Genomic DNA, 62,006 nt, shown 5'->3' on the forward strand with positions numbered 1-62,006 from the left:
CAACATCTGCAGTTCTTTCGGTTTATATTTAACACCTCGTTCCGCCCTGGGAGCCAACAGCCCAATGGCCTAAACGTAGAATTCACCAGTTTCAAAATGTAACCATCCCATGTCCAACTCTCCCTCTTATCTCCATATCCTTGATCCTTTACAGGCATTACCTGTCCATCTGCTTCCTCACTTGTCCATCCCACTTGACTCCACTACCCCTTCCCTGAATCCACTTACCTCCAGCCCACCTAACTTCCCCTCCCTATCCCCCCTCCCCAGGTCTGATGAAGAGTGTAAACCTCAGCCTCTCTCATGCTGCCTGGCCTCCATCTTCACACTGTGTTGTCAGGTGGGGACTTTAGTTTGTAGGAGGGGGAGGTTGAAGATGTAGGTAATGCGTCTGCCATTTGGTCCATGCGAGATCGGCCGGGGACACCGCCTGGCCTGTCGCTCTCTGTGGGCTGCCTCCCAGGAAGACCGGTCTGACATCTGCAGTGGGAACAGAGGGAACAGGTTGGAACAAGCATCACCATGCTGCTGGTATTCTGCTCAAACTGAGTATTGGGAGGGACTTGCTGTGAACTTGAACTGCTTCATTTTGTATCCCGTAAGACTTTGCCATAGATAGCAGGAGTCTGTCTGGTAGGTCTGGGCCTGTAACTTGGCCTGGTCCCACCTCTTGGCCTACCTGATGGTGGTGCAGAGGTCAGATCTGGATCACCAGACTGGAATTCTGGACTTCTGATCTTCAGTAGGGAATGAATTTCCAAGTTCATCCAATGTTCACAGATTGTGTCTCCACATGTTTTCAACATTATCAAATCAGATCCTTTACCCCAACATCATATTCCTGCTTTGTCCTTCAGTATGGAAAAATTCTCTACCTCTCCTTCTATCTCCCTCTCTCTCCAAGGAACTGGGTGGTTCAGACTCTAGGGTGTATTCTGGTTCCCTCACGCTCTCAGAAAACTCGTTTCTCCCCATCTCAGTCCGAGATGGCCTACTCCACATCCTGAGATTGTGCCTGCAGGTTCCAGACACTCACGTTCCAATCAGAGCCCCCCCATCTCACCAGGTTACTCACAGAGATCCTGGCAATGCTCGATGCCCTGTGCTCCAGATACAGATGAGAGACCTGGGTGTCAGTGAGGCGATGGAGGTGTGGTAGGCCCAGAGACAGGGTCTCCTTGCTGTGGTAGGCCCAGATTGAGATCTTCTGGCTGTGGTTAGCCCAGAGATGGGGTGACCTTGCTGTGGTAGGCCAACAGCAGGGATCTCCTGGCTGTGCTAGGCCCATAGCCATAGTCATACAGCTGTACAACATAGAAACAGACCCTTCAGCTCAACTGGTCCATGCCGACCAAAAAACCCTAAATAATCTAGTGCCATTTATCAGCATTTGCTCCATATCCCTCTAAACTCTTCTTATTCATCGACCAATCCAGATACCTTTTAAATGTTGTAATTGGACCAGCCTCGACCACTTCGTCAGGCAGCTCATTCCATACACGCACCACCCTCTGTGTGAAAAAGTTGACCCTTAGATCCCTTTTAAATCTTTTCCCTCTCACCCTAAACCAATGCCCCTCTAGTTTTGGACTCCCGCACCCTGGGGGAAATGACCTTGACAATCCATCCTGTCCACGCCCCTCATGATTTTACAAACCACTATAAGGCTACCCCCTCAGCCAGATTATCGGGGAGGTGGCAGCGACAGCTGCTGGTTGTGGTAGGCCCAGAGCAGGGGTCTCCTGGCTGTGGTAGGCCCAGAGCAGGGGTGTCCTAGTTGTGGTAGGCCCAGAGATGGTGTGACCTAGCTGTGGTAGACCCAGAGAGGGGATCTCCTGGCTGTGGTAGGCCCAGAGCAGGGGTCTCCTGGCTGTGGTAGGCCCAGAGCAGGGGTGTCCTAGTTGTGGTAGGCCCAGAGATGGTGTGACCTAGCTGTGGTAGACCCAGAGAGGGGGTCTCCTGGCTGTGGTAGGCCCAGAGCAGGGGTTTCCTGGCTGTGGTAGGCCCAGAGCAGGGGTTTCCTGGCTGTGGTAGGCCCAGAGCAGGGGTTTCCTGGCTGTGGTAGGCCCAGAGACAGGGTCTCCTGACTGTAGGGTGACTGTGGGTCGAACACAGGAGCCAGCATCAGCAGCCCATCACTGAGGTGGGCCCAGTGACAAAGAGAGCGGTGACTCCACCATCAGTGGTTCAGGTACAGGCAGAGACATGAGTGTCATTGCTCAATCCACTCAGGAATCGTGGCGTAGGCAACACAGCCAAGATGGAGACTTTCAGCTTTACCTCTTTATCTCATTGAATGGCTCTGAATTGCAGTTGAAGTTGAGGCCTTTCCCTGTCTTTTACCACTTTGTTTATCGTACAGTAAAAGGGACAATTTTTTTCATCCATTCAGTTAATCACAAGCAGTTGCTGACAGCAGCCTGTTTGTTTTTGCTGACTCAGTGGCTCGGGGAGACAGTTGGGGGATTTGCCGGGTCACCCTGTGCTGTGCAGATAATGCTTGGTGCTGACCATGCCCCTGACCTCAGTCAGCCAGGGCTCAGGGAGCCGTATAAATAACGTCACAGCGAGCACAAGGGCAGGTCGTGTACTCATTCCTTCCGTTTTTGACAGGGTGCGTACTGACCCATGTCCAGATACAGGCTGTCAACCCAACAGGGTGTGGAGAGCTACCCCAGTGTGGACCTGATGGATCACTTCAGGAAAGGCCCAGGCTCCATCCCTGGCCCAGCCCCCTCCGGGCTCCATTCTTGGCCTGGCCTCCTCCAGGCTCTGTCCCCACCCACACTGTGCTCTGTCCCCGCCCCGGCCCTCAAGGCTCCATCTGCAGCAGAGCCCTTCAGGCGCCACGCCCGATCTGGCCACCTCCAGGCTCCATTCTTGGCCTGTGCTTCATCAGGAGTGACCCAGGCTCGGTCTCGGACCTATGGACAGATCAGAGCTGAGGCTGTGAATGAGTCTTCAGAACCCAAGTGTCCAAATGAAGGACTAGGCCCAGGTGATGTATCTCACCCCGAGCTACAATTCCTCACAGAGACAGGAATGGTCATCAGGGACTGAGGAATTTATCCATCACTGAGAGAAGTCAGCATTCTGGAAAATTGAGGGAACTGGGGACTCTCAAGATTAGGAATGTGAGACCTCATGAAGTGGATCATGGGACTGTCAGGATGGGAATGGGAGGGGGAGGGTGCTGTGGGCTCTCAGAATGGGGAAGTTGGGGGAGGGAGGATGTGTGGAAGTTGGGGATACACAGGGATACAGCAAGGCTGTGACCCGGATCGATTCCGATGGCAGACTAATATTTCGGAATCCTCTTCCCCAGAATACTGTGTGGCTGAAGACAATGCAGACGGTGACCACACCCCTAAACCAGGGATATCCCGGATACTGGAAGGTGAGACCAAACCCCAAAACAACCCTCTTCCAGATTCCTGTACTCCCATATCTCTGCGCAAGAAAATGCCCATCAGGGACCAGCAGGGAGGCCATTCAGCACCCTTCCTGAGCATGTGCCATTGTGTGTACCAGCTTCATGATAGTTTCTCCAGTGAAAGATCCCACAGTATCGCTGGGTCAGAATCCCTGGAATTCCCTCCCTAAGGGACATTGTGGGTCAAGCCACAGCACATGGACTGCAGTGTTTCAACCCCACCTTCCACTAGGCAACTAGGGATGGGGTAATAAGTGTTGGGCCCAGCCAGCGATACCCACATCTTGTGAGTGAATAATAACAGGCTCTTTTGGAAAATTGCCCAGAGTGGAGGCTATTCAGCCCCTCCAGAGCCCTATTCATCATTCACCTTGCCAATGGTGCGATGGGAAGGCCTTAATTTGAGAAGGATGATTTGGGGCTTGGTACTGATTAGATATTCACTTCTCCCCATCTTTCACTCTTCTAAATTCTTTGTACTTTCCTCATTTTTTCTCTCCCCCTCTCTCTATCTCTCTCTCTCTCCTTCCAACCCCCTCCTTCCCCCCTCTCCTTCACGCCCCCTCACCTTTCCCCCCTCTCTCTTTACCCTCCTCTCCCCTTCCCCCCCTCTCATTTTTCCCTCTGTCTCCCCCTTCCCTGCTCTCTCCTTCGCACCCCTCGGTCCATCACCCTTCTGTCTCCTTTCCCACTCTCTCTCCTTCCCCCTCTCTCACCTTACCCCTCTCTCTCCCCCTCACACCGCTCTGTCCTTGACCCCTCTCTCTCTCCTTTCCCGCTCTCTCTCTCTCTCCTCCCATTTTTATCTTCTTCCTTCTCTCTCTCTTTCCCTCTACTCTCCCCTTCCTTCCCTTTCTCCCTCCCTCCCTCCCTCTGTCTCTGCACCCCTCTCTCTCCATGTTCTCACAGATTGTGCTCTGGGAACGGGAGAATTTCCAGGGTCGGAGACAGGAGTTTACCAGCGAGTGCTCCAACATCACACAGTGCGGCTTCGACAACGTGCGCTCTGTCCGAGTGGAAAGTGGCGTGTAAGTGACTCCCGACCTCAGCAGCACACCCAACCTGACCTGCCTCTCAAGTGCATGAGGAACGGGCACCAGGTACCGGTGTGGGCCCAGCCTGATGCCAGTGACTGAGACAGTGACAGAGCCTGGACAACACATCAAATCATTTAGATACACACACACACACACACACACACGCGCACACACACACACACGCACACATGCACACACACACACTCACTCACAGACACACACACACTCACAGACACACACACTCACGTATACACACACACACACACTCACATACACACACACACACTCACATACACACACACACTCTCACTCACACACACAAACACGCGCATGCACACACACTCACTTACTCACATACACACACAAACACACACACACACATGCGCACACACACACATGCACATGCACATACACCCTCTCACACATAGATACAGAGACACAAAAGCACACTCACACACACACACACACACACACACACACACACACACGTCTGTGCATATGCACAAACAGCTCGACATGCTGTCAAAACAAACCTTACCAGATGGTTGTACAGGAACAAAGAAAATGAAAGTATGGGTTGGGTTCAGTTTAGCTCTCTGAGTTTTGTCCTGTTTTTTTTTCCCTCCTGTCACCCGCCTACATTCTTCCTGCAAATTTTTCCGTTCCGTTAATCAACCAATTTCCCAATTCATTGCTAAAATTCCTCAATCCCTGCGTACAATCTTCTAAATCACGTCTACCCTCTGTCCGGTGCGTTCACACTTTCCCATTCTACGCATACCATCTGTTCCCTCTGGTCCTGTAAATTTATAATAATTTAGATTAACATGATCATCTGTCAGATACCAACATGTATGGGAGTGAAGGGGAGAGAGGGATTAGACTGGGTGGGATATTAACGGGAGCGGGGAGTGAAGGGGAGAGTGGGATTAGACTGGGTGGGATATTAACGGGAGCGGGGAGTGAGGGGGAGAGTGGGATTAGACTGGGTGGGATATTAAAGGGAGCAGGGAGTGAGGAGGAGAGTGGGATTAGACCAGGTGGGATATTAAAGAGAGCAGGGAGTGAGGAGGAGAGTGGGATTAGACCGGGTGGGATATTAAAGGGAGCGGGGAGTGAGGAGGAGAGTGGGATTAGACTGGGTGGGATATTAAAGGGAGCGAGGAGTGAAAGGGAGAGAGGGATGAGACTGGGTGGGATATTAAAGGGAGCGGGGAGTGAGGAGGTGAGGGGGATTAGACTGGGTGGGATATTAAAGGAAGCGGGGAGTGAGGGGGAGAGTGGGATTAGACTGGGTGATATTAACGGGAGCGGGGAGTGAGGGGGGGAGAGTGGGATTAGACAGGGTGGAATATTAATGGAAGCAGGGAGTGAGGGTGAGAGTGGGATTAGACTGGATGTTATAAGACTGGGTGGGATATTAAAGGGTGCAGGCATTGAGGAGGAGAGTGGGTTGAGACTGAGATAGTGACATTTCAGATAGAAGGGGCAGTGTTAATCTTGAACTGATTGTGTTGAGAGATTGATGGTCCTGTTTGTAGCTAATTATTTTGCTGAGATTTGCTTTTGCTTTCCAGCTGGGTTGGCTATGATCATCACGGTTTTGAGGGGCAACAGTTTATCCTGGAGCGCGGGGAGTATTCCCGATGGGAGGCTTGGAGTGGTAGTAATTCCTACCATGTGGAGTGGATGATGTCCTTCAGACCTGTGTATTGTGCGGTAAGTGTCCTGGGAAATCTCAGGTCTGGCCTGGGCTTGTGGGATCAGCTGGTGAACAGGAGAACCTTCCAGCAGCAAAGGAGGCCCGAATGCAAACTCCAGAGGCAAAGCAGGGGGCTCATGAACAGAGACTGGCAGCTAACAGAACAGGGAATGCTAATAACCAGGAAGAGAGTGGGGAAAGGAGGCTCAGGGCTAATCTGAGAGCAAACAGGAGACTTATACACATTGAGATAGACCGTACTGCTGAGATATTGAATAAATACTTTCTATTTGTTTTCTCAAAACAGCAGGATGTCCATGCCATAGTGACACAGGAGAGAATTCTGTCACAATTAGTAGGGGAATGTTAACAAGGCACCTAAGATATATTCAGGGATTTTAAAGGAAGCGTGGGGAGAGATTGCGTAGGGCAATGACCTCTGGAGCCTAGTGAGGTGAGTGTCGTCCACATTATGGTTTTATTCCTTTATTGCAAGGATAGTTCGAACAATTACAATTTGATACTAGTGTTGTGGAAACATCCCAAAGCAACTCTGTGGAAGAAGCCGAGAGGATTAGAAAGAGTCAGCATGGATTGCGGAAGAGAAATTATTTCTCACTAACTTGTTGGAGGTTTGTTTGAAGAGGGAACAGAGAATCTCAATGAGGGCGACCTTATTGGTTTGGTTTCCACGGGTTTCCACAAGGTGTTTGATACAGTTTCACACCACAGGCTATTTTTCTCATTGAATCCCTATACGGTGTGGAAACAGGCCCTTCGGCCCAACAAGTCCACACCAACCCTCAGAGTAACCCACCCAGACCCATCCCCCTATAACCCACCGAATCCATGGTTCATGTCTAAGAGGTTCCAGATTGGGACTAAGGTGAGGATTAGACTCAGTATTGGGGAAAGAGGGGTCAAAAAGCTGGGTGGGGTCAGGAACTGGGATGCGGTCAGGATCAGAATGGGGTTAGAGGGGAGGATGGGGTCAGTGAGTAGGATATGGGTGGGATCGCGATGTGTTGGGGGCATGATGGAGTTCGGTGGTAGAATAGAGTCAGGGATCAGGACGGGGTGGAGGCATGATGGGGTCAGAGAGTAGGATAGGGTCAGGGTAGAGTGGGAATGCAGGGTCAGGAGGGTCCAGGATGGGGTTAGGTGGTAGGATAGGTCAGGGGTCAAGGTGGCAACAGAGAGCAAGAAGGAGTCGGGGGTCAGGATGAAGTAAGAGTGCAGGATGGGATCAAGGGTCAGGATGACATAAGAGTGCAGGATGGGTTCCAAGGTCAGGATTGGGTCAGGGGTCAGTCAGTGTGACGCTGTGACTCTCTTGTTTCTGACAGGACCATTCGGCCTCTTGTATGGAAATCTATGAACGGGAGAACTTCATGGGAGTGTATGCAGAACTGTGTGAGGATTACCCATCTCTACAGGCCATGGGCTGGTCAAACTGCAACGTCGGATCCATGTTTGTAAAGAGAGGGGCGTAAGTACCTGAATCATAAGGTCATAGAATGACTCCAGCCACTGTCCTGAGAGCGAAAGATCAGGGCCCAGTACTATAGTTCTGAGGGTGAAAGGTCAGAGCGTGACCCCTGCAGCACGCTGAAAGGGAAAGGTCACAGTGAATGTGGATAGTTGGTGAACATTTCCCAGGGTGGAAATGTCTATTATTAGGGGGCGAAGGCTTAAGGTGAGAGGGGGAAGAAGTGTGAAGGAGATGTGGAAGGTACACTTTTTTAACACAGAGGGTGGTAGGTGCCTGGAACGTGCTGTCGGGGGCGGTGGTCGATGCAGATACAATGACAATGTTTAAGAAGCATTTAGACATGAACAGGCAGGGAATACAGGGATACAGATCCTGTGCAGGCAGGTGGGATCAGAATGGGTTTAGAATGGTATTATGGTTGGTAAAGAGACAATGGGCCGAAAGGCCTGTTCCTGTGCTGCGCTGTTTGATGCTCTATGTTTGAGACCTTGATCCTCTCCTCAGCAACGTGTGAGTTTCTGACCCTGTACTGTCATAAAGAAAAACGTCGGGGTTTGCTGTGAAATGTTGAGTTGCCTCCTTTTGATAAGGATCTGCCTTTTCTTTCCTCTGCCTCCCAGCTGGGTGTGTTACCAGTTCCCGGGTTACCGCGGTTATCAGTACATTATGGAATACGATCGACACTCCGGACAGTTCAAACACTGGAGGCAGTGGGGATCGCACAGTCAGACTCCACAAATCCAATCCATTCGCAGGATCATGCATTGAGTACTGTCAGCCAATGCGCTGCTTTTAACTTCAGCTCAATAAAAGCAGTTTTGTTATCAGAAGCTGGCCACTCCATTCTTCTCCAGTGTAAGCTTTCAACGAAAGATTCCATTCCACCCTGTTCCCTGCAGATACTTGGCTGGAATCTGGCTTTGCCAGAGCCCGTGGGGGAGGTCAGAGACTGAACGCATAGCCAGGAAGCAGTCAGTATACTTTTAACACACGCACGCGCGCACACGCACACGCGCCCACAATCACACGCAGGCACGCACGCACATATGCACGCGCACACACACTCAAATTCACGCAAACACACGCACACACACGCACATGTGCACATGCACACACAATCTCACACGCACACATGCACACACGCACACAACAAACGCACACATGCACAAATGCACACACGATCTCACATATGTTCACACACACACACACTCGCTCACACAGGCACATACACACACAATCAAATATTCAGTAACGAAGGGAGAAAATGTGGCCAAGATTGCTCTCAGCAAAACTGTTGGCATACTTTCATGGCATTCATGAAAATCAACATTGAAACTGACATGATCACCCTGTACATGAGTGAGATCTGTGAAGACTTAAGTTCAAGTTGGGGCAACTACAGCCAGCTTCCTCTGGTGAAATTTCTGACCGGTTGCTCACTCCTGACTGACAAACAGGCTGACTCTGGCTCACAGACTGACTCACAGACAAACTGACACAAAGAAAGATTGACGCAAAGAAACAATTGACGTAGGTTGACTGACTCAAAGATTGCCTATCACAAAGATTTACTGACATACAGGCTGAATGACAGAGACAGTCTGACACACACACACAGACTGACTGACACACAGACTGACTGACATAGAGTGACACAGGATAACTGACACACAGTGACACAGACTGACTGACACACAGACTGACTGACATAGAGTGACACAGGATGACTGACACACAGTGACACAGACTGACTGACACACGCTGACACTCAGACTGGATGCTATTCCAGAAAATACTGCTTTTCTCTGTGAGTTTACAGACTCTGGTTGCAAACCAACAGCACAGATGTGCTTTAAATATTTCCCTTGAGTGAGTGAAATTTCAGTAACAATGTTGTAAACAAACCAGATCTCCAGTATTGTCAACAACACAGGGCCAAACTCACAAATCCAACTGAAAACGTGATTGCATGCATCTCTCTAAACCGACAGGCAAAAAAAAATCACAATTTATACAAAACTGATATCTCATTCTTAACACTTAAAGTCACATACAAATACAGAGAGACTCCCTCATTATACAGGGTCTGTGACAGAGAGAGAAAGAGAGAGAGAGACACTCCTTCTTTAAGCAGGGTCCCTAACAGTGGGAGAGAGTGAGTGAGAGAAAGAGAGAGAGAGAGCGACAGAGACAGAGACACTCCTTTAAACAGGGTCCCTGACGGTGAGAGAGAGAGAGAGAGAGAGACAATAGACAATATTTGCAGGAGGAGGCCATTCGGCCCTTCAAGCCAGCACCACCATTCATTACGATCATGGCTGATCATCCACAATCAGTATCCTGTTTCTGCCTTATCCCCATAACCCTTGATTCCACTATCTCTAAGAGCCCTATCCATCTCTTTCTTGAAAGTATCTAGAGACTTGGCCTTCACTGCCTTCTGGGGCAGAGCATTCCATATGTCCACCACTTTCTGGGTGAAGAAGTTTTTCCTCAACTCTGTTCTAAATGGCCTGCCCCTTATTTTTAAACAGTGTCCTCTGGTTCTGGAAAAGACAGAGACACTCCCTCTTAAAACAGTGTCCCTAAAAGTGGGACAGAGAGAGAAAGAGAGAGAGAGACAGAGAGAGGGAGAGAGAGAGAGACACTCCCTCTTTAAGCAGGGTCCCGAACAGTGGGGCAGAGAGAGAAAGAGAGAGAGAGACACTCCCACACTCCTTCTTTAAGCAGCGCCCCTAACAGCAGGGGAGAGAGAGAGTGAGAGAGAGAGAGAGAGAGAGACACTCCCACACTCCCTCTTTAAGCAGGGTCCCGAACAGTGGGGGACAGAGAGAGTGAGAGAGACTCCCTCTTTAAACAGAATGAAGAACAATACAGCACAGGAACAGGCCCTTCAGCCCACCAAGCCCTCACCAACACATGATGCCTTTCTAAACTAAAAGCCTCTTGCCTCTATGCCGTCCATATCCCCCTATCCCCTGAGTATTCAGTACCTCCCCGGCAGCTCATTCCAGACACTTACCACCCTCTGTGTAAAAAAGACCTGTCTCTCACATCTCCTTTAATCTTACCCCTTCTCACCTTAAACCTGTGTCCCTTGCATTTGACATTTTGACCCTGGGACAAGGATTCTGTCTATCCACCCTAATTTTGCCTCTCAAAACGTAAACCTCTATCAGGTTGCCACTCAGCCTTTGTTCAAATGTAAACAAACCAAGTGTGCCTCAATACCCTTCAAACCAGACAACATTGTGGGAAACTATTTCTGTACCCTCTCCAAAGCTTCCTCATCCTTCTGGTAGTGTGGTGACCAGAACTGTATGCAATATTCTAAGTGTGGCTTCACTAAAGTTCTCTACAGCTGCCACGTGACCTGCCAATTTCTATACTCTATGACCCAGCTAATGTAGGTATGTTTGCCATATGCTTTCTTGACTAACTTATCTACTTGTGTTACCACTTTCTGGAACTGTTGGCCTGTACACCTAGATCCTTCATTGATAACAAGGTGTGGAGCTGGATGAACACAGCAGGCCAAGCAACATCTTAGGAGCACAAAAGCTGATGTTTCGGGCCTAGACCCTAGATCTTTCTGTGTGTTGATGTTACCAAAAGATCTACCATTTAGTGTATTCTTCCCTCCTGCATTAGACCTTCTAAAATGCATCACCTGGCACTTGTCCAGATTAAACTCCATCTGCCATTTTTCTGTCCAAGTCTCCTGCCTGTTTATATCCTGCTGTATCCTCCACCTCACGATCCACAGACCACCCCCCCCCCCAATCTTTGTGTCATCCACAAACCCGCTAATCAGACATTCTACTCCAAATCATTTATGTAGATTACTAATAACAGGGGTTCTAGCACTGATCCCTGGGGAACACCACTAGTTACTGATCTCAAAGCAGAAAAACAGCCTTCCACCACTAGTCTCTGTCCACTATGACTAAGACAGTACTATACTCATCTTCTCTATAATTTCGCTGTCACTGATGTAAGGCTCATTGCCTATATTGTCCTGGATTGTCCCTATTGCTCTTCTTAAACAAACGAACAACTTTCGTTATTCTCCAGTCATCTGAGACCTCCCCTATAAATGAAGAGGATAAGAAGATTTTGTACAAAGCCCCAGCAAATTCCTCATCTGCCTCCCTCAGCGTTCTTGGATACACCCTATCAGACCATTATCTACCTTCCTGTTTTTCAAAACACTCACTACCGTCTCCATTTTTTATACTGGCAAGCCCCAGAACATCAATATACCCCCTTCCAAGACTCACCATCCACCATGTCCTTCTCCTTTGTGAATAACAATGCAAAATATTCATTAAGGACCTCACCCATGTCCTCTAACTCCATGCATAAACTCGCTCCTTTGTCCTTTAGTGGACCTACCCTTTCCCCAGCTACCCTCCTGCTCCTAATACACATATACAAAGCCTTGTGATTCATTTCCTTAATCAGGGTCCCTGACAGAGATAGAGGGAGAGAGAGAGGGGGGGGCTCCCTCTTTAAATAAGACACAGAGAGAGATAATCAGAGAGAAAGGGCAGATCATCCTGAGAAACAGCTTGAGGTCATCAGTTAATATCAGAGGCAACACCTCAAGGAGAGATAAGGATGCAGTAGGAAATTAGGGAGCAGGTTTAGGAGTAGGATCTCAAAGAGAATCTCTCTTTAAACAGGGTCCCTGATGGACGTTGAGAGACAGAGAGATAGAGAGAGAGAGAGAGAGAGACTCCTGTTTAAATAGGGTACCTGACAGAGAGAGAGACTCTCTGTCCTGTTTAAACAAGGTCTCTGACATGCAGAGACAGTATTGGAGTACTGTGCCCAATTGTAGCCGCTCTGTGATAGGAAGGATATTATTAAACTGGAGAGAGTTCAGATTTACCAGGATGTTGCCAGGAATGGCGGGTTTGAATCGTAAGGCGAGGCTGGATACACTGGGACTACTTTCATTAGAATTAGGACGTTGACGATGACCTTACAGAGGTTCATAAAATAATGAGGGGTGTAGATCAGGTAAATAGCTGGTGTCATTTCCCTAGAATTGGGGTTTCAAGACTATGGGCATATTTTTAAGGTGAAAGGGGAAACATTTAAAAAGGAAATGGGGGCAACAGTTTTTACACAGAGTGTAGTTCATGTGTGGAATGATTTTCCAGAGGAAATGTTGAATGTAGGTATGATTACAACAGTTGAAAAGGCATTTGGAAAAGTACAGGAAAAGTTTGGAGAGATACGTGCCGAGGGGAGGCAGGTGAGACTAGTTTAATTTGGGAACATGTTCAGCATGGACTGGTTGGACCGAAAGGTCTGTTTCCAGGTTGTATGACTCTATGGCGATACCTCTATCTGATTGGTCTGCAAGTGAAGGCCTGTTCCTAAGGGCAGAGAGATGATGTGATTGGCTTCCAGATACTGAACAGTTATGGATGCAAATGCTATAGCCGTAAGACTTTGGGCCTCAGAAATGTGGGGGTTTGGGTGGGGGGTGAGGGTGGGAGTCGTGGTGTGCTTTTCTCTGTCACAAAATAAAACACCACAGTTGAGGGAAATCAGTTTTTTCCTTCCCCAGTTGCTACAAACTGTGGATTTCAAATAACGAGTCAGAGATTTTGTAATTTGTGAATCAGTTACTCTGTGCCTCCTGCAGCAGTGAAAGTTCCTGACAAAGAGGCATATCGATTAAGGACAAGTCCTGACAATTCCAAAGCAGATAAAGGCTGTTTTTCCAGTCTTTCCCTCTGCTTATAGAGACAATTTTTTTTGCATCTGGCTGAAGGTGTGTGGGCTCATTAATTAAATCAATAACGATCACGATGAATCCGTGGAATAGTGGGAATTGATTTCCAGTACATTACTCCAGTGAGGAAACCGAGATAGCATTGAAATGAACACAAGGAATAGTGTGAGTAAAGGAGGTAGGTTGAGGGTGTTGCTAAGTGAAAGTTGATACAATTGCATTGCTATCAGAGGAAAACGGTTCAGAGAGGCACAGGAACAGGCAGCTCAATATTCTGTGTTATAGAATCCTCAAGCAAAGGGCTGAAAAGAGGAGGAGGTGAGCCAATATTGATTAAGGAGACAGTGACTGCAACAGCAGAAGGTGATATTTCAGGAGGTTGTCCCCTGAAGGATAAATGGGAAAAATCATCAAAACCACAAACAGGGTAATTATTTTGAGTGTACAGTGTATAGTATAGAGTTCTAAACAGCCAGGGGGTGGGGTGGAGAGAAAAACACATAGGGAGACAGATCTCAAGGAAGATCCAAAATAATAGGGGTAGAACAATCGGGGATTTCAATTCCCAGATATTAACAGAAATGGACAGAGTGTAAAAGGCTTAGAGGGGGCAAAATTTTTAAAATGTATCCTGGACAGATTTTTCAAGCCATTACGTAGAAAGCCTGACAAGAGAACCACTCCTGTACCTCATATTAGTGACGAAAGTCAGACAAATGTAACAGTGGGGAGCATTCTGGTGATTGTGATCATAACTCAGTAAAAATTAAGTCAATTAGAGGTAACAAGAAAGACTGATGGGAAAGAAAGATTCGAAAAAGGAGGAAGGCTGTGTTTAACAGGAATATTCAGGATCAGGTCAAAGGAGACAGTTAACTGCAAGAGAATGCACATCAGAACAGTGGAGGAATTGAAAAGTGGATCAGTGAGTGTGTAAGCTCTTCCAACAGTGTGAAATTCCCTCAGCACTGAGCCTCCGACAGTGTGACACTCACTCAGCACTGACCCTCCGACAGTGTGACTCTCCCTCAGCACTGACCCTCCGACAGTGTGACACTCACTCAGCACTGACCCTCCGACAGTGTGACTCTCCCTCAGCACTGACCCTCCGACAGTGTGACTCTCCCTCAGCGCTGACCCTCTGACAGTGTGACTCTCCCTCAGCGCTGACCCTCTGACAGTGTGATGCTCCCTCAGCACTGACCCTCCAACAGTGCGGCGCTCCCTCAGCACTGACCCTCTGACAGTGTGATGCTCCCTCAGCACTAACCCTCGGTCAGTGTGACGCTCCCTCAGCACTGACCCTCCGACAGTGTGATAGCGCCTCAGCACTGACCGTCCGACAGGATGGTGCTCCCTCAGCACTGACCCTCTGATGGTGTGGCACTTCCTCCACGCTGACCCTCTGGCAGTGCAGTGCTCCCTCAGCACTGACCTTCCGACAGTGTGGTGCTCCTTCAGCACTGATCCTCTGACAGTGCCCACTCCCTCAGCACTGACCCTCCGACAGTGCGGCTCTCCATCAGCACAGAACTCCCGACAGTGCGGCACTCCCTCAGCACTGACCCTCCAACAGTCTGGTGCTCCCTCAGCTCTGACCCTCCGACAGTGCGGCACTCTGTCAGCACTGGCCCTCCAACAGTGCGGCACTCCGTCGGCACTGACCATCCGACAGTACAGTGCTCCCTCAGCACTGATCCTCCGACAGTGTGATAGCCCCTCAGCACTGACCGTCCGACAGGATGGTGCTTCCTCAGCACTTACCCTCCAACAGTGCGACGCTCCCTCAGCACTGACCCTCAGACGATGTGGCACTCCCTCCGACAGTGGGGTGCTCCTTCAGCACCGATCCTCTGACAGTGCGGCACTCCCTCGGCACTGACCATCCGACAGTACAGTGCTCCCTCAGCACTGACCCTCTGACAGTGCGGCGCTCCCTCAGCACTGACCCTCCGGCAGTGCCCCCTCCCTCAGCACTGACACTCCGACAGTGCCCACTCCCTCAGCACTGACCCTCTGACAGTGCAGCCCTCCCTCAGCACTTACCCTCCGACAGTGCCCATCCCTTCAGCACTGACCCTCCGACAGCGCAGCGCTCCCTCAGCGCTGACCTTTCAGTAAGTGACAATGTGTATCAACCCACAGCTCATGGACTGCAGCCGTTCAAAAAGATCGCTCACCCGCACCTTCTCAAGGGGCAACTAAGGACGGGGCAATAAATGCTGCTCCAGTCATTACGTCCACATTCCACGTGTAAATCAAGAAAGCCCCCCTCCCCCTTTCTGATTTGTTGTCTCTCTGCCTAGCTCCCTCTTCCAAATCTTTCTCTAGCCTTCTCTCTTTCCATTTCCCTTTCTCACAATCTTTCTCCCTCTGTCACTCTCTCTCCCTCCTTATCATTCCTTTGCCCTTCTCACTCTATCTCCTCTATCTCTTTTCTCTCACCTGCCATCACTGACTTCCTATCTTTTACTTTCTCTCTCTCTCTTGCCTCCTCTCTCCCTTTCTTTCATTCTCTCTATCCATCTCTTTCTCCCCCACCCGCTCTACCTTATTCTATGTCTATCACTAACAGTCTGTCTCCCTCCTCACTCACTTCTTCCTTCTCTCTATTTCTTCCTCTCCTCCTGTCTGTTCCCTTCTCTCTCCCACCCCACACCCCATCTCTCTCCTTATCGTTTCTACGTTCCTATTTGCTGTCTCTCTCTCTCTCTCTCTCTCTCTCTCTCTCTCTCTGTGCCCGCCCACACCTCATCATTCTCTTTTTCGTTCCCAAGTTCCGCTCTCTCTCTCTGCCTCCTGCACACGCCTAAATCTGAGATGCCTTGCTATGGTTTGAAGGGGATTTCTACTGAACCATTTGAAAATCCCATTGTCTATTCTGTCCATCTGTCCTCCCACGGCTCTCCGAACTCTCTCCCCCCCAGCCTCATGTGGTGGAGGATGTGTGAGAGCGAGTTACAGCTGATGGAGGTCACACACGGAGATCATTCACTGAGAGAAAGTCCTTTATTAAAAATGTTGGCCATGTTACAAAGTCGCAGTACAAAATACCACCCCCCCCCCACCACCACCCGCCAACAGGGACGGGGCACACTCCCAGGGACAGTTCTCCAGACCAGCAGGACGAAGTCATTCACCCTGGTGGGTCTGAAAACTCACAGCACTGGACAAAGGACCTTCAGCCCATTGCGAATGTACTAATTGTCCTCTCTTTCTCCTGAGGCTGATCAGTACATACAGAGAGATTCACAGCACTGGGCAGAAGACCTTCAGCCCATCGTGAGTATGCAAGGTGTCCCCCTATCCCCCTGAGGCTGGTCAGTACAGTCAGAGAGATTAACAGCACTGAGACACAGGTCCTTCGGCCCATCATGTTTGATGCTGGTCATCGAACATCCACTTCTCCTAACCCCATTTTCTTGCACTCAACCTATAGCCTTGACTTCACATCAAAATCTTTCTTCAATGTGCCTGTCCCACCCCTTCCAAGCAGCGAGTTCCAGGCACCCCACCACTCTCGGGGCTGGGTGTGGGGCACGGGTTTTCCTCACATCCCAACCCCTGTCCAAACCCCTTGCAAATCATCAGAAATTATAAACAAAACAATGTAAAAAAAAGTCTTCTTTGTTCTCCACTGTCTTATTCGCCCCCCTCCTCCCACCCACCCCCACCCCTAACACCCAGCCATTCGAGCCACAAGATATAGGAGCAGAATGAGGCCATTTGGCTCATCAATTGATGCAGTTTGGCCCCTTCGGCCATGGTTGGCATGTTTCTCAACCCCATTCTCCCACCTTACCCACCCCGCCCCCAACCCTGTAACCCTCGACCCTCCAACTCACTGGGAGATTGGTCCTGCCCTCACACACCCCTCCCCTCCCACCCATCTGCCTCCCTGCTGTCCCACACTCAGGAGCTCTGCCCTCTCAGAGGGCAGTGATATCATGGCTGGTGTCTGACCACTGGGCAGTACCTGAAAAGGAATGAATGTCACTGAGGAGGTCATCCCCTCCGGGGGAAGGTGGATCAGGTAGGTTATCCTCGCTCTGGCTTCCTTCCGAGCCCTCTGCCTGCCCCTCCTCCTCGCTCTCCACCTCCTCCTTCAGGGCTGCCCTCTCCCTCAGGTCCAGCCCCCCGAGGCTGGAGTAGTCGTCGCTATCCGAGTGGTCAGTGTCATCCTGGACGCTGTCTCCCTCCACCTCCCCCTCTGGCCATGCTTTACTGTCACCTCCTCCTGGGACTTCATCATCTTCCATTCCCTCCTCCCCCTCTCCCTCTTTCCCCTCCTCATCCTCATTCTCCTCCTCCTCCTCCTCATTGTTCAGTAATGCAGAGGATCTCCAGGGGAGCAGTCGGTGGACAGCAGTGAGGAAGACCTGCCCCATGGATCTGGGCCGCCCATACACTGTCCCCTCTCCCCCCTCTGCATTGACATACCGCTCCCTGTCTAGGCGGCAGGGATAGTAGGAGCCCTGACCCCCGAAACCCTGCAGCTTCCTGCAAGCACTGACCAGGAGAATGAGGAGAGTGATCAGCAGCAGAGACAGGAACAGGATAATCCCAACTTGACTGGAAGGGCCAGTCTCGTAAACTGAGGCCCGTTGTTTAGTCTTCATACTTGAAGCCATGCTCAGGATCGGCCTGAAGGTTGTCTTCTGGGTCATCCTGGAGGTTGTCTTCAGAGTCATCCTGGAGGTTGTCTTCAGAGTCATCCTGGAGGTTGTCTTCGGAGTCATCCTGGAGGTTGTCTTCGGGGCCACCCTGGAGGTCATCCTGGAGGTTGCCTTCATGGTCATCCTAGGATTTATGGTGACCACATCTGTAGACGTTTCCATGGAGGTCGATTCCTTGTGCTCTGATGTCACTCCCTTCATGAATCTAGCACTCGCTGAGATTGTCCAGCTGCCCAAGTCCTCGCTGCTATTGGTTGCTCTCCCCATGTCAGAGGTTGCGGCCCCTGGAGGTTGCCCAGTTGCCTGGCTGCTGACCGAGGAGTCGGTCGGGTCCACTGAGCCATTGACGTATCCTGAGGTCAAGAGGTGGGTCAGGCTCAGGGTCAGCAGGAGGCGGAGAGTGAGAGGCAAGCACGCAGCAACCATTTCCCCCCAGGTACCTGAGCCTGGAGGAGGTAGACAGAGATTGAGAGAGAGACAGATAAAAAAGGTTAGGCCCCAGTGAGAACAGATCGCAAGATCTGTCCCCCAAAATGCCCCATCCATAAGTACCCCCATTCCCCAAACCACCCTCAATTACCCCCATTCCCCAAATCACCTTCAATCACCCCATTCCCCAAATCACCTTCAAATACCCCCATATATCAAATCACCCTAAATTAACCCATTTCCCAAACTGTCCTCAAATACCCCCAATCCCTAAACAATCCTCAATTACCTCAAATCACCCTCAATTACCCCATTCCCCAACTTACCTTCAATTATCCCCATTTCCCAAATCACTCCCAAGGCAGGACAGGTCAGTAGGTTCAGGATCAGTTAGGGTATTGAGGGTTAAGGGGAAAAGGCAGGAAAGTGGAGGTAAGAAATGTCAGCCACAATCCTTTTGGATGAAGGAGTAGGTTTAAGGGGAAGAACAGCCTCCGCCTGTTCCTGTTTCTGATGGTTTTATGGTCTGCCAATAGGGTAATTAAGAAGACACAGGGGATAACTTTCCTCTATTAGGCATGGTACAGAGCAGGGACGTGATGTTGGAGCTGTACAGGGCTTTAGTGAGGCCCCAGCTGGAGCACCGTGTGCAGCTTGGGTCCCTACACTATAGGAAGAATGGGATTGTACTGGACAGGGTGTAGATGGAGATTCCCCAGGATGCTGCCCTCGGATGGAATGTGTCAGAGGCAGACAGAGACTGGATAAACTCGGGGTGAATTCTTTGGAGCAGAGAATGCAGAGGGGGGTAAGATTGTGAGGCCCATGGACAGGGGGATAGGAAGCAGTTGTTCCCCTCAGTTGAAGGGTCAGTAACAAGTTGAAGAGGGGTGTCAATTTAAAGTGAAAGGCTGGAGGGTGAGAAGGACTTTGAGGAAATAATTCTCACACAGAGAGGGGTGCGAGTACTAATGAGAGGGGAACCTTTCAAAATGACTGGGACATGCGCTCGAAGTGTCATCACTGAAGGCTATGGGTCTATTTTGGGACTGTAGCAATAGGGAAGGGTTAGACCCGCTGTCATAGGACCACAATTAATGGGCTGAAGGATGTCTTCTGTACTGTGATTCAACAGATTTGCATGTTGTCCCAAAAACCCAGAACCTGTCCTAACAATACACCCACATAGTGAAACAGTCCAAAACACACCAACATATACCCATATACTCTACAACTCCAATAGACAGTCTCCCAAAGTACACCTTAATGCTGAAATATCCCAAAATATACTAAAATATACCCATATACTCAAAACCCCCAATACACAGTCCCCCAAAATACATCCAAATGCTGAAATATCCCAAAACACGCCAACATATTCCCATTTACACAAAAATCATAAAACACATTCAAAAACCCCAATACAGGCTCCCCAAAATGCACCAATACACTGAAATACCCACATACACGCTTCCCCAAAATACGCCCACATACTGAAATACCCCAGTACTCACCACCCAAAAAAATACACCCAGGTATTTTAATACCCCAAGACATACACCCCCAATATACACCAATATACTGGAACATCCCAATGCAGACCCCACTCAAAGTACACCCATGTACTGAAATGTCCCAATACACACACCCCCAAGATAAAGCAATATATAGAAATACCCCAACACAAACCCAACCAAAAGGCACCTATGCACTGAAATACCCCAATATGCACACCGTCAAAATTACCCACTCACTGAAATACCTCAATACACACATGCCCAAAGTATACCCATACACCGAACAACCCCAATAAATATTCCCTGAAATATACCCCCATCCTGAAATAACCAAATGCACACACACAGAACACAGACATATACTGAAGTTCTCCAATGCAAAAAATACACCCATATATTGTAATACGCCAAGAAAGACCCCACTCAAAATACACCCATATACTGAAATACACCACTACACACCTCCAAAAGGCAACCATATATTGAAATACCCCAAAACACACTTCCAATTTACACCCATGTGTTGAAATAGCCCAATGCAACACACCCCTAAAATTTACCCATACACTGAAATACCCCAAGACACCACATTATACACCCATTTACTGGAATACCCAATACACACCCTCCGAAAATACACTAATTTCCTGAAATATCCAATACACACACCCTCCCAAAATGCACCCATATACTGAAATAACCCAATATAGAACCCCCCCCCCACCAAAAATACATCTGTATCCTGACATACCCCAATATACACCTTCCCAAAGTACTGCCATATACTGAAATACACCAGTATAGAAACCTTCCAATGCACACGCACACAAAATACACCTGTATACTGAAATATCCCAACATAGCCGGCCAAATCCATCAGGGCCCTTATTCCTATGCTGTCCCTCAGTTGCTCCCCACAATTGAAGGATTTGTCTGAGAACGTGGAAAAGCCTTGCTCCTTTCCGATCCCGTACATGGTGGAGCTTCTGAGATTGGGAGTGGGATCTTACTCAAATGCATCAGATCCTGAAACGAGGGTGAACTGTGGATTAGGCAAGGCCGTACCACCTCCCCTCCAAACCCCAACCTCCACCCCATGAGGGAATCAGGAATGAGAAGCCACGGTTTCACAAGAACGGAATTCCTTTATTCTGAGGCTCTGTCAGGAATTCTCTCCCTCAGGAAACAACAGGATGAGACATAAGCATTGTTCCCGTGGCTGGGTTGAGAGGTTTCTTCTTGGCCAAAGATTGACAGCCGTAAGGTGGCAGGTACGAGATTGGTGTTATATCATTTTGATCATCCAGTAATCTACTGACTAGTTTTCCTGTGGAACAGGATCAATAAAGGGGCTGAATGGCCTCCTGCTATTCCCTGTGTAACAGGCTCAAGGGGCTGAATGGCCTCCTCCTGTTCCTGTAATCCTCAATCCTTGCTGGGATATTTTTCGGTCTCTCTCTGTGAGGGAGGGATTGGCTGACGGGAGACTGTCTATCTTGGATGGACTGAGAAGACAGCTATACGGTCAGCTCACATTTCCCTGCAGCCCACTGGTATCTTCAGCAGTATTGGAACAGAGGCTATTTCTCTCTCTCTCTCACTTGGCTTTTTTGATCAGAGCACACAGGAGCAGCAACAGGCCATTCAGCCCATCGAGTCTGCTCTACAATCCAATAAGATCATGGCCTGATCTGATCATCCTCAACTTCCCTTTCCCGCTTTTTGCCCCATAACCCTTCACTCTCTTAACTTCCCACTCACTGAGCCCACATCGCTCTGCGGTCTCTCTGTGTCATTCTCACCTCATTCTATTTTTTGACTCATCTACGAACTAGGGAGTGGTGTGTCAATAATTGTGGCCCTGGCAAAGATCCTTGAGGGATTCCACTACTTACAGGCTGTGGTGCTGAAAATGACCCCCCTTGTCCCCCAACTCTGTTTTCTAGTGGTTAGCTGATCTTCTTCATATGCTATTGTACAGCCCCCAATGCCATGGACTCTTATCTTAGTAAGAAACTGAATGTGTGATTCTTTATCAAACACTAACTGAAAATCCAAATTCTTTATGTCCACCACTTCCCCTTTATCTATCGTGCTAGTTCTTTCTTTGAAGAATTGTCGTCAATTTGACAGCCATGAGTTCATCTTCTTGAGCCCCTCCTAACTCTACTTAAGCATGTTATGAATTTCTAATTGTACTGTTATTCCATTCTTTATGATGCAGAGGAGACAAATATCAGTGACTTTGTGGATAGGGTAAAAGCTTGTTAATGGATATAGCGGAATCTGGGCCAGTTGCAGATGTGGGTGGAGAAATGGAATCTGGGCAAATGTAAGGTGCTGCACTTTGGAAGATCAAATGTTAAGAAAAATGGCAGGACCCTGAACAGCATTGATGTTCAGGGGGATCTTGGGGCTCAACAAGGGTGGTAAAGAAGGCATATGGCATGCTTGCCTTTATTGTTCAGGGCATTGAGCACAAGAGACAGGATGTTATGGTGCAGCTTTATAAGACTTTGTTTGGGCCATGGTCCATTATTGTGTTCAATTCTGGTCGTCACATTACAGGAAGGAAGCTGAAGCTGGATGTTGGAGAGGGTGCAGAAGAGGTGCTGCCTGGATTAGACAGTATGAGCTATAAGGAGAGGCTGCACAAACTCAGTTCTTTGGAAGGGTCAGTGGGCCCAAAACATTGACTCTGTTTTCTCTCCTCAGATGCTGCCAGACCTGCTGAGGTTTTCCGACAATTTCAGTATATGCTTCTGGTCAAACTCGGGCTATTTTGTCTGGAGCAGCAGAGGCTAAGGGGGGACTTGATCAAAGTTTAATACATTATGAAATGCATGGATAGATGATGATTAGAAATTTTATCCCCCAGAGTTGAAATGTCTAATAAAAGCAGGCATGCATTTAAGGTGAGAAGAGGGAAAATTCAAAGGAGATATTAGGGGCAAGTTCTTTTTACACAGAGAGTGGTGGGAATGTGGAATGTGCTGCCAGGGTTGGTGGTGGAGGCAGATACAATACGGGTGTTTAGGAGACTATTAGATAAGCTCATGGATATGCAAAGAATGGAGGGATACAGACCGAGGGCAGACAGAAGGGGTTAGTTTAATTTGGCATCATGTTCAGCACAACACTGTGGGCTGAAGGGCCTGTTCCTATGCTGTAAACTTCTTTGTTCTATCTTCCATGTTCTATATTCCATGTCCCATGTTCTATGTCCCATGTTCCATGTCCCATGTTCTGTGTCCCATGTTCCATGTCCCATGTTCCATGTCCCATGTTCTATGTCCCATGTTCCCTGTTTTGTGTTCTATATTCCATGTTCTAATGCATTCTACCTTTGTCCCAATAGCAAACATTAAGCTCAACGTTTGCTCATAACATTTTAAGCTAACTTTGCTGATAATTCTGACACCAAGGGAGAAGGGGAGGAGGAGAGGGGATTTGAAAAATATGAGGGAAACAGAAAGAGAGAGAGATAAATGACACACAGTAGACAGAGAGGCAAGCAGAGGAATAGAGAGAGACAGAAATGCACTGAGGAAGAGGAACAAAGAGAAAGAGAGAGTCAGATAGAGCGAGACAGGATGGAAAAAGAAGGGAGGGGGACGGAGTGAAATGACAATTGTGAGATAGAGTGAGGGGGAAGAGAGGAAGGGACAAGAGGTAAGGAGAGAAAGAAAGAGATAGAGAGAGATTGTGGCGTGTTGGGTGGGGGGGAGGAGTGATGTTGGGGTGGTATGGTCTATTTGTTGGGCTAAGTGACCAGCTGGTTTCAGGAGTAGCGTGTCAGAATTGAGTGAACATAACAGAAACAGGAAGTTCAGTAGGTTACTATTTTAACATTAGAAGACTATTTTGAGCACCCTTATCAAAACCCAGAACTGATAGGCACTTTCTGCCATGAATTACCACAGAGCATTCAGCCGAATAAACATTTCAACAGCGTCTGAGCTGCAACGACAGTGTTAGAGTGTCCGAGCTTGTCATTGAGTCACAGAGACCTAGAGCACAGAAGAATGTGTATCGGCCCATCGAGCCTGCAGCAGTCAAAATCAGCCATCTGACTATTATAATCCCATTTCCGAACACTCAGCCCATAGCTCACAAGGACACATCAAAATCCTTTTTCAATGTGATGAGGATTTCCTGCCTCTCCCACCTTCCCAGGCAGTGGGTTCCAAACACCCACCACCAGCTGGCTGTAAAATCGCTTTCAGCAAATTGCCCCTCATTCTCTTGCCTTTCCTACTAAAGTGACCTCTCACCACCACCAGTAACCACCACCCCCACCACGCCCTGTTCTTACTGACCCTCATCTGAGGGGAACAGCTGCGTCCTATAGCCCCTGTCCGTGCCCCTCATAATCTTACCCAGCTCCAGCAGTCCTCCCTCAGGCCAAACTTCTCTGCTCCAACTAATGCAACCCAAGCTTACCCATCGCTGAAATGCTCCAACCCAGTTCAACATGGTGGTGAATCTCCTTCTGTAACTCCCCTCCACTACTATCACATCCCTTCCAGAATGTGGATTCTGAACTTCACACGTGCTCTAGCTGGGCCAGACTGACACTTTGCACAGTTCCAATATCATGTCCAATATCATATCATCTTAAACTCTGCGTTTACAGTGTCTCAGACATAGAACGTAGAACATAGAACTGCGCAGCACAGGAATAGACCCTTTGGCCTACCATGTTGTGTGAAACATGAACACAATACTCGAAAGGTGGCCTAAAAATGTCTCATAAAGCTGCAACATGACACCTTGACTCTTGTACTCAATTCCACAAGTAATAAAGTCAAGTATGCCATACAGCTTGTTTACCACCCTATCTACTTGTATGGCCACTTTCAGGGAGCTACAGAGTTTAACCCCAAGATCCCTCTGTACATTAGTGCTTTTCAGGGTCCTGTCATTAACTGTATAATTTTCCTTAACATTTGCTCTCCCAAAGTGCAGCACCTCACACTTACGTGGATTAAACTCCATCTGCCATTTCTCCCCCCATATCTGCAACTGATTTATATCCCACTGTATCCTTTGACAACCTTCCACACCACCCACAATTCCACTGATCTACATATCATCTGAAAAATTACTAACTCACCCATCCACATTTTCGTCTAAGTCATCACAAACAGCAGAGGACCCAGTATGGATCCCTAAGGAACACCACTAGCCACAAACCTCCTGTCTGAAAACACCTTCCACCACTACCCTCTGCCTTCAATGGGAAAGCCAATTCTGAATCCACACGGCCAAGTCACTATGGATCCCATGCATCTTAATCTCTGGCTGAACCTACCATGAAGGACTTTGTCGAAAGCCTTGCTAAGATCCAAGGAAACAGCATCCACTGCTCTACACGCATCAATCACCTCCATCAACTCCTTGAAAAATTCAAACAAGCTAGTAAGACATTGCCTGCCCTGCACAAACCTACTCTGACTGTCATTAATGAGACCATTTTGCCCAATACCTTTTGAAACATCAATGTGAGACTAGCCGGTCTATAGTTTCCTAGATTATCCTTATTTCCCTTCTTGAATAAAGGAACAAAACTAACTATTCACCAGTCCCCCAGATCCTCTCCAGTGGCTAACGAGGATACAAAGATCTTGGTCAACATCCCAGCAATCACATCTCTTACTTCTGTCAATAAGCTGGAGTAGATACCATTGGCACCCGGGGACTTACCAACCTTCATGCTCTTCAGGAGACCGAACACCACATCTTTCTTGATCTCAAACTGCCCTTGCATATTAGCATGCTCCACACAAATCTCTGTGTTATTTTCTTGGTAAGGAGAAAATGCAAAGTACTCATTTAGGATCTCATCCACATCCTCTGTCTCCAAGCACAAGTTCCCTCCTTTTTTCTTGAGAAGTCCTACCTTCTCCCTAGTTTTGCTCTTGTTTTTGAAGTACGTATAGAATGCCTTGGGATTCTTTTTAACCCTACTTGCCAGGGTCATGCCATGGCCCCTTCTTGCTCTCCTAATTCCCTGCTTCAATTTTTTCCTGCTTTCCTTATATTCCTCATGGGTCCGCTCTGATTTTAGCTTCCTGAACCTTACATATGCTTCTTTATTCCTTTTTGACTAAATTCACAACCTCCCTCATTATCCAAGGGTACCTTATCTTGCCATCCTTGTCCTTCCACCTTACCAGAACATGCTGGATTTGAACTCTCCCCAGCTGGTCTTTAAATAGCTCCCACATGTCAAATGTAGACTTTCCTGTTTAACAGCTCCTCCCAATTAACACTCCCTAGCTCCTGTCTAATACTTATTTAATTTGCCCTCCCTCAATTTAGTACCTTCCCACAACGTCCTGACTTATCTTTATCCATAGCTATCTTAAAACTTACGGAGTTGTGACCATTGATTTCTTCAGCCGCTCCCTGCTACAAGCTGTAGTCCCCACCTGCTTCAAATCCCTGTACCAAAGAAAGCATACACAACATTCCTTAATGACAACTGCCCAGTGGCTCTGATTTCCATAAACATGAAGTGCTTTGAAAGCAGTCATGGCCCACATCAACTCGAGCCTCCCAACCTGCCTTGATCCCCTACAGTTTGCCTAACAATGTAAGAGGTCCACAGCGGACACCATCTCCCTAGCCCTGTTCTCATCTCAGGAACATCTTAACAACAAGGACATCTACAACAGACTCCTGCTCATTGACTACAACTCCGCCTTCAATACCATAATCCCTCCAGGCTGATCTCCAAACTCTGAGATTCACATCTCAGCTCCACCCTCTGCACCTGGATCCTTAGCTTTCTGACCGACAGACCACAAACAGTGAAGATAGGGAACTGCACCCCCTCCATAATAACACACAACACTGAGCCAACCCAAGGATATATCCTCAGCCCCCTACTGTACACCCTGTACACTGACTGTGTTACCAAATTCCAAATGAATGCTATCTACAAGTTTGCTGACAACACCGCAATGGTAGGACGGATACAGAAAGGAGCTAGAGGGCTTGGTGACATGGTGCAATGTGAAAAACCTCTCTCTCAACGTCAGCAAAACTAAAGAACTGATCATTGACATCAGAGAAAGGAGGAGAACACACCCCCATATATATCAACAGAGCTGAGGTTGAGAGGGTGAAGAACGTTATGTTCCTCAGAGTGATGATAACCAACAACATGCCCTAGACTTCACACGTAGATGTGATAGTCAAGAAAGTACAACAAAGCCTCTTCTCCCTCAGGCAGCTCAGGAAATTTGACATGTCCACAAGGACCCTCACCAACTCCTACAGATGCACCATTGAAAGCATCCTGCCTGGGTGCATAACGGCCTGGTATGGCAACTGCTCTGCCCAGGGCTGTAAGGAGCTACAGAAGGTGGTGTGCACAGCCCAGACCATCATGGAAGCCAATGTTCCATCCATGAGCTCCATCTACATAGCTCACTGCCAAAGAAAGGCAATCAATATCATCAAGGGCCCATACAACACCAGTAATGATCTCTTCCAACCTCTTCCATCAGTCAGAAGATACAGAAGCCTGAACACACACACCAGCAGGTTCAGGAATAGTTTCTTCCTGGCTGCTGTTAGACTGAGGAATGGACTCTCTAATGTTGATCTTGTAAATATTGACGTTTCTTTGTACAGGCCCTATGTGGTGTAACCTGCATGGCTTACTCTACCCGAGTTCTTTTCTCACCCTATGATCTGTGAGGCCATGCTTACTATGATCTGCCTGTGCTGCTCGCAAGCAAAGCTTTTCATTGTACTCCAGTATGCATGACAATAAATCAAATCAAATCATCATCACTGTTTCCCAAATGCCCTCCCACTAAAAGGTGAGTCACCTGGACTGGCTCATTGGCCAACACAGGTCCAGTATGGTCCCTCCTCTGGCTGGACTATCCACATCCTGTTTCAAAAAACCCTCCTGTTAGCACTTAGAAAATTCTGCCCTATCGAAGCCTCTTGCTCTAAGGGAGCCCCAGTCAATACTGGGGAAGTTAAAGTCATCCACTATGACAATTCTGTTTTAAACGCATCATTCCATAACCTGCCTGCACGTTTGTTCTTCAATCTCTTGGTGCCTATTAGAGGGGTGCACAGATATAACATTCTCCCTGATTAGCTATGAAAATGTAAAGCCAGTGTTACAGAGCCACAGATACGTAGGCAGTTTTACTCAGTGTCGTTAATTTTATAGGCAGTGGTTACAGTGTGGGTTTGGAAGGTGCTGCCTGAGGATCTTTGGTGAGTTTCTGCAGCGCATCTTGTAGATGGTACACACTGCTGTGACTGAGCGTCGGTGGGGGGAGGGAGTGGGATGTTTGTGGATGTGGTGCCAATCGAGCGGGGGCTGCTTTGTCCTGGATGGTGTCGAGCTTCTTGAGTGTTGTTGGAGCTGCCCCCATCCAGGGGCAAGTGGGGGGTATTCCATCACCCTCCTGCCTTGTGCCTTGCAGGTGGTGGGACAGGCTTTGGAGGGGAGACAGGACGGGAGTTACTCACTGCAGGATTCCCAGCCTCTGACCTGCTCTTGTAGCCGCTGTGTTTATGTGGTGGGTCCAGGTCAGTTTTTAAAACATGAAAACACTCAGGTTAGGAGCAAGTCACCCACTGGGCCCATGAAAGCCCCCTCACAATTTCATAAGATCAATAAGGTGACTGTTAGTCTGACTGAACCACATTCCTCAGCAGACCCGATAACTATTCACTCAAATTCCCTTACTTCTGAAAGAGATGTCACTGTGTTTATTGTGTTCTGCCCTAAAAACAATATCCAGCGGCTCTGCTTCCACTCTGTTTTCAGGAAGAGAATTCCTGCAGGAATAAAACATTTTCCACCTCCCCCCAATCTCTGTTTTATACAGTCAAGCCCTGCTTTTTAAACAATGGCTACCAACTGGTTCATTTGCTCAAAGTCATCACTGCCTACTTTCAAATCCTGACAAGAGCTGTTGCGGTTGCCAATCTGGAAAGGTCTGTTTCGTGCTGTACATCTCTCTGACTCTATGATTCGAAGTTGCCTCTCACTTGCCTAGACTCCAGCAGCGGGTACAAACCCAATGGGTGTTGTCGCTGGACGGGTAATCCAGAGACCCAGGCGATGTTCTGGGGACCCAGGTTCGAATCCTGCGATGGCAGATGGTGGAATTTGAATTCAATAAATATCTAGAATTAAGAGTGTGTTGATGTCCATGAATCCATTGCCGATTGTTGGAAAATCCCTTCTGGTTCACTAGTGCCCTTTAGGGAAGGAGACTGCCATCCTTACCTGGTCTGCCCCATGGTTGACTCCAGACCCTCAGCAATGTGGTCGACTCTTAACTGCCCTCTGGGCAAGAATTGCTGGCCTGGCCAGTGACAACAACATCCCGTGAATAAATAAAGAAAAGTAAAAGCTGAATGTGGGATGATTCATGTGGCTTGGAAAGGAGCAAATATCACTGATGGTGTTTACAATGGGAGCAAGAGACAGAAAATTGTGAACTACAGAGCTGTCAGCCTTCCATTAGGAGTTGAGAAAAGGCCAGAGTTTCTTACAAAGGATGGAATGAATGGTCAAGGATTTGTGAATGGGGCATTGTGTTTCGTGAAGGTATTGCTTACAAACTTTGTAAGGGAGAACCAATGGACATAGTTCACTTTTGATTTTTGGATAAAGTCCCCAAAAAAGGCTGGTTAGAAACATTGAAACACTTGGGATAGAAGGGAATGTGCTGGCATGGATTAATAATTGGCTAACAGGCAGATAACAGAGAGTTGGAATAATTGGGTTAATCTTACCTTGTGGATGCCACAAAGGACAGTACTTGGGCGCCTGCAGGTCATAATACATCTCAATTGTTTGGAGCTGGGGGCCAACACGATATTTTCATATTTATGAATGGTACAAAGCTAAGCACAAAACAAGGGAGGTGACGGCCTCGCAATATCATTGCTAGACTGCTCATTCAGAGGCTCAGATAATGTTCTTGGGACCTCGGTTCAAATCTTCCATGGCAAAGGGTGGAATTTGAATTCAATTTAAGAAAAAATTCCAGAACTAAGAATCTAATGATGACCATGAAACCATTGTCCAAAATATTGCCTGGTTCCTAGTTATACAGTGAAGAACTGTCATGTAGAACTTCTGGCTGTTTTTTGTTTATTTCCCTATTTTTGTACAGCATCTATGTTAGACCGTAAAGTTAGTAACTAGATACTTTGGACCTAAGATGGTGGTATGTGTGGAGAGATTTTCACTGTGCTCCTGTACTCCTGTGCTTGAGTACACATGACAATAAAACCGAAATCTAATTCTAATTCAGAGAAGAAATCTGCCATCCTTACCTGGTCTGGCCTACACCTGACTCCAGACCCACAACAAAGTGGTTGACTCTGAACTATCCTCTGGGCAATCAGGGATGGGCAATAAATATTGGTCCAGTCAGTGAGACCCACATCCCATGAACAAATTTAAAACAAAACCATCTTTCTATTCCCTCCCCTGTAAATTAAGGCACTAAATCCATTAAATCCCTCATTAGAATCAGATCATTGGAATCATTCTTTCTTTATGTGGCACTTTTCTCTCTCTGAGTCATGTTATCTGATCCGCCTCTCTCATCTGGCACCATCATCACCCCCTCAAGTATACAGGCAAACTGCGAGCTTATTTGATTTATTACGGTTGAGCTGATGAACATTTTAACCTGAGTTCTAGATACCAACCCTCTCAATCCCTCCATCATGTTCATTTATTAGATTTGTTGATCAGACCATCAAGTCTGCATCACAATACTATCCCACATAGAGTCATACAGCACAGGAACAGGCCCTTCGGCCCAACATATTTATGTCACACCACAATTCCACATAGAGTGACACAACAGCAAAACAGGCCCTTCAACCCAGCATGTTTATATCACGATACTATCCCACATAGAGCCATATTGCATTGGAACAGGCCCTACAGCCCAACATGTCCATGTCACATTACTATCCCACATAGAGTCATATAGAACAGAAACAGGCCCTACAGCCCAACATGTCCATGTCACATTACTATCCCACATAGAGTCATATAGAACAGAAACAGGCCCTACAGCCCAACATGTCCATGTCACATTACTATCCCACATAGAGCCATATAGAACAGAAACAGGCCCTTCAGCCCAACATGTTCATGTCACATTACTATCCGACATAGAGTCATACAGAACAGAAACAGACCCTTCAGCCCAACACGTTCATGTCACAAGACTGTCCCACATACAGCGCAGGAACAGGCCCTTCAGCCCAACATGTTTATGTCACACCACAATCCCACACAGAGTTATAGGGTTACACAGAAGCAAAACAAGCCCTTCGACACACTATGTTTATATCACAATCCTATCCCACAATAAGCTATATTGCATAGGAACAGGCCCTATGGCCTACCATGTCCATGCTGGCCAAAAAACATGAACGAGACTAATCCCAGTTCCCTGCACTTGGTCCATAGCTGGCTACGCCCTGACATGTGCTTCTTAAGCATTGGGAGGGTACCAGCCTTCCCCGCCCTCTCAGGCAGCACCTTCCATATTTCTACCATCCTCTGGAGGAAAAAATCTTTCTCAAATCACCTCTAAACTACTTCCTCCCCACCAAATACTCGTGCCTGCTGGTCTTTACCCATCAGCAAGTCTCTCACAATCTGCTCCGTCTATGCCTCTCACAATGTTGTATATCTCAATCAGATCCGTCCTCAGCCTCCTCTGCTCTGGGGAGAACAAAATCCAAGTTTATCCAGCCTCTCCTCACAACTGAGATTTTCCATCCCATGCCAGGGCAACATCCTGGTGAATCACCCTCTGCACCTCCTACAATCAAATCCCATCCTTCCAATAGCGTGGGGACTACAACTGCACACAGCACTCCAGCGGGAGCCCCGCCAAAATATTATACAGTTGGACAAGACTTCCTTGCTCCTCCACTTGATGTCCCAGCTAATGATGGTAAGCATTCTGACAAACCAATCTCTGCAAGAAACGCATCACCCCCCTGCAGGCCCCCTACTGAGCTGCTCACCATCTTGACTCAGAAATATATCCCCGTTCCTTCAGTGTCGCTGGCTTGGAATCCTGGAATTCCCTCCCTAAGGGACACTGTGGGTCATCCCACAGCGCATGGACTACAGTGGTTCAAGAAGGCAGTTCACCCCCACCTTCTCAAGGGAGACAACTAGGGACGGGGCAATAAATGTTGGGTCCAGATAGGGATGCCCAGACCATTTCTTCTTTCCTAATCAGTAAACAAATACAGTATCATACAGTTTGGTCATTGAACCTAACTATTGACAATCGGTATTACTGACTTCAATGCCGGGATAAAAAGAGCTGTGGATAAATTTGCAGGTGGCACTTAAATAGGTGAGAGAAATAAGAAATTTACAACTGGACCTGTAGAAGTTTGGTAAATGAGCCACAATTTGGAATTTGAACCTGGGGACCTATGAGGAGATTCATTTTGGAGAGGAATAGAAAAGCAATGTATTCTCTAAAGAGAGAGAAATGTCAGAGAGCTTCATTGGCAGAGGGATCTGGGTATCCTTGTTGACAAATTATGAAAAACTAGCCAACAGCACGTAATAGTGAAGACCAATGGAATTCTACCATTTCTTGCTCAAGGAATAGATTTCAAACTAGGAAAGTGTTGCTGCAGTTATATTGAGCATTAGTGAGCCCGAACCGGGAGTACTGTGTACAGTGTTTGTCCCCTTATTTGAGAGAGGATATAATTGCATTGGAGACAGAGGAGTTTCACTTGATTGATTCTAGAAATAAAAGATTTGTTTTATGATTGGAGATTGAGCAGATTACGCCAACACTCACACAATCCCTCAGCGCCGACCGTCCGACAGAGCGGCGCTCCCTCAGCACTGGCCCTCCAACTGTGTCATAGCTATAGAGTCAAAGGTCTACAGCACATAAATTGACCCTTCAGCCCATCAAGTGAGTGCCAGTCAAAAACAGCGACCTCACCATTCTAACCCCCTCGCCATCACACGGCCCACAGCCCTGTCCGCCTTGGCACATCAAGGGCACATCGAAATCTTTCTTCAATGTGACAGGGGTTCCTACCTCTCCCAGCCTCCCCGGTGCCCCACCACCCTCTGGGTGAGAAATATTTCCTCACATCCCCCTCTAACCCTCCTGCCCCATTCCCTGGTCATTGCTCCCCCCATCAGAAAGTTACACATTTCAAACACGTTTCCCCTCTCAATCTCCTCTGCTCCGAGGAAAACAATCCCACTCTGTCCAATCACTGAAACTCTCCATCCCCAGGGTGAAATCCTGGTGAATCTCCCTCTGCTGCCTCTCCCAGTGCTATCACATCCGTCCGAGAAACGGATTCCAGAACCGCACACACTACTCCAGCTGAGCCCTAACCAATAGTTTCAGACTCACTTCCCTGCTTTTACAGTCTACACCTCAGCTAATAGAAGTCAGCATCCCATCTGCCTTCTTAGCCCATTTACCCAGCTGCCCTGGTACCTTAGGGGACCAATGTACAAGCGCACCAGTGCCCCACTGATCCTCTGTACTTCCCAGGGTCCTACATCCATCCTGTTTTTCCTTGCCTCATTTGTCCTGACCAATGCATCACCTCACATTTACCCAGACTGAAATCCTTTGGCCACTGACCAACCCATCTATATTCTCCTGTAATCTGAGGCCAGCTCGGAAAAATCCCCCTCAACCATCACCCTCTGCTCATTGTCCCTCAGCTAATTTGGATTCATTTTGCTAAATTCCCTCAGGTCCCGTGAACTGTTAGCTTCACGGTCCATCTCCTGTGCAGGACCTTATCGAAAGCCTCACTGACATTCAAGGAGACAATATCAAACACATTGCCCTGGCCTACTCAGCCAGCCACCTCACTGAAAGACTCCATCAAGGTGATCAGACATGTGCTCCCAATAACAAAGCCATGCTGCCTGTTTCTGATACATTGCTGCCTCTCTTCGTGAATGTGGAACATTGCTACCTTAATGCCATCCATTCATAGAATCACCAGACTGGCACCAAGCTGCAGGAGGCAATTTGGTCCACAGCTGCGACTGAGCATCGGTGGGGGGCGGGAGTGGGACGTTTGTGGATGTGGTGCCAATCGAGCGGGGGCTGCTTTGTCCTGGATGGTGTCGAGCTTCTTGAGTGTTGTTGGAGCTGCCCCCATCCAGGGGCAAGTGGGGAGTATCCCATCACCCTCCTGCCTTGTGCCTTGTGGATGGTGGGACAGGCTTTGTGGGGGGAGACAGGACAGGAGTTACTCGCTGCAGGATTCCCAACATCTGACCTGCTCTCGTAGCCGCTGTGTTTATGTGGTGGGTCCAGTTGAGTTTCTGGTCAATGGTAACCCCCAGGATGTGGGTAGCGGGGGATCCAGTGATGGTAACACTATTGAATGTAAAGGGACGGTGGTGAGATTGTCTCTTATTGGTGATGGGCATAGCCTGGTATTTGTGTGGTGTGAATGTCACTTGCCACTTGTCAGCCCGAGCCTGGGTACTGTCCAGATCTTGTTGCATGTGAACACGGACTGCCTCAGTACCTGAGGAGTTGCGAATGGTGCTGAATCTTGTGCGATCATCAGCGAACATCCCCACCTCTGACCTTATGGTGGTGTGGAGATTAGACAAATTGAAGTTTAAAAGCTGGTGAAAAAGACTGACAAAGTAGATGGAGAAGGGATAGTTCCTAACACGGACAATCAAGGCTGAGAGTTTCATAGCATTGGGGTAAGGCGTAGCAGATTTCACACAAAGATGAGGAGAAATTACTTCTCTCAAAGGTTTGTCAATCTGAGGAATTAAAGGAGAGGAGAGACTGCTGTTTTTCATGAGCAGTGGTGTGACTGTTATAGGGAGGGGCCAAGAAAATGGAGTTGAGGCTCAGATGAGTTCAGTCAGGATCGTATCAAATGGTGAATTAGCATCAAGAAGTTGAATGGCCTCCTCCTGCTTCTCGTATGTTCGTTCTCATCAAAAACTTCCAAACACACCACTTCTGCTAGTTCTCCTGTAACTGCAAAGTAACTTAACTTTTTTAAAAATCCCTTTGTCAAAAGTGATCTCCCTTTCAGCCCTCGATGCTGGTTCTGCTCATTGTTAATGTTCGGTTTGATACAGCCAGTTACCACATCCTCTGCAATAAATTCAAACATTCTGCTACCTGCTGACAGTCTGCTCACACTTTCCTTCTCCAGCCTCTGTTCTTAAACTGTGATATCTTTAATATCTCTACATTCAACATGGTCCTTTCTACAGTCTGGAGAAGAAGGAGAGATAAGCACCAATAATGTACTCTCTCTGCCTTTACTGTCTTCAACAAATTCACAATAAGCTCATCTTTTTCAGGAGATTGATCAACATTCAGTCCAGCTCCGTTTGTCATCTTTGCTGTCACTCTTTTCTCTTCACTCCTCAGTGACACAAGTTCCTCAGTCACCAGAAATTTTTGAATCATTTCCTGCACCTTGTTTAAATTTAAAGTTTCGAGACATTGGGCTTATTCTGTTTGGGTTAAGAGATGACCTTATTGAGGGTTTTCAAATTACAAGCAACTTTGACGGGGTAAAGGCGCATATTTTGCTTGGTATGTCAGTTACTGGGAGTCACAATTTCAGGACTGTCAGCAAGAGAGCTCGGAATGAGATGAGGAGAAATCACTTCACTCAGAGCATTGTTAGGATTTGGAGTGCACTGCCTTGGACAGTGGTGGAGGTGGATTCCATTAGGAAGATTCAAAGGAAGGCTGGACATGTATTTGTCAGGAATGCATGTAGAGGGCTGTGGTGATAGGGCTGGAGACTGAAAATAGCTGGGAGCTCTTTCAGGTGCTATCACAGCCATGATGGGCCAAGTGACCCCCCTCTGTGCTGTAAAGGTCCATTATTCTTCTTGAATTGAACAAAGACACAAAACAATTGCTCAGTTTCTCAGCTCTTTCCCTGTTGTCCAATCCAAATTCCCTGTGTTCCACTGTGATGGGACTATGCTTATCCTGGCTAATTGCTTCCTCTTCATGTCTGCCAAGGTGTTTACCAGGCTGAGTCCTGGGATGGCAGGACTGATGTACAAACAGGGATTGGGGTTGGTTGGGACTATATTCACTGCGGCTTAGAGGGATGACAGAGGACTCTGAGAGAGAAACCTGTAAAGTTCTAACAGGACTGTAGAGGGGTAAAGACAGGGAGGTTATGCCCAATGGGAGGACGGTGCAGAACCAGACGGTCATGGAGGGTGGCCGATTTAGGAGTGAGGAGCCTGTGAAACTGTCCACCCCAGAAAGCAGGTGAGGCTGCAGTATGACGCGATTTCAGAAAGGAGGTAGGTTTAACATTTGGGGCTTAAGGGATCAGAGGTATGGGGGAAAGGCAGAAACAGGATATCAACCATGATCATAATGAATGGCAGTATAGGCCTGAAAGTCTGAATGGCCTGTTTCCTGCTCCTGTTTTTAATGCTACAATGTTCATACAGCATTATTAGGCTGTTCTGGATCAAAGGGCATGAGAACAAATGGAAAGAGGGGACTGAGTTCAATCATCAGCCATGACCATCTTGAATGGGGAAAGCAAACTTACAGGGCTGAGTGGCCACCTCCTACTCCCATTCTCTCTGTTCCGATGGTTCCCTGTTCACTGTTATGCTCCTCGTTGCCTTTTACACAATTGGCCTTTCCCCACCTTAATCGTTTATCACCTATAAGAGGGGAGGTGATGGCCACTGGTATTATCGCTGGATGGTTAATCCAGCGATGAAGACACCATTCTGGGGACCCAGGTTCAAATCCTGCCATGGCCGATGGTAGAATTTGAATTCAGTAAATACCTGGAATTAAGAATCTAATGATGACCATGAATCGATTGTCAAAAAACCCATCTGGTTCACTAATGTCCTTTAGGGAAGGAGACTGCCATCCTTACCTGGTCTGGCCTAAGTGTGACTCCAGACCCACAGCAATGTGGTTAACTCTTAACTGTCCTCTGGGCAATTAGGGATGGGCAATGAATCCTGCCTGGTCAGAGACACCTTCATCCCATGAATGAATTAAGGGTAAACAAGCTGCTCCCAATACTCATGGTCATCACAGGGTGTGACATTCTTACAAGCTGCTTCATTTGTTAGCTACATTTCCTTTCTGGTGTTTGCATTTCAGAGAAAAGTTGGGGAACTTGCATTTCTTTAGAAAGTATCATTGTCTGTCTGAGATTAAACCCTTTACACAAAACAGCAGGCCCATTTCTGATGAAGGGTCTAGGCCCGAAAAGTCAGCTTTCCTGCTCCGATGATGCTGCTTGGCCTGCTGTGTTCATCCAGCTGTACACCTTGTTATCTAGGCCTGATTTCTGCCTCAAAGCTTCACAGTTATTGTTCGAAAGGATGTTGGAATACATCTCCAACAACACTCAAGAAGCTCATCTCTGCTCGATTGGCACCACATCCAAAAACATCCCACTCCCTCCCCCCACCGATGCTCAGTCTCAGCAGTGTGTACCATCTACAAGAGATAATGGGAACTGCAGATGCTGGAGATTCCAAGATAATAAAATGTGAGGCTGGATGAACACAGCAGGCCCAGCAGCATCTTAGAAGCACAAAAGCTGACGTTTCGGGCCTAGACCCTTCATCAGAGAGGGGGATGGGGGGAGGGAACTGGAATAAATAGGGAGAGAGGGGGAGGCGGACCGAAGATGGAGAGTAAAGAAGATAGGTGGAGAGGGTGTAGGTATGGAGGTAGGGAGGGGATAGGTCAGTCCAGGGAAGACAGACAGGTCAAGGAGGTGGGATGAGGTTAGTAGGTAGCTGGGGGTGCGGCTTGGGGTGGGAGGAAGGGATGGGTGAGAGGAAGAACCGGTTAGGGAGGCAGAGACAGGTTGGACTGGTTTCATCCCCTATTCCCAATTCCTCCGCCTCCGCCGCATCTGCTCCCACGATAAGACATTCCACTCCCGCACATCCCAGATGTCCAAGTTCTTTAAGGACCGCAACTTTCCCCCCACGGTGATTGAGAACGCCCTTGACCGCGTCTCCCGCATCTCCCGCGACACATCCCTCACACCCCGCCCCCGCCACAACCGCCCCAAGAGGATCCCCCTCGTTCTCACACACCACCCTACCAACCTCCGGATACAACGCATTATCCTCCGACACTTCCGCCATTTACAATCCGACCCCACCACCCAAGACATTTTTCCATCCCCTCCCCTGTCTGCTTTCCGGAGAGACCACTCTCTCCGTGACTCCCTTGTTCGCTCCACACTGCCCTCCAACCCCAACACACCCGGCACCTTCCCCTGCAACCGCAGGAAATGCTACACTTGTCCCCACACCTCCTCCCTCACCCCCATCCCAGGCCCCAAGATGACATTCCACATTAAGCAGAGGTTCACCTGCACATCTGCCAATGTGGTATACTGCATCCACTGTACCCGGTGCGGCTTCCTCTACATTGGGGAAACCAAGCGGAGGCTTGGGGACCGCTTTGCAGAACACCTCCGCTCAGTTCGCAACAAACAACTGCACCTCCCAGTCGCAAACCATTTCCACTCCCCCTCCCATTCTCTTGATGACATGTCCATCATGGGCCTCCTGCACTGCCACAATGATGCCACCCGAAGGTTGCAGGAACAGCAACTCATATTCCGCCTGGGAACCCTGCAGCCATATGGTATCAATGTGGACTTCACCAGTTTCAAAATCTCCCCTTCCCCCACTGCATCCCTAAACCAGCCCAGTTCATCCCCTCCCCCCACTGCACCACACAACCAGCCCAGCTCTTCCCCCCCACCCACTGCATCCCAAAACCAGTCCAACCTGTCTCTGCCTCCCTAACCGGTTCTTCCTCTCACCCATCCCTTCCTCCCACCCCAAGCCGCACCCCCAGCTACCTACTAACCTCATCCCACCTCCTTGACCTGTCCGTCTTCCCTGGACTGACCTATCCCCTCCCTACCTCCCCACCTACACCCTCTCCACCTATCTTCTTTACTCTCCATCTTCGGTCCGCCTCCCCCTCTCTCCCTATTTATTCCAGTTCCCTCCCCCCATCCCCCTCTCTGATGAAGGGTCTAGGCCCGAAACGTCAGCTTTTGTGCTCCTGAGATGCTGCTTGGCCTGCTGTGTTCATCCAGCCTCACATTTTATTATCTTGTACCATCTACAAGATGCTTTGCAGAAATTCACCAAAGATCCTCAGGCAGCATCTTCCAAACCCATGACCCACTCCATCCAGAAGGACAAGGGGCAGCAGATACATGGGAACAGCACACCTTTCAAGTTTCCAAATATTGACTGGGAACACTATAGTTTGAGTACTCTAGATGGGTCAGTTATTGTCCAGTGTGTGCAGGAGGGCTTCCTGACACAGTATGTAGATAGGCCAACAAGGGGCGAAGCCACATTAGATTTGGTACTGGGTAATGAGCCTGGCCAGGTGTTAGATTTCGAAGTAGGTGAGCACTTTGGTGATAGCGATCACAATTCTGTTATGTTTACTTTAGTGATGGAAAGGGATAGGTGTATACTACTGGGCAAGAGTTATAGCTGGGGGAAAGGCAATTACGATGAGATTAGGCAAGATTTAGGGAGCATAGGATGGGGAAGGAAACTGCAGGGGATGGGCACATTAGAAATGTGGAGCTTATTCAAGGAAAAGCTCCTGTCTGTCCTAGATAAGTATGTACCTGTCAGGCAGGGAGGAAGCTGTAGAGTGCGGGAGCCATGGTTTACGAAGGAGGTGGAATCTCTGGTCAAGAGGAAGAAGAAGGCTTATGTTAGGATGAGATGTGATGGCTCAGTTAGGGCACTTGAGGGCTACGAGGTAGCCAGGAAAGACCTAAAGAGAGAGCTCAGAAGAGCCAGGAGGAGACGTGAGAAGTTGTTGGCGGATAGGATCAGGGTAAACCCTAAGGCTTTCTATAGGTATTTAAGGAATAAAAGAATGACGAAAGTAAGATTAGGCCCAATCAAGGATAGTATTGGTAAGTTGTGTGTGGAGTCAGATGAGATAGGGGAAGCGCTAAATGAATATTTTTCAACAGTATTCACTCTAGAAAACGACAATGTTGTCGAGGAGAATACTGAGATACAGGCTACTAGACTAGGTGGGATTGAGGTTCACAAGGAAAAGGTATTAGAAATCCTTCAGAGGGTGAAGACAGATAAGTCCCCTGGGCCAGATGGGATTTATCCTCGGATCCTCTGGGTAGCCAGGGAGGAGACTGCTGAGCCTTTGGCATTGATCTTTAACTCGTCATTGTCCACAGGAATAGTGCCAGATGACTGGAGGATAGCAAATGTGGTTCCCCTGTTCAAGAAGAGGAGTAGAGACAGCCCTGGTAATTGTAGACCAGTGAGCCCTACCTCAGTTGTTGGTAAAGTGTTGGAAAAGGTTATAAGGGATAGGATTTATAATCATCTAGAAAAGAGTAAATTGATTGGGGATAGTCAGCACGGTTTTGTGAAGGGAAGGTCGTGCCTCACAAACCTTATTGAGTTCTTTGAGAAGGTGACCAAACAGGTAGATGAGAGTAAACCGGTTGATGTGGTGTATATGGATTTCAGCAAGGTGTTCGATAAGGTTCCCCACAATAGGCTATTGTACAAAATGCGGAGGAATGGGATTGTGGGAGATATAGCAGTTTGGATCGGAAATTGGCTTGCTGAAAGAAGACAGAGGGTGGTAGTTGATGGGAAATGTTCATCCTGGAGACCAGTTACTAGTGGTGTACCGCAAGGGTCGGTGTTGGGTCCACTGCTGTTTGTCATTTTTATAAATGACCTGGATGAGGGCATAGAAGGATGGGTTAGTAAATTTGCAGACGACACTAAGGTCGGTGGAGTTGTGGATAGTGACGAAGGATGTTGTAGGTTGCAGAGAGACATAGATAAGCTGCAGAGCTGGGCTGAGAGGTGGCAAATGGAGTTTAATGCAGACAAGTGTGAGGTGATGCACTTTGGTAGGAGTAACCGGAAGGCAAAATACTGGGCTAATGGTAAGATTCTTAGTAGTGTAGATGAGCAGGGAGATCTCGGTGTCCATGTACACAGATCCTTGAAAGTTGCCACCCAGGTTGACAGGCCTGTTAAGAAGGCATACAGTGTTTTAGCTTTTATTAATAGAGGGATCGAGTTCCGGAACCAAGAGGTTATGGTGAAGCTGTACAAAACTCCGGTGCGGCTGCACATGGAGTATTGTGTATAGTTCTGGTCACCGCATTGTAAGAAGGATGTGGAAGCTTTGGAAAGGGTGCAGAGGAGATTTACTAGGATGTTGCCTGGTATGGAGGGAAGGTCTTACGAGGAAAGGCTGAGGGACTTGAGGCTGTTTTCATACACGAGAAGAAGGTTGAGAGGTGACTTAATTGAAACATATAAAATAATCAGTGGGTTAGATAGGGTGGATAGGGAGAGCCTTTTTCCTAGGATGGTGACGGCGAGCACAAGGGGGCATAGCTTTAAATTGAGAGGCTAAAGATATAGGACAGATGTCAGAGGTAGTTTCTTTACTCAGAGAGTAGTAAGGGAATGGAACGCTTTACCTGCAACGGTAGTAGATTCGCCAACTTTAGGTACATTTAAGTCGTCATTGGACAAGCATATGGACGTACATGGATTAGTGTAGGTTAGATGGGCTTGAGATCAGTATGACAGGTCGGCACAACATCGAGGGCCGAAGGGCCTGTACTGTGCTGCAATGTTCTATGTTTCTATGTTCTATGTTCCCCTCCGAGCCACTCCCCATCCTGACTTGGAAATATATCCCGGTTCCCTCAGTGTCGCTGGGTCAGAATCCTGGAATTCCCTCCCTCAGGGACACTGTGGTTCAACCCACAGCACATGGACTGCAGTGGCTCAAGAAGGCAGCTCATCCCCTCCTTCTCATTGGGGGCAACTAGGAACAGGGCAATAAATACTGGGCCCAGCCATGTCCCATGAGTAAATAATGAAGAGGGAAGATTTCACACCAGTAAAGGAGATTCTGGAGGAAGCATTGTCAGCAATATTGCACAGAGCTTTGACAGGAGATATCGGCCTTGGGGAGGGGACATGAGAGTAAGCAGATCCCAGGCATCCCAGAATAAGTGTATGAGGGACATTGACACCCATTAGGCTAGGAACTATTCAACTAGAGAAGGTTCAAATCAAAGCACATGCTGTCAAAGTCAGAAATCAAGAGGATCGAGAGAGAGAGAGAGTGAGAAAGAACAGTATCTCTGTTAAGGGGCAGGGTCTGAGGGAGGGGAAATATCAGGAAACATCATTAGATAGGGTGGATAGGGAAAGCCTTTTTCCTAGGATGGTGACGGCGAGCACAAGGGGGCATAGCTTTAAATTGAGGGACTAAAGATATAGGACAGATGTCAGAGGTAGTTTCAGAATATCCATCAGAGCCACATTCAGGGGCAAAAGGTGCAGAAGCAAAGGCAGCAGTCAGGGTAGTTGGCCGAGGAATTGTGTGGAATACGGAAGCAGTATGTTTAGAAAGAGTCAACAAAATAAAGTGGCTGGGAATGACTGCATTAGTTGGGAGGAGAGGCCTTAGAGGTATTGAATTGACTCTATTTCTCCTCTATCTCACTATAGCCAGGGATCACTGGGCAGTGATCAGGAGCAGGAATCCCTGACCGATTTCCCCTCTATCTCACTCTAACCAGGGATCACTGGGCAGTGATCAGGAGCAGGAATCCCTGGACGATTTCCCCTCTCTCTCTAACCAGGGATCACTGGGCAGTGATCAGGTGCAGGAATCCCTGGCCAATTTCCCCTCTATCTCACTCTAACCAGGGATCACTGGGCAGTGATCAGGAGCAGGAATCCCTGGACGATTTCCCCTCTCTCTCTAACCAGGGATCACTGGGCAGTGATCAGGTGCAGGAATCCCTGGCCAATTTCCCCTCTCTCTCACTCCAACCAGGGATCACTGGGCAGTGATCAGGAGCAGGAATCCCTGGCCGATTTCCCCTCTCTCTCTAACCAGGGATCACTGGGCAGTGATCAGGAGCAGGAATCCCTGGCTATTTCCCCTCTGTTTCTCTAACCAGGGATCACTGGGCAGTGATCAGGAGCAGGAATCCCTGGCCAATTTCCCCTCTGTCTCTAACCAGGGATCACTGGGCAGTGATCAGGAGCAGGAATCCCTGGCCGATTTCCCCTCTGTCTCTAACCAGGGATCACTGGGCAGTGATCAGGAGCAGGAATCCCTGGCCAATTTCCCCTCTGTCTCTAACCAGGGATCACTGGGCAGTGATCAGGAGCAGGAATCCCTGGCCAATTTCCCCTCTCTCTCTAACCAGGGATCACTGGGCAGTGATCAGGAGCAGGAATCCTGGTTGATTTATCATGTTAGCTCTGGGCAGGATGAAAACTGATGGGGATCTGTAATGATCCAGTTCTGAGGGATTGAGAGTGTTTTGATGGGGCTGTGTGTGTGGGTAGGTTGAGTGGTCGACGGGAATGATGTGTTGTGGTGAGGGGGTCTGCAGTTTGAGATGTGGAGAGAAAGGCTGTGGTTAGACAAGGGTCTGTAAGGGAGAGAGAGAGAGAGTGAGAAGAGAGCCGGTCAGATTGTCAGAGACAAAGAGGGAGAAGAGCAGGAGAGGGGACAAGAGGTTAGTGAGAGAGGGGGAAAGGGGAAGGGATGGTGGTGCAAGAGAGGAATGGAATGTGGGAGGGAGAAGGGAGACACAGCAGGAGAGGGAGAAAGGAAGAGAGAAGGGAGGGAGAAGCAGAAGGAGCGGGGAAGGAGAGGAGTTGGGAGGGCAGAAAGGAAAGGGGAATGTAGACCGGAGAGAGAGACGGGAGGGAGAGTTAGAGGGAGAGGAGAGCAGAGAAAGCGAGAATGGGAGGGAGCGGGAAGGAAAGTGGGGGAGATGGAGGGGAGAAGCGAGCAGAAGAAGGGAGAATTGGAAGGAGAGAGGAAGGAGAGGGGGAGAGAGAGGGGGATGCAGAGGGGAGGGAGTGTGGGAGGGAACAGAGAGGGAAGGAGAGAGAGGAGACAGAGTAGTAGGGAAATGGAGAATCGGAGATACAGAGATGTGGTTGGTGGGAGTGGGAGAGGGTGAGAGAGAGGGAGAGTAAGGGTAAGAATGACGGGCAAAGATGGAGCGCTGTCACCGCAGTGAGCCTGGTGATGGGAGGTACCCATCTATCTCTCTCTCACACACGCTCAGATTCTCACACAAACGCACACACACAGCCCATTAAACAAGTCACTTACAGTTTCAGGTAACAATCCTTACGCTCCCAGGGAATTGTTCTGTTTTGGGTCTGGTCACTGCTTTGTATCAGAGCTGTGCATGAGAAACATAAACTCTACAACAGCATTCACTCTGAATTTCAGTTGTTCAAACAGTGGGTGCTAACTTCTGACTTCCTGCCACAATCCGCTCTCTGTGTCTCTCGCTCTCTTTGAAAGCCTCCCTCAGCCTCACTATCTCACATGATAAACAACTAAGGCTGGGTAGATCGCATCCGGTTGAACGTGGTCATGTGCACAGGGTTGTGAATCTCAATGTCTCTGTGGTATTGCGCAACTGCACACGTGTAGTTAATGCATACGTGTGTGCCCGTGACAGTCTATATGTGTGTGTATGTGTCAGTCTGTATGTGTGTGCATGTGTCAGTCCGTATATGTGTGCCTGTGTCAGCCTGCATGTGTGTGCATGTGTCAGTCTGTGTATGTGTGCCTGTGTCAGCCTGCATGTGTGTGCATGTGACAGTCTGTGTGTGTGTGCCCGTGACAGTCCGTATGTGTGTACCCATGACAGTCTGTAAGCGTGTGCCCGTGACAGTCTGTATGTGTGTGCCCGTGACAGTCTGTATGTGTGTGCATGTGTCAGTCTGTATGTGTGTGCCTGTGTCAGTAAGTATATGTGTGCCTGTGTCAGTCTGTATGTGTGTACCTGTGACAGTCTGTATGCGTCTGCATGTGACAGTCTGCATGAGTGTGCCCATGACAGTCCATACGTGTGTGTCTGTGTCAGTCTGTATGTGTGTGCCTGTGACAGTCTGTGTATGTGTGCCTGTGTCAGTCTGTATGTGTGTGCATGTGTCGGTCTGCATATGTGTGCCTGTGTCAATCTGTATGTGTGTGCATGTGCGAGTCTGTATATGTGTGACTGTGTCAGTCTGCATGTGTGTGCCCGTAACAGTCTGTATGTGTGTGCATGTGTCAGTCCATGTATGTGTGCCTGTGTCAGTCTGTATGTGTGTGTATGTGACAATCTGTATGTGTGTGCCCTTGGCAGTCTGTATGTGTGCGCCTGTGTCAGTCTGTATGTGAGCGCCTGTGTCATTCTGTATGTCTGTATGTGGGGTTAGTTTGAAAGGGTGTATGTGGGCTCAGTCTGTGCATGGGTACATGGGGTCAGTCTCTACATGTGCACATGGGGTCAGTCATACATGGGTACATGGGGTCAGTCTGTACATAAGCACGTGGGGTCAGACTGTACATGTGTACATGGGATCAGTCTGTACATGTGTACGTGGGGTCAGTCTGTACATGTGCACGTGGGGTCAGTCTGTACGTGTGTAAACGGGGTCAGTCTGTACATGTGTATATGGGGTCAGTCTCTATGTGTTTACATTGGGTGAGTCTGTACATGTCTACATTAGGTCAGTCTCTATGTGTGTATGTGGGGTCAGTCTGTACGTGTATACATGGGGTCAGCCTGTACATATGTATGTGAGGTCAGTCTGTACGTGCGTACGCGGGGTCAGTCTGTACCTGCAACATGGGGTCAGTCTCTACCTGTGTACGTGGTGTCAGTCTGTACATGTGTACATGGGGTCAGTCTGTACGTGTGTACATGGGGTCAGTCTCTACGTGTGTACGTAGTGTCAGCCTGTACATGTGTACATGTGGTCAGTGTACATGGGGTCAGTCTGTACGTGTGTACATGGGGTCAGTCTCTACGTGTGTACGTAGTGTCAATCTGTACATGTGTACATGTGGTCAGTCTGTACATGTGTACAACTGGTCAGTCTGTATGTGTTTACGTGGGGTCAGTCTGTACATGTGCACGTGGGGTCAGTCTATACATGTGTACATGGGGTCAGTCTGTACGTGTTTACGTGGGGTCAGCCTCTACGTGTGAATGTGGGGTCAGTCTGTACGTGTGTACATGGTGTCAGGCTGTACATGTGTACAAGTGGTCAGTCTGTACCTGTGTACATTTGGTCAGTCTGTAGGTGTGTCCGTGGGATCAGTCTGTACATGTGTACATGGGGTCAGTCTGTACGTGTGTACGTGGTGTCAGTCTGTACATGTGTACATGGGGTCAGTCTGTACATGTGCACGTGGTGTCAGTCTGTACATGTGCACGTGGTGTCAGTCTGTACATGTGTATGAGGGGTTAGTCTGTAGGTGGGTCCATGGGATCAGTGTGGGTGTTTGGGAGCACATGTGGAGGTGGGCATGGGCGTGAGTGTGGAGCAAAGTGTATGTGTCAGGGTGGGTGTGGAGTTGGGTGTGGGTGTGAATGTGAGGGTGGGTGTGGGGTGTGGGTACGGGTTTGCGTGTGAGTGTGTAGGTGAGTGTGGGTGTGGAAGTGGGCGAGGGTGTGTGTGTGGGTGTGGGGTAGGTGTGGGATTGAATCTGGGTGTGGGTGTGTGAGTGGGTGTGGGTGTCTGGGTACATGTGTGTCTGGGTGTGTATGGGTGTGTGGGTGTATGGGTGTATGATTGTGTATAGGTGTATGGGTGTGTTGGTGAGTTTGTGTGCCCGTGTCAGTCTGTATGTGTGTGCATGTGTCAGTCTGTATGTGTGTGCCTGTGTCAGTCTGTATGTGTCGGCATGTGTCAGTGTGCATGTGTGTGCCTGTGTCAGTCTGTATATGTGTGCCTGTGTCAGTCTGTTATGTGTGCATGTGACAGTCTGTATGAGTATGCCCGTGACGGTCTGTATGTGTGTGTCTGTGTCGGTCTGTATATGTGTGCCTGTGTCAGTCTGTATGTGTATGCCTGTGTCAGTCTGTATATGTACGCCTATGTCAGGCTGTATGTGTGTGCCTGTGTCAGTCTGTATATGTGTGTCTGTGTCGGTCTGTATGTGTGTGCCTGTGTCAGTCTGTTGTGTGTTCATGTGGCCGTCTGTATGAGTAGGCCCGTGAAGGTCTGTATGTGTGTGTCTGTGTCAGTCTGTAATTGTGTGCCCATGACAGTCTGTATGTGTGTGCATGTGTCAGTCTGTATGCGTGTGCATGTGTCAGTCTGTATGAGTGTGCCCGTGACAGTCTGTATTTATCTGCCTGTGTCAGTCTGTATGTGTGTGCATGTGTCAGTCTGTATGCGTGTGCATGTGTCAGTCTGTATGAGTGTGCCCGTGTCAGTATGTATGTGTGTGCATGTATCAGTCTGTATGTGTATGCATCTGACATTCCGTATGTGTGCGCCCATGACAGTCTGTATGTGTGCGCATCTGTCAGTCTGTATGAGTGTGCATGTGTCAGTCTGTATGAGTGTGCCCGTGACTGTCTGTATTTGTGTATCTATGTCAGTCTGTACGTGTGTGTCTGCATCAGTCTGTATGTGTTTGCCCGTGACAGTCTGTATGTGAGTGCCTGTGTCAGTCTGTGTTTGTGCATGTGTCAGACTGTATGTGTGCGCATGTGTCAGTCTATATATGTGTGTCTGTGTCAGTCTGTATGTGTGTGGCCATGACAGTCTGCATGTGTGTGCATGTGACAGTCTGTATGTGCGTGCATGTGTCAGTCTGTATGTGCGTGCATGTGTCACTCTGTATGTGTGTGCCTGTGTCAGTCTGTATGAGTGTGCCCGTGACAGTCTGTATTTGTGTATCTGTGTCAGTCTATACGTGTGTGCCCATGACAGTTTGTATGTGTGTGCATGTGTCAGTCTGTATGTGTGCGTAATGGTCAGTCTGTATATGTGTACCTGTGTCTTTCTGATGAGTGTGCCCATGACAGTCTGTATGTGAGTGCCTGTGTCAGTCTGTATGTCTGTATGTGGTGCTAGTTTGAAAGTGTGTATGTGGGGTCAGCCTATATGTGTGTACGTGGGGTCAGTCTGTACACGTGCACATGGGGTCAGTCTGTACGTGTGTACGTGGGAGCAGTCTGTACATGTGTACATGGGGTCAGTCGTACATGGGTACATGGGGTCAGTCTGTACGTGTGTCCATGGGGTCAGTCTGCACTTGTGTACATGGGGTCAGTCTGTACTTGTGTACGTGGGGTCAGTCTGTACATGTGTACATGACGTCAGTCTGTACATGTTTACATTGGGTCAGTCTTTACATGTGTACATGGGGTCAGTCTGAACATGCGGACATGAGGTCAGTCTGTACATGTGTACACGGAGTCAGTCTGTACGTGTGTATGTGGGGTCAGCCTGTACAAGGGTATATGGGGTCAGTCTTTACATGTGTATGCAGGGTCAGTCAGTATTTGTGTACGTGAGGTTAGTCTGTGCGTTTGTACATGGGGTCAGTCTGTACGGTTGTGAACATGGGGTCAGTCTGTACGTGTGTACGTGGGGTCTGTCTGTACGTGTGTACATGGGGTCAGTCTGTACGTGTGAACATGGGGTCAGTCTGTATGTGTGTACGTGAGGTCAGTCTGTACATGTTTACATTGGGTCAGTCTGTACATGTGTACTTGGGTTCAATCTGTATGTGTGAGCGTGGGGCCAGTCCATACGTGTGTACATGGTGTCAGGCTGTACATGTGTACATGAGGTCAGTCTGTACATGTCTATATGGGGTCAGTCTGTATGTGTGTGCGTGGAGTCAGTCTGCACGTGTGTACATGGGGTCAGTCTCTACATGTGTACGTGGTGTCAGTCTGCACATGTGTTGATGTGTTCAGTCTGTACATGTGTACGTGAGGCCAGTCTGTACAAGTGAACATGGGGTCAGTCTGTACATGTGTACGTGGGGTCAGTCTGTACGTGTGTACGTGAGGTCAGTCTGTACATGTTTACATTGGGTCAGTCTGTTGCTGTGTACGTGGGGTCAGTCTGTACAAATGTACAAGTGGTCAGTCTGTACGTGCGTACACGGGTCAGTCTCTATGTGTGTATGTGGTCAGTCTGTACGTGTGTACATGGGGTCACTCTGTACATGTGTATGAGGGGTTGGTCTGTACACGTTTACATGGGGTCAGTCTGTACATGTGCATGAGGGGTCAGTCTGTACATGTGTACATGGGGTCAGTCTGTACATGTGTATGAGGGGTTAGTCTGTACATGTGTACATGGGGTCAGTCTATACGTGTGTACATGGGGTCAGTCTCTATGTGAGTACGTGGTGTCAGTCTGTACATGAGTACTTGGGGTCAGTCTGTACGTGTGAGCGTGGGGTCAGTCCGTTCGTGTGTACGTTGTGTCAGACTGTGCATGTGTGCATGTGGTCACTCTGTACATGTGTACGTGGGGTCAGCCTATACATGTGTACGTGGGGTCAGTGTGTAGGTGTGTCCGTGGTATCAGTCTGTACATCTGTACATGGGGTCAGTCTGTACATGTGTACATGGGGTCAGCCTCGACGAGTGAATGTGGGGTCAGTGCGTACATTTGTACATGGGGTCAGTCTGTACGTATGTACGTGGGGTCAGTGTGTACATGTGTACATGGGATCAGGCTGTACATGTGTACATGTGGTCATCTGTACCTGTGCATGTGGGGTCAGTCTGCCCATGTGTATATGGGGTGAGCCTGTTCATGTGTACATGGGGTCAGTCTGTACGTGTGTACGTGGGGTCAGTCTGTACATGTGTACATGAGGTCAGTCTGGACATGTGTACATGGGATCTGTCTGTACATGTGAACATGGGTTCAGTCTGTACATGTGTATTTGGGGTCAGTCTATACATGTGTACGTGGTGAAAGTCTGTACATGTGTACGTGGGATCAGCCTGTACAAGTGTACATTGGGTCAGTCTGTACATGCATACATGGGGTCAGTCTCTACGTGTTTATGTGGGGTCAGACAGTACGTGTGTACATGGGGTTAGTCTGTATGTGTGTACGTGGGGTCAGTCTGTACGTGCGTACACGGGTCAGTCTCTATGTGTGTATGTGGGATCAGTCTGTACGTGTGTACGTGGGGTTAGTCTGTGCGTGTGAACGTGGGGTCAGTCTGTACGTATGTACATGGGGTCAGTGTGTACATGTGTACATGGGGTCAGGCTGCGCATGTGTACATGTGGTCATTCTGTACATGTGCATATGGGGTCAGTCTGTCCATGTGTAAATGGGGTGAGCCTGTACGTGTAACCATGGGGTCAGCCTGTACGTGTGTGCGTGGGGCCAGTCTGTACGTGTGTATGTGGGGCCAGTCTGTACGTGTGTACATGGGGTCACTATGTACATGTTTATGAGGGGTTGGTCTGTACATGTTTACATGGGGTCAGTCTGTACATGTGTACATGGGGTCAGTCTGTACATGTGTATGAGGGGTTAGTCTGTACATGGGGTCAGTCTATACGTGTGTACATGGGGTCAGTCTCTACTTGTTTATGTGGGGTCAGACAGTACGTGTGTACATGGGGTTAGTCTGTATATGTGTACGTGAGGTCAGTCTGTACATGTGTACGTGGTGTCAGTCTGTACGTGTGTGCATGGGGTCAGTCTGTACGTGTGTACGTGGTGTCAGTCTGTACGTGTGTACGTGGTGTCAGTCTGTACGTGTGTACATGGGGTCAGTCAGTACATGTGCACGTGGTGTCAGTCTGTACATGTGCACGTGGTGTCAGTCTGTACATGTGTATGACGGGTTAGTCTGTAGGTGTGTCTGTTGCATCAGTGTGGGTGTGTGGGTGCTCGCATGGAGGTGGGTATGGGCGTGAGCGTGGAGCCTGATGTACGTGTCGGGGTGGGTGTGGCGTTGGGTGTGGGTGTGAATGTGAGGGTGGGTGTAGGGTGTGGGTACGGGTTTGAGTGTGAGTGTGTGGGTGTGAGTTTGGGTGTTGAAGTGGGCGAGGGACTATGTGTGGGTGCGGGGTAGGTGTGGGTTTGAATCTGGGTGTGGGTGTGTGAGTGGGTGTGGGTGTCTGGGTACATGTGTGTCTGGGTGTGTATGGACGTGTGGCTGTATGGGTGTATGATTGTGTATGGGTGTATGGGTGTGTTGGTGTGTGTGCCTGTGTCAGTCTGTATGTGTGTGCCTGTGTAAGTCTGTCGAGGGTGCATGTGACAGTCTGTATGAGTGTGCCCGTGAGAGTCTGTATATGTGTGCCTGTGTCAGTCTGTATGTGTTTGTCTGTGTCAGTCTGTTGTGTGTGCATGTGACCGTATGTATGAGTGTGCGTGTGATGGTCTGTATGTGTGTGTCTGTGTCAGTCTGTATGTGTGTGCCCATGACAATCTGTATGTGTGTGCATGTGTCAGTCTGTATGTGTGTGCATGTGTCAGTCTGCATGTGTGTGCCTGTGTCAGTCCGTATATGTGTGCCTGTGTAAGTCTGTCGAGTGTGCATGTGACAGTCTGTATGAGTGTGCCCATGACAGTCTGTGTATGTGAGCCTGTGTCAGTCTGTATGTGTTTGCCCGTGACAGTCTGTATTTATCTGCCTGTGTCAGTCTGTATGTGTGTGCATGTGACCGTATGTATGAGTGTGCCTGTGATGGTCTGTATGTGTGTGTCTGTGTCAGTCTGTATGTGTTTGCCTGTGACAGTCTGTATGTGTGTGCATGTGTCAGTCTGTGTGTGTGTGAGTGTATGTGTGAGTCTGTATGAGTGTGCCTGTGTCAGTCAGTCTGTATGAGTGTGTCCGTGACAGACTGTATTTGTGTACCTGTGTCAGTCTGTATGTGTGTGCCCGTAACAGTCTGTATGTGTGTGGATGTGCCAGTCTGTATGTGTGTGCCTGTGTCCGTCTGTATGTGTGCGCATGTGTCAGTCTGTATATGTGTGCCTGTGTCAGTCTGTATGTGTCTGCCCATGACAGTCTGTATGTGTGTGCATGTGTCAGTCTGTATGTGTGCGCATGTGTCAGTCTGTTGTGTGTGCATGTGACCGTATGTATGAGTGTGCCTGTGATGGTCTGTATGTGTGTGTTTGTGTCAGTCTGTATGTGTTTGCCTGTGTCAGTCTGTATGTGTGCACATGTGTCAGTCTGTATATGTGTTCCTGTGTCAGTCTGTATGTGTGTGCCCATGACAGTCTGTATGTCTGTGCATGTGTCAGTCTGTATGAGTGTGCCTGTGTCAGTCTGTATGAGTGTGTCTGTGACAGACTGTATTTGTGTATATGTGTCAGTCTGTACGTGTGTGCCCGTAACAGTTTGTATGCGTGTGCCTGTGTCCATCTGTATGTGTGTGCATGTGTCAGTCTGTATATGTGTGCCTGTGTCAGTCTGTATGTGTCTGCCCATGACAGTCTGTATGTGTGTGCATGTGTCAGTCTGTATGTGTGCGCATGTGTCAGTCTGTATATGTGTGCACATGTGTCAGTCTGTATGTGTGTGCATGTGTCAGTCTGTATAAGTGTGCCTGTGTCAGTCTGTATGTGTCTGCCCATGACAGTCTGTATGTGTGCACATGTGTCAGTCTGTATGTGTGTGCATGTGTCAGTCTATATGAGTGTGCCCATGACAATCTGTATTTGTGTATCTGTGTCAGTCTGTACGTGTGTGCCCATGACAGTTTGTATGTGCGTGCAAGTGTCAGTCTGTATATGTGTGCCTGTGTCAGTCTGTATGAGTGTGCCTGTGACAGTCTTTATATCTGTGCCTGTGTCAGTCTGCATGTGTGTGCCCATGACAGTCTGTATGTGTTTGCATGTGTCAGCCTGTGTGTGTGTGTGTGCATGTGTGAGTCTGTATGAGTGTGCCTGTGTCAGTCTGTACGAGTGTGTCCGTGACAGACTGTATTTGTGTATCTGGGTCAGTCTGTACGTGTGTGCCCATGACAGTCTGTATGTGTGTGGATGTGTCAGTCTGTATGTGTGTGCCTGTGTCCGTCTGTATGTGTGCGTATGTATCAGTCTGTATATGTGTGCCTGTGTCAGTCTGTATGTGTGCGCGTGTATCAGTCTGTATATGTGTGCCTGTGTCAATCTGTATGTGTGTGCCCGTGACAGTCTGTATGTGTGTGCCCATGACAGTCTGTATGTGTGTGCATGTGTCAGTCTGTATGTGTGCACATGTGTCAGTCTATATGAGTGTGCCCGTGACAATCTGTATTTGTGTATCTGTGTCAGTCTGTACGTGTGTGCCCATGACAGTTTGTATGTGCGTTGATGTGTCAGTCTCTTTGTGTGTGCCTGTGTCAGTCTGCATGAGTGTGCCCGTGACAGTCTGTATTTGTGTATCTGTGTCAGTCAGCATGTGTGTGCCTGTGTCAGTCTGTATGTGTGTGCCTGTGTCAGTCTGTTGTGTGTGCATGTGACTGTATGTATGAGTGTGCCTGTGATGGTCTGTATGTGTGTGTCTGTGGCAGTCTGTATGTGTGTGCCTGTGTCGGTCTGTATGTGTGCCTGTATCAGTCAGTATGTGTGTGCCCATGACAGTTTGTATGTGTGTGCATGTGACAGTCTGTATGTGTGTGCATGTGTCAGTCTGTATGTGTGCACATGTGTCAGTCTGTAGGTGTGTGCATGTGTCAGTCTATATGAGTGTGCCCGTGACAATCTGTATTTGTGTATCTGTTTCAGTCTGTGCGTGTGTGCCCATGACAGTTTGTATGTGCGTGCATGTGTCAGTCTGTATATGTGTGCCCGTGTCAGTCTGTATGAGTGTGCCCGTGACAGTCTGTATTTATGTATCTGTGTCAGTCTGCATGTGTGTGCCTGTGTCAGTCTGTATGTGTGTGCCTGTGATGGTCTGTGTGTGTGTGTGTCTGTGTCAGTCTGTATATGTGTGCCTGTATCAGTCTGTATGTGTGTGCCCATGACAGTCCGTATGTGTGTGAATGTGACATTCTGTATGTGTGTGCCCATGGCAGCCTGAATGTGAGTTCCTGTGTCAGTCTGTATGTCTATATGTGGGGTTAGATTGAAAGCGTGTACGTGGGGTCAGTCTCTACGTGTGTACGAGGGGGCATTTTGTGCATGGGTACTTGGGGTCAGTCTGTACGTGGACTTGGGGTCAGACTGTACATGTGTACGTGTGGTCAGCCTGTACGTGAGCACATCGGGTCAGTCTGTACATGTGTACATGGAGTCAGCCTGTACATGAATACGTGGGGTCAGTCTGTACACGTGTACATGGGGTCAGCCTGTACGTGTGTATGTGGAGTCAGTCTGTACGTGTGTACATGGGGGCAGTCTCTATATGGGCACGTGGTGTCAGTCTGAACATGTGTTCATTTGGTCAGTCTGTACATGTGTACGCGGTGTCAGTCCGTACATGTGTACATGGGGTCAGTCTGTACATGTGTACGTGGGGTCAGTCTGTACGTGTGTACGTGGAGTCAGTCTGGACATGTGTATGTGGTGTCAGTCAGTACGTGTGTACGTGGGGTTAGTCTGTGCGTGTGTACGTGGGGTCAGTCTGTACGAGTGTATGTGGTGTCAGTCTGTACGGTTCTGAACATGGGGTCAGTCTGTACGTGTGTACGTGGAGTCAGTCTGTAAATGTGTATGTGAGGTCAGTCTGTACATGTGTACGTGGGGTCAGTCTGTACGAGTGTATGTGGGGTCAATCTGTACATGTCTACATGGGTTCAGTTGGTACGTGTGTACATGGAGTCAGTCCTTACATGTGTACGTGGTGTCAGTCTGTACATGTGTATGTTGGGTCAGTCTTTACGTGTGTACGTGATGTCAGTCTGTACATGTTTACATTAGGTCAGTCTGTACGTGTGTACATAGGGTCAGTCTGTACATGTGTACATGGAGTCAGTCTGTACATGTGTACGTGGGGTCAGTCTGTACGTGTGTACATGATGTCAGTCTGTACATGTTTACATTAGATCAGTCTGTACATGTGTACGTGGGGTCAGTCTGTACGTGTGTACATGAAGTCAGTCTGGAAATGTGTACGTGGGGTCAGTCTGTACGTGTGCACGTGAGGTCAGTCTGTACATGTTTACATGGGGTCAGTCTGTACGTGTGTACGTGAGGTCAGTCTGTACATGTTTACATTGGGTCAGTTTGTACATGTTTGCTTTGGGTCAGTCTGTACATGTTTACATTGGGTCAGTCTGTACGTGCGTATGTGGCATCAGTCTGTACAGTTGTGAACATGGGGTCAGTCTGTACGTGTGTACATGGACTCCGTCAGTACATGTGTACGTGAGGTCAGTTTGTACGTGTGTACATGGGGTCAGTCTGTACATGTGTACGTGTTGTCAGTCTGTACATGTGTACATGGGGTCATTCTGTACATGTGAACTTGGGGTCAATCTGTACAAGTGTACATGCGGTCAATCTGTACATGTGTACGTGGGGTCAGTCTGTACGGGTATACGTGAGGTCAGTCTGTACATGTGTACTTGGGGTCAATCAGTACGTGTGTACGTGGGGTCAGACTGTACAAGTGTATGTGAGGTCAGTCTATACGGTTGTTAACATGGGGTCAGTCTGTACATGTGTACGTGGGGTCTGTCTGTACGTGTGTACATGTGGTCTGTCTGTTCATGTGTACGTGGAGTCAGTCTGTACATGTATATGTGATGTCAGTCTGTACGTGTGTACATGGGGTCAGTCTGTCCGTGTGTATGTGGGGTCAGCCTGTACGGTTCTGAATATGGGGGAATTCTGTACGTGTGTACGTGGAGTCAGTCTGTACATGTGTACGTAAGGTCAGTCTGTACGTGTGTACATGAAGTCAGTCTGTACGTGTGTACATGGGTTCAATCGGTACGTGTGTATATGGGGTCAGTCTGTACATGTGTATGTGTTGTCAGTCTGTACATGTGGTCAGTCTGTACATGTGGATGTGGGGTCAGTCTGTACAAGTGTACCTGTGGTGAGTCTGTACGTGCCTACATGGGGTCAGCCTCTACGTGTGTATGTGGGGTTCGCCTGTACATGTGTACGTGGGGTTTGCCTGTGCGGTTGTGAACATGGTGTCATTCTGTAAGTGTGTACGTGGGGTCAGTCTGTACGGTTGTGAACATGGTGTCAGTCTGTAGGTGTGTACGTGTGGTCAGTCTGTCCATGTGTACGTGGGGTGTGTCTCTACATCTGTACGTGGTGTCAGTCTGTACATGGGTACATGTGGTCAGTCTGTACACATGTACATGGGGTCAGTCTGTACACGTGTACATGGGGTCAGTCTGTACATGTGTGCATGGGGTCAGTCTGTACATGTGTACGTGAGGTTAGTCTGTGCGTGTGTACGTGGGGTCAGTCTGTACGAGTGTACATGGGGTCAGTCTGTACGGTTCTGAACATGGGGTCAGTCTGTATGTGTGTACATGGAGTCAGTCTGTACATGTGTACGTGAGGTCAGTCTGTACATGTGTACGGGGGGTAGTCTGTACATGTGTACGTGGGCTCAGCCTGTACATGTGTACATTGGGTCAGTCTGTACACGTGTACATGGGGTCAGTCTGTACATGTGTACATGGGGTCAGTCTCTACATATGTACGTGGTGTCAGTCTGTACATGTGTACATGTGGTTGGTCTGTACATGTGTATGTGGGGTCAGTCTGTGCATGTTTACATTTGGTCAGTGCATACATGTGTACATGGGGTCAGTCTGGGCGTGTGTACATGGGGTCAGTCTGTACATGTGTACATGGGGTCAGCCTGTACGTGTGTATGTGGGGTCAGTCTATACGTGTGTACGTGAGGTCAGTCTGTACATGTTTTCATTGCGTCAGTCTGTACGTGTGTACGTGGGGTCAGTCTCTATGTGTGTTTGTGGGGTCAGTCTGTACATGTGTACATGGGGTCAGTCTGTACGTGTGTACATGGGGTCAGTCTGTACATGTGCACGTGGTGTCAGTCTGTACATGTGTATGACGGGTTAGTCTGTAGGTGTGTCTGTTGCATCAGTGTGGGTGGGTGGGTGCTCGCATGGAGGTGGGTATGGGCGTGAGCGTGGAGCCTGATGTATGTGTCGGGGTGGGTGTGGAGTTGGGTGTGGGTGTGAATGCGAGGGTGGGTGTGGGGTGTGGGTACGGGTTTGAGTGTGAGTGTGTGGGTGTGAGTGTGGGTGTTGAAGTGGGTGAGGGTCTGTGTGTGGGTGCAGGGTAGGTGTGGGTGTGAATCTGGGTGTGGGAGTGTGAGTGAGTGTGGGTGTCTGGGTACATGTGTGTCTGGGTGTGTATGGATGTGTGGCTGTATGGGTGTATGATTGTGTATGGGTGTAAGTGTGTTGGTGTGTGTGCCTGTGTCAGTCTGTATGTGTGTGCCTGTGTCAGTCCGTATATATGTGCCTGTGTCAGTCTGTATGTGTCGGCATGTGTCAGTCTGTATGTGTTTGCCTGTGTCAGTCTGTTGTGTGTGCATGTGACCGTATGTATGAGTGTGCCTGTGATGGTCTGTATGTGTGTGTCTGTGTCAGTCTGTATGTGTGCGCCTGTGACAGTCTGTATGTGTTTGCCTGTGTCAGTCTGTATGTGTGCACATGTGTCAGTCTGTATATGTTTTCCTGTGTCAGTCTGTATGTGTGTGCATGTGTCAGTCTGTATGTGTGTGCATGTGTCAGTCTGTATATGTGTGCCTGTGTCAGTCTGCATGAGTGTGCCCATGACAGTCTGTATTTGTATATCTGTGTCAGTCTGTATGAGTGTGCCCATGACAGTTTGTATGTGTCTGCATGTGACAGTCTGTATGTGTGTGCATGTGTCAGTCTGTATGTGTGTGGATGTGTCAGTCTGTATGTGTGTGCCTGTGTCCGTCAGTATGTGTGTGCATGTGTCAGTCTGTATATGTGTGCCTGTGTCAATCTGTATGTGTGTGCCCATGACAGTCTGTATGTGTGTGCATGTGTCAGTCTATATGAGTGTGCCCGTGACAATCTGTATTTGTGTATCTGTGTCAGTCTGTACGTGTGTGCCCATGACAGTTTGTATGTGCATTGATGTGTCAGTCTGTATGTGTGTGCATGTGTCAGTCTGTATATGTGTGCCTGTGTCAGTCTGTATGAGTGTGCCCGTGACAGTCTGTATATCTGTGCCTGTGTCAGTCTGCATGTGTGTGCCCATGGCAGTCTGTATGTGTGTGCATGTGTCAGTCTGTATGCGTGAGCCTGTGTCAGTCTGTATATGTGTGCCCGCATCAGTCTGTATGTGTGTGCCCATGACAGTCTGTATCTGTTTGCAAGTGGCAGCGTGTGTGTGTGTGTGTGTGTGTGTGTGTGTGTGTGTGTGTGTGTGTGTGTGTGTGTGTGTATGTGTGAGTCTGTATGAGTGTGTCCGTGACAGTTTGTATGTGTGCGCATGTATCAGTCTGTATATGTGTGCCTGTGTCCGTCTGTATGTGTGTGCCCGTGACAGTCTGTATGTGTGTGCCCATGACAGTCCGTATGTGTGTGCATGTGTCAGTCTGTATGTGTGCACATGTGTCAGTCTGTATGTGTGTGCATGTGTCAGTCTATATGAGTGTGCCCGTGACAATCTGTATTTGTGCATCTGTGTCAGTCTGTATGTGTGTGCCCATGACAGTTTGTATTTGCATTGATGTGTCAGTCTGTATGTGTGTGCATGTGCCAGTCTGTATATGTGTGCCTGTGTCAGTCTGCATGAGTGTGTCCGTGACAGTCTGTATTTGTGTATCTGTGTCAGTCTGCATGTGTGTGCCTGTGTCAGTCTGTATGAGTGTGCCCGTGATGGTCTGTATGTGTGTGTCTGTGTCGGTCTGTATAGGTGTGCCTGTGTCAGTCTGTATGTGTGTGCCTGTGTCAGTCTTTTGTGAGTGCATGTGACCGTATGTATGAGTGTGCCTGTGATGGACTGTATATGTGTGTCTGTGTCAGTCTATATGTGTGTGCCTGTGTCCGTCTGTATGTGTGTGCATGTGTCAGCCTGTATATGTGTGCCTGTGTCAGTCAGTATGTGTGTGCCCATGACAGTTTGTATGTGTGTGCATGTGACAGTCAGTATGTGTGTGCATGTGTCAGTCTGTATGTGTGCACATGTGTCAGTCTGTAGGTGTGTGCATGTGTCAGTCTATATGAGTGTGCCCGTGACAATTTGTATTTGTGTATCTAAGTCAGTCTGTACATGTGTGCCCATGACAGTTTGTACGTGCGTGCATGTGTCAGTCTGTATATGTGTGCCTGTGTCAGTCTGTATGAGTGTGCCCATGACAGTCTGTATTTGTGTACCTGTGTCAGTCTGTATGTGTGTGTCTGTGACGGTCTGTATGTGTGTGTCTGTGTCGGCCTGTATATGTGAGCCTGTGTCAGTCTGTATGTGTGTGTCAGTGTCAGTCTGTTGTGTGTGCATGTGACCATATGTATGAGTGTGCCTGTGATGGTCTGTATATGTGTGCCTGTATCAGTCTGTATGTGTGTGACCATGACAGTCTATATGTGTGTGCATGTGTCAGTCTGTATGTGTGTGCATGTGTTAGTCTGTATATGTGTGCCTGTGTCAGTCTGTATATGTGTGCCTGTGTAAGTCTGCATGAGTGTGTCTGTGGCAGTCTGTATTTGTGTGTCTGTGTCAGTCTGCATGTGTGTGCCTGTGTCAGTCTGTATGCGTGTGCCCGTGACGGTCTGTATGTGTGTGTCTGTGTCGGTCTGTATAGGTGTGCCTGTGTCAGTCTGGATGTGTGTGCCTGTGTCAGTCTGTTGTGTGTGCATGTGACCGTATGTATGAGTGTGCCTGTGATGGTCTGTATGTGTGTGTCTCTGTCAGTCTATATGTGTGTGCCTGTGTCTGTCTGTATGTGTGCGCATGTGTCAGCCTGTATATGTGTGCCTTTGTCAGTCAGTATGTGTGTGCATGTGACAGTCTGTATGTGTGTGCATATGTCAGTCTGTATGTGTGCACATGTGTCAGTCTGTAGGTGTGTGCATGTGTCAGTCTATATGAGTGTGCCCGTGACAATCTGTATTTGTGTATCTGTGTCAGTCTGTACGTGTGTGCCCATGACAGTCTGTATGTGCGTGCATGTGTCAATCTGTATGTGTGTGCATGTGTCAGTCTGTATATGTGTGCCTGTATCAGTCTGTATGTGTGTGCCCATGACAGTCTGTATGTGTGTGCATGTGTCAGTCTGTATGTGTGTGCATGTGTGAGTCTGTATGAGTGTGCCTGTGTCAGTCTGTATGAGTGTGTCCGTGGACAGTCTGTATTTGTGTATCTGTGTCTGTCTGTACGTGTGTGCCCATGACCGTTTGTATGTGTGTGCATGTGTCAGTTTGTATGTATGTGGATGTGTCAGTCTGTGGATGCGTGCATGTGTCAGTCTGTATGAGTGTGCTCGTGACAGTCTATATATGTGTGCCTGTGTCAGCCTGTACGTGTGGGCCCATGACAATCTGTACATGTGTGTATGTGTCAGTCTGTATATGTGTGCCTGTGTCAGTCTGTATAAGTGTGCCCGTGGCAGCCTGTATTTGTGTATCTGTGTCAGTCTGTATGCGTGTGCATGTGACATTCTGTATGTGTGTGCCCATGGCAGCCTGAATGTGAGTTCCTGTGTCAGTCTGTATGTCTATATGTGGGGTTAGATTGAAAGCGTGTATGTGGGGGCAGTCACTACGTGTGTACATGGGGGCATTCTGTGCATGGGTACCTGGGGTCAGTCTGTACATGCACTTGGGGTCAGACTGTACATGTGTACGTGTGGCCAGTCTGTACGTGAGCACATCGGGTCAGCCTGTACGTGTGTACATGGGGTCAGCCTGTACATGAATACGTGGGGTCAGTCTGTACGTGTGTACGTGGGGTCAGGCTGTACAAGTGTACGTGTGATCAGTCTGTACATGTGTACTTGGGGTCAGTCTGTACATGTGTACGTGGGGTCTGGCTGTACATGTGCACGTGGTGCCGGTCTGTACAGGTGTACATTGGGTCAGTCTGTACATGTGTATGTGGGGTCAGGCTGTACATGTGTACATGCGGTCTGTCTGTACATGAGTACGTGTGGTCAGCCTGTACATGTGTATATGGGGTGAGTCTCTATGTGTTTCCATGGGGCCAGTCTGTACATGTGTACGTGGGGTCAGTCTATACATTTGTATTAGGGGTTAGTGTGTACATGTGTACATGGGGTCAGTCTGTACGTGTGTACCTGGGGTCAGTCTGTACGTGTGTATGTGTGGTCAGTCTGTACGTGTGTACATGGGGTCAGCCTCTACGTGTGAATGTGCGGTCAGTGCGTACATGTGTAGATTGTGTCAGTCTGTACGTGTGTGCGTGGGGTCAGTCTGTACATGTGTACATGGGGTCAGTCTGTACGTGTGTACCTGGGGTCAGTCTGTACGTGTGAATGTGCGGTCAGTGCGTACATGTGTACATTGTGTCAGTCTGTACGTGTGTACGTGGTGTCAGTCTGTACATGTGTACGTGGGGTCAGTCTGTACGTGTGTACGTGATGTCAGTCTGTACATGTTTACATTAGGTCAGTCTGTACATGTGTACATGTGGTCAGCCTCTACTTGTGAATGTAGGGTCAGTGCGTACATGTGTACACGGTGTCAGTCTGTACGTGTGGACGTGTGGTCAGTCTGTACATGTGTCTATGGGGTCAGTCTCTACGTGTTTACATGGGGTCAGCCTGTACGTGTGTACGTGGGGTATGTCTGTACGGTCGTGAACATGGGGTCAGTCTGTACGTGTGTACGTGGAGTCAGTCTGGACATGTGTACGTGATGTCAGTCTGTACATGTGTACATGCGGTCAGTCTGTACGTGTGCACGTGGGGTCAATCTGTACATGTGTCTGAGGGGTTAGTCTGTATGTGTGGCCGTGGGCTCAGTGTGGGTGTGTGGATGCATGTGTGGTGGTGGGTATGGGCGTGAGCGTGGAATGTGGTGTATGTGTCGGGCTGGGTGTGGAGTTGGGTGTGGGTGTGAATGTGAGGGTGGGTGTGAGGTGTCGGTATGGGCTATAGTGTGAGTGTGGGGGTGAGTGTGGTTG

The 62,006-nt window shown here is 48.5% G+C and overlaps 2 protein-coding genes across 2 annotated transcripts; one reads left to right on the plus strand and one right to left on the minus strand.

Moving 5' to 3' along the window:
* The first annotated feature begins 2,596 nt into the window (after nucleotides 1-2,596).
* LOC125449564 (beta-crystallin A1-2-like) lies at nucleotides 2,597-8,432 on the plus strand. Its single transcript, XM_048525381.2, has 6 exons — nucleotides 2,597-2,614; nucleotides 3,326-3,397; nucleotides 4,343-4,461; nucleotides 6,048-6,189; nucleotides 7,519-7,661; nucleotides 8,285-8,432. Exons 2-6 carry the CDS (start codon nucleotides 3,347-3,349, stop codon nucleotides 8,430-8,432), a joined length of 603 nt encoding a protein of 200 aa, XP_048381338.2. The 5' UTR covers nucleotides 2,597-2,614; nucleotides 3,326-3,346.
* Nucleotides 8,433-17,310: 8,878 nt separating this feature from the next.
* Nucleotides 17,311-44,526, minus strand: LOC125449613 (uncharacterized). The gene is made up of 2 exons (XM_048525457.2): nucleotides 44,281-44,526; nucleotides 17,311-18,535 (listed from the first exon to the last, which is right to left on the minus strand). The coding sequence occupies exon 2, from the start codon at nucleotides 18,513-18,515 to the stop codon at nucleotides 17,343-17,345; it is 1,173 nt and encodes a 390-aa protein (XP_048381414.1). The 5' UTR covers nucleotides 18,516-18,535; nucleotides 44,281-44,526; the 3' UTR covers nucleotides 17,311-17,342.
* Nucleotides 44,527-62,006: the final 17,480 nt, after the last annotated feature.

Source organism: Stegostoma tigrinum, chromosome 46, assembly GCF_030684315.1.
Source record: "Stegostoma tigrinum isolate sSteTig4 chromosome 46, sSteTig4.hap1, whole genome shotgun sequence".
Lineage (NCBI taxonomy): Eukaryota > Metazoa > Chordata > Chondrichthyes > Orectolobiformes > Stegostomatidae > Stegostoma > Stegostoma tigrinum.

Excerpts from the sequence above, each read along its gene's own strand:
- LOC125449564 (XM_048525381.2), top strand. The coding sequence starts at position 3,347 with ATGCAGACGGTGACCACACCCCTAAACCAGGGATATCCCGGATACTGG. Across the intron at positions 3,398-4,342 it reads GATATCCCGGATACTGGAAG|ATTGTGCTCTGGGAACGGGA; the intron begins GTGAGACCAAAC and ends ATGTTCTCACAG. Across the intron at positions 6,190-7,518 it reads TCAGACCTGTGTATTGTGCG|GACCATTCGGCCTCTTGTAT; the intron begins GTAAGTGTCCTG and ends TGTTTCTGACAG.
- LOC125449613 (XM_048525457.2), bottom strand. The coding sequence starts at position 18,515 with ATGGTTGCTGCGTGCTTGCCTCTCACTCTCCGCCTCCTGCTGACCCTG.